The sequence below is a fragment of the Anolis carolinensis genome, unplaced genomic scaffold (assembly GCF_035594765.1).
Source record: "Anolis carolinensis isolate JA03-04 unplaced genomic scaffold, rAnoCar3.1.pri scaffold_8, whole genome shotgun sequence".
NCBI classification, from domain to species: domain Eukaryota; kingdom Metazoa; phylum Chordata; class Lepidosauria; order Squamata; family Dactyloidae; genus Anolis; species Anolis carolinensis.
In genome coordinates this window covers 12,657,090-12,729,178 of record NW_026943819.1, presented here as the reverse complement: position 1 = coordinate 12,729,178, position 72,089 = coordinate 12,657,090, and the positions used below count along the sequence as shown (strand labels likewise).

Here is a 72,089-nt window from a genome sequence, read left to right as displayed (position 1 = left end):
AACAGGATTAGGATCAATTATTCTAGTCCTGTATCTGCCAACATTTCACAGATGAACATTGGGCACATGCAGCCAAGGAATGTCAGAGCACGGTTGAGATGACAAAAAGATGAGGATGTGCACGCAAGTTAGGAGATGCTGCAGTAGTTTGCTTTTACCTAAGTCTATTGGAAAGGGAGATGTCAGAACTCAACATGGAGCCTTTGGCATGGAAAACACACACTCTCTTGCTTAACCATGGTTTCTCCTCTGCCTGACATGATTGTCTAAGACTCTAAGCCATTGAGGATTATTTATTTTATTTATTTACTACATTTATATCCCGCCCTTCTCACCCCGAAGGGGACTCAGAGCAGCTTACAAATCAAATGTACATACAATATTTTATTAGCATAGCACAATATAAGCATTAATTACTATATTGTACTATATCATTATAGGAGCCCCGGTGGTGAAGTGCATTAAAGCACTGAGTTGGAGACCGAAAGGTCCCAGATTCAAACCCCGGGAGCGGTGTGAGTGGCTGCTGTTAGCTCCAGCTCCTGCCAACCTAGCAGTTCGAAAACATGCCAATGTGAGTGGATCAATAAGTACCGCTCCGGCAGGAAGGTAATGGCGCTCCATGCAGTCATGCCGGCCACATGACCTTGGAGGTGTCTACGGACAATGCCGGCTCTTCGGCTTAGAAATGGAGATGAGCACCAACCCCCAGAGTTAGACATGACTGGACTTAACGTCAGGGGAAACCATTATTATATTGTATTATTATTAGTTTAATGTTGTATTACATTATAATATTATTATCAATATTATAGGCATATACAATATATTATATTTTTATGTTTTATTTATGTTGTAGAATTTGTAGCTCTTTGTCATGCCCAGAACATACATTCATCCAGTAACAGTGACACATGTATGTTCGCGTGTGTGCCCGAAACCATGTAACCATAGCCACTGAGATCTGAATGTAGGTTAACTTTGGGCAGGTCTACACTGACTTGGTTATCTGGGGCTGAAAATAGAAGGAGGGTAAATGCAACCCTCAAAACCACACTTTTCCTATAGTTGCCCTAGATCCTCATAAATACATTTTATAAAGAGGGATTCTAAAATTCGTGCTTGATAATCTGTGGAAGCAAGATCAGCAAACAGTTGCATTGGACCCTCATTCCCAGGATGTTCCCAGGGTGTCTCCGGATGATTAATTGCATTTGGAAGTGAAATCTGGGAATTCTTGGAGAGCTCCCCAAAGGACATTGAGTCACAGCAATAGGGAAGCTTGCCATGGGTTTCAAGCTGACGCCACATGACTGTTTTGGACCTGCAAAATAGCACATAAAAGAGATTGATGTGAGCCAACTCATTTGTCTAAATCAGACATAATCTGGAAGAGCTGCTCTTCGAAGCAATCCTTGCGTTTGCCTCCCTTGTTCTTTCATCCTTCCTTGTTGTCACCAATGTTCGGAAGTTGCAGATAGCCTATCCTATTACCAAGTTGGTTGAGTAGTAAAAGAAACAATGGGTAATGACTGGGAGGCACATCCGCTTTGCGATTTCAAAGGAAAAGTGTGGGGGAAAACAGATCTTCTGGCATTAGGCCTTTTCCCCTACACACACCCCTCCTCAATTGGCTTCAAAGTATAAGAAAAGTAACTTGAGCTCTTAGGGAGAAGTGACAGGAAGTGTAAAGCTTTCAGCAGGGGAACCAACCCTTTTTCTTTTAAAAATTGCACTGTAAAAGTTCAGACTCTTGTTTGTTTTTTTGCTATTTACCCTAAAGAAAGTGTCAGCCACGATTGCCTTATAAAACTGCCTAAATTAGGGTAACATTGTTTTCAATTTTCGACCAGGTTTTCCAAATATGCCCTTTTGTCAAAGCCGCAGCAGTTTCTCATTCTCCCCTTTTATTTGTCTCACTGCTATGGCAGTGAAAATGTATTGGCTTTCCAGTTAGCGATTACACATCATCACATACCTAATTTATAACACCATACCCAAAAGAACAGATGTAATAAAGTGAGGCCAGGAAACCAGGGCTGTTATAAAACAGAGCCGTCAGCTCAAAGGGCTCCGCATGTATTGCAAGGAAGGAGCCCTTGGGCACCCAGGCCTGGGGGCTTGGCACTCATATAACCAAGCTTGTAAACTCCTGCCTCTGCGCATGTGGGTGGAGATGGCAATGCAGAGATCGATCGGAGGGTGCATGAATGCAGGTCGACACCACTATGGCTGGATCTACACAGCCATATAAAATCCAGATTATCTGCTCTGAATTGTACTTTACAGTGGCCCCTTCTACACCGTCCTGTATCCCAGGATCAGATGTAAGGTTATTTGCTTTGAACTGGATTATATGAGTCTCCATTGCCAGATAATTTGGGATAAGTAGATAATCTGGGATCAGATTCTGGAATATGAAGCCAGTGTAGAAGTGGCCGCTACGTAGACTCATATAATCCAGTTCAAAGCAGATAATGTGGATTATCTGCTTTTATAATCTGGACTATATGGCAGCATAGATCCAGCTTGTAACTACCATGGTTCAGTGCTATGGAATCATGGGAGCTGTAGTTTTGTATGATTTTATCCTTCTCTGCCAAAGAGTGTTGTTACCTCACCAAATTACAACTCACATGATTCCACAGCATTGAGCCACAATAGTTAAAGTGCTGTTAAACTGCAGTAATTCTACAGTGTAGGTGCAACTTGAGTTCCAATCCCATCAACATGACAAAGATTAATCTACTCCATAGGGTTATTTATTATAAGTATAAAACTGATGAGAACCCTCCACCCCTGCCAAGTTTCCTTAAGGTAGGTGGAGATAATAATAATAATGCAGACAGACTATGAGCAGAAGCATAATACTGTTGCTCAGATGAACTCAGAAAGAACTCGGAAGTGCTTGCATTTTTTGTTGATACATCACATGGTCCTAGACACTTGGGAAATGTCCGATGTGTGATCCAATACAAAAGCCAGCATTGTGATCTTGTTTGCTGTGTACTAATTCTTTGTGTATACAATAATAATAATAATAATAATAATAATAATAATAATAATAATAATAATAATCCCCCCCCCCGGAGGTGCCACCTTGATGTGTTGGGGGACTTAACCATTCCGAGGACTCTGAGGGCTGTGCTGGCGGTAGTGTAACTACCGGCAGGTCCAACCAAGCCAGAGAGGCCTCAGCTGAGGAATGGAACCAAGTGCACCTAACCCATTAGCATTATGGAGAATCAAACCAAAACGAAGTCTATACTGGCTCGGTCGTTGCCCAGGATAAAAAGGACGGCGGTGAATGCTGCTGATTCTGGACATCCATCAACAAGTGGGCTACGGAATCATCAAAACCCAAATGAACAGTCACAGAAGTGGCAAAAATATACAATGCCAGAAAACCGCACAGTTATGAAATGCTATTACAACTCTGAACCTGAAAAGCGCGGCTACCAAAAAAGGATGCATCAGCTATGGAAACAAGAGTACCCTGACTCACAAATAACAGAACCTCGACTGGCTGACCAACAAAGATTCATAATCAGAAACAATGTGTTCAGTGAAGTTGAACTCGAAGAAATCCAAAAAACCTGCAAAGCAAATTACCACCAGACCACAGCACAGACAGCAGCAGAGACTCCAGCAACACTTGGAATGGTGGAACAGATTGAACCAGAAGAAAGTGTGGAGCTTTTGCAAGAATTTGATGATCCAGCACTTGAAACACCTGCTGAACCACCAGGAACCTTGACAGCAAGACAACAAGAGCTCAAGAATAAGATCATGGCTCATGCTGCAGCAAATGCAATAAGAAAGCGGCTCCCAACTCTAAAAACGGTGCCCAAGAAACACCTGGCACCTCTCATGAAAGATGTGAATGCAATACTCTCCACTGTCCAGATAACATCAATTGAACAAACAAACCAGTATGCCTACAGTGCAGCAGTGATAGTATCAGAAGAGCTTGGGCTCCTACAACCAAGGCAGCCCCAAAGAAAATCGACTGGAAAACCAAAGTGGAAGGTCAGGCTAGAGTTGAAAATCAAGAAACTCAGATCAGATACAAGTAACCTGAAAAATATGAAAGAGAGGAAACTGAAGAATGACAAAATCAAGCAATACCTGATCCGAAAGTACTGGTTGAACACCAGAAAAATTGAAGAAGCTTTGGAAATTGCGAAAGAACAAATTACAGCAACAGCCAGAAAAATTGAAAGATATGAAGCCAGAATCATCCAGTACAGACAAAACCAACTGTTTCAATCAGACCAAAGACGGTTCTACCAGAGTCTGAACCAAACAACAGACACAGTAACCATAAAGCCAGAGAAAACTGCAACAACGAAGTTCTGGAAAGAGCTTTGGGAAAATAATAAGAACTACAACAAAAATGCTGGGTGGATAAAAGAGTTTGAAGGAAAATTCTCACAGAACAAAATGGAACAGATGGAAATAACAATTGTTCCGCGTCCTAGTCTGCAGGGCAGCAAAAAACAAGCTTGTTCCCTCATCCCTGTGACTTCCCCTCACATATTTGTACATGGCTATCATGTCTCCTCTTAGCCTTTTCTTCTGCAGGCTAAACATGCCCAGTTCTTTAAGTCGCTCCTCATAGGGCTTGTTCTCCAGACCCTTGATCATTTTAGTTGCCCTCCTCTGGATGCTTTCTAGCTTGTCAACATCTCCCTTCAATTGCGGTGCCCAGAATTGGACACAGTATTCTAGGTGTGGTCTGACCAAGGCAGAATAGAGGGGTAGCAGGACTTCCCTGGATCTAGATGCTATACCCCTATTTATGCAGGCCAGAATCCCTTTGGCTTTTTTAACAGCTGCATCACATTGTTGGTTCATGTTTAACTTGTTGTCCACAAGGATTCCAAGATCTTTTTCACACGTACTGCTGTCAAGCCAGGCGTCCCCCATTCTGTATCTTTGATTTCCATTTTTTCTGCCGAAGTGAAGTATCTTGCATTTGACCCTGTTGAACTTCATTTTGTTAGTTTCAGCCCATCTCTCTAGTCTGTTAAGATCGTTTTGAATTCTGCTCCTATCCCTTCCAGTTTGGTGTCATCTGCAAACTTGATAATCGTGCTTTCCAACCCTTCATCTAAGTCGTTAATAAAGATGTTTCATCCTTTGTGGTGTCCCTGTAGAAAGGCCTGGAAATATTGCACTCAAATATATTTGGTGCTGGATAATAGTATTAAGAGAAGGGTTTTTTTTTAATTTTTTAGTTGTAGTTCAGTTATTTTGGATAGTATGTTATTATGTAGTTTGAGTAGCTGTGTACATATCAGCTGCTTGTTTGTATATCTTATTTTGTCTCTTTCTTGAAACTATTACAAAATCAACGGAATATACAATTTTCAATATCACTGATGCTAACAAGGATACAAAGAACTGCTTTTGTAAAGAGCATTTCCAAAAATTCCTTGCTTTCTCAGGCTCCTTCTCACAAAATCCCTTCCCAACTGCAGTTCAGCTGAGAATTATCTTTGATGAGGAACTACCTGAAGCGGTAATTTATCTTCTAGCGTTTTTCTTCCATGGAGACACAAACTCTTCTAACTGGATTGTAGAATAATCATCCAAGATAGACAGAATACCCCTGGCTCTGATAACCCATATGGAGACAAAAGTTTAAGAAAGAATACACCACATATTCACAGATAAAAAGCCAACTTAGCATACAACTTGCCTCCGTTATGATGACTCTTGAGTTTTTAAATGGAATGTGAAATCCTGAATGTTTCTTTATCAATACTTTTTTATTGTTGTTTAATAATCCTGGGTAATTGAATAAAGAGACCCACTCTCAAGGGCTCAGCTTAGATAAAGGAATAAGGATGGCTGATTAAACGCTCTGCATTTAGGTACCACAAAGAACTTCTGCGTTCCTATTGTTCATTGTATCCGCAAGAGGGATTACATCTATCTTCTGCTTTTCTGCTTCTGTCCTTCCTTGTCTTTCTTCCCCTATTAGGAGATTTCTGCAAAAAATACAGGGTCAAACTACACTGACCTTAAGGAATCAAGAGGCTGTAAAGGGAGACTACACCTCTCCAGCTATGATCCCAGAGACCATTCCACAAAACAGCTTTATTACACAAAGCTGCTAAAGTGCAATCGCAGCAGAATCAAAGCACCTTTTGGTGGGGCTAACCACACCACAGGGGCCACAGTGGCACAATTAGTTAAACTGCTAAGCAGCAGAACTTGCTGACTGGAAGGTTAGCAGTTCAAATCTGCAGGAGAGGGTGAGCTCCTGTTGCTAGCTCCAGCTTCTTCTAACCTAGCAGTTCGAAAACATGCAAATGTGAGTAGATTGATAGGTACAGTAGGGTCTCAGTTAACCAAGACCCAGTTAACCGAGTGGCCGTATCATCTGAGGCGCCGCCAGGGCCCCCTCCCTCTCCTTCTCTCATGAGAAGGGAGCACGAGAGAAGGAGAGGAAGAGGAAGGAGGAAGCATGTGGAAGTGCCCCACGATCGTAGGGACGTCTCCCCGGATCTCCCTCGGCCAGGCCCTTGCTGGAGAAAAAAGTTTCCTTCAGTAAGGGCCTGGCCAAGGGAGATCTAGGGAGACATCCCTCGGTGAGCCCTTGCCTCTTGGGAAGTGCCCGTGAGCATTGCTAGGCAGCAGCGCTCACTGGCACTTCCCTGGGCTGAGTGCTCGTCGTAGGGATGGAGTCCTGTCCCTCGGCAACCACTCACCTCTTAGAAAGCGCCCATGAGTGTTGCTAGGCAGCAGCACTCACAAGCGCTTCCCTGGGCCAAGTGCTCATCATAGGAACTGAGCTCCGTCCCTTGGCAACCATTCACCTCTTGGGAAGCGCCCGTGAGTTCCACTGCCTAGCAATACACATGGGCACTTCCCGGGGCCGAGTGCTCATCGTAGAGACGGAGCCCTGTCCCTCGGTGACCACTCGCCTCTTAGGAAGCGCCTGTGAGTGTTGCTAGGCAGCAGCACTCACGAGTGCTTCCCTAAACCGGATTGCCAGGAGGGATAATAGGGCCTCCTGGCAATCCGAGGAGTTCAGTTATCCGAGATTGGGCCCGTCCCATTATCTCGGATAACCAAGACTCTACTTTACCGCTTTGGCAGGAAAGTAACGGCACTCCGTGCAGTCATGCTGGCCACATGACCTAGGAGGCATATACGGACAATACTGGCTCTTTGGATTAGAAATGGAGATGAACACCAACCCCCAGAGTTGGACTTGACTAGACTTAATGTCAATCATTTGCACCAAATTAGGAGCACCAGGAAATTGCTGCTAGATCACATCAGAGAAGAAATGGAGAATTTATATCCTTCTGAACATTATTGAACATTATTGAGTTCCCATATCTCTCAGCCCTGGCAAAGTGAGAGAGGATGGGATGTAGTTCTTCTATATTTAGAAGAAAACAGACGTCGCTACATTCAAGGTAAGAGATGCAGCATAAGGGATGTATCTCTAGTGCAGATGCTTCCTTACGTTGAGGCTTCACTGAGTTTACTAGCCAAAACATCTTGAATAATCCTGCCATTGCTTTGTGTATACAATTTAGAAAGCAGCTCATTACAAATGAGTTGACTAAAAAACTAATTGCCTCCAAAGGTCAAAGCTTCCATTTGTAATAGGGTGGAACAAAAAGTCAATTAGAGGCCTTTTGTCTGAGTCAATGAGGATGGAGCATTCTAGGTACACTCAGGAACCACCTGCATTTCAAAGGGCTCTTGGGTTATTTTCATCAGGAGGCATTTGTGAGCAAAGCACTTTTGCCTCTCTGGGAGTGAATGGGAAGAATAATATACAAATGGCCGTGGCTTTTAAACTTGGAATAATGTATCATTAAGCCACTGAAGTATAAATTAAAACTCAGCCAAGAGAGTTCTTTATGGTGTGCTTTACCAGGTTTCTGGACAGTGTTGTGAAAGAAAAGATGTGTAGACTCATAAGGAGCAAATAAGACCTATAGCAAGCACAGGGGACAGCTTTGTCAAGGACCACCTTTTCTTAAAGATCTGTTTGCAAGATTCAGCATGGTTTAATTGTTGGGGTGCATCTACACTGCAGAATTAATGCAGTTTTGTGCCACTTTAACTACCATGGAACATTCCTTGAAATATCCTGGGTTTCCCTTAGTCCTCTTCCCATCTGTTCTTTCTCCTCCCTTTCCCACTGATCATTTCTCATATATGCGATATTGATTTTCACCAGGCTCCAATAAGCCTTGTCAGTCAGGAGTTATAGTCAAAGCTCTAAAGCACTTCAGCAATGTCTCACTATTTAAGCAGAGCGACATTTCATTTTGGAAAAAAAAACTGAATTACAATTTAGATTGAACTGGGAAGTAAGAATTAAAAGTCTTTGGTAATGCTGTAATTTCCCCAAAAATCCTTTAAATTGAAAAAAGTTGCATGGATCTCCAAAATAAAATAACTTTGCCCAGGAAGAAAACCTCCAATTTTCAGACACTTCTTTTCTCATTTAGAGAGACTCTATCATTCTTAAGCCTCAGTGACAACATTCTTTCAAATACATTTCACCAATAAAATCATGTGATGGATTGGTTTTGGGATGCCTTTACACTGTAGAATTTGAGGCCACTTTAACTACTATGCCTCAAGGCTCTGGAATCATGGGATTTGCAGTTTCACCAGGTCTCGAACCTTTAATGATGGTGCTTCACCAACTCCCAGGATTCCATATCATTTGAACATGAGAAATAAAGTGGTATCAAATTGCATTCATTCTATAGCAGTGGTTCCCTTTTTTTGACCAAGGACCACTTTGACCAGGGATCAGTCTCCAACATTAGTACCAAAAGGGTTACAAATCAATTTTTGGTCAACTTTAGATTTGGTTTGGTTATTTGGCTGATGATTCAGAAAATTGCATTGGATAGACCACATCAGCTCTAGTTTCTGAAACAGAACATATGCCATCCAGTCGTCGCCATCTGCTTGCCCACAGAAAACCATATTTAATAATCTAGAGTTGATGTGGTATATCCAATGCAATTTGCTGAATCAGTACCCCAAATAACCCCAGAACAGGCTTAAAAATTAAGACACCAAGGCGCCCCAATTTCCAGGCGCCACATGGAACAGTTCCACTCAGGGGGAGGGAGGGAGGGAGGAGGAGGAGAAGCAGCAGTCAGGAGGCTTGTTGTTGTGCCTTTTGTGGGTAGTCAGCCTCTCCCTTCCTTGTTGCCTCGGCATTTAAGAGGGTTCCACAAGGCCAGTCACTCTCATTGCAACGGTGTAGTAACAGTGAGGCCACAGACCATATTTTAGTTCTTGTGGACCACTAGTGGTCCATGGACTACAGGTTGAGAGCCACTGTTCTACAGTCTAGAAGCATCCTCGGACTTTGGAGAGCAAGGTTCAAATTCCTGATCAGCTGCAGAAATGCACTGGTTGATCTTGGACAAGTACACTCTCTCAGCCTTTAAAAAAAACAGTATAAAAAAACCTTGAACAAATCTTGCCAAGAACCCACCATAAAAATGCCCCAAAAATGGGAGAAGAAAAGGAAAAGTAAGGAGGGAATGGTGGGTTTGTGTTATCACTGCTGGGCTACTTCAGGAAACCTCTTTGACTTTATGTTCGTGGGCATCCCGGTCTTTCTGCTTAGCCCAGCTGTCCTGTAAAATTGTCCCTCCAGCTGTTATGAAGCAATGGGTTCCTGTTGCCAAGATATGGATTTGGTTTTAATAACAGTTAGTGCAAACATTGTAAATTTACTGCTGCGAGAGAGCGTTTTTGAAACCGTCCAAGGCTGGCTATAATTTTTCAACCGCACCAGCTGTTTGCGCTCTGCTCATACCTGACATGGCACTTTGAAATAGCAATCACTGTATTTATAAGAAGGGAAGGACTCATAAATATGTCAGGAACGGAATATACAATGCCATATTTCACCATTTTCTATTTTAAAATGGTGAGTTATGGCTACAGAAATGTGGGCCCATTAAAGGTGATATGATGTATTTTGTGTCTTGTTCAGGAGCCCATCCATCATGGAGACAATAAAGAAAACCGCACTTACTTTTTTCCCCTTCCCTGTCATCTGTAATTTATGATACCCCAAAAGCTGTAACCTTTTGGCAGGCTTTGCAGAAACTGCGGCACTGTTAGCAACTAAATAACCTTTTATAAGGTTTTAAATGTGTTGCTACAGTCTCAATGCACTTGCAGTATCGACCCAAAAAATCTTGTGTTGGAAGGGGAGAGGGAGGGAAGGGCGGGGGGGGGGGGGGGAGGGAGAGAACATGATCTATAGCCAGATCAATAAAGGGATATAGATTGTCGAAAGATGCTCGTAATGATTTTTGCCAGCTGTCATCTTTCAGCATGTGTCTCCCAAACCTTTAATGCTCCAGTCTCCACTTAGATTAATTAATTTTGCCAAGGCTTTCAAAACACTGTGCCAAGGAAGAAATGGTCCCTGAGACTGATCTGGTTTTCTGAAAGCCTTAACTCATTCTGGCTTCTTAAATTGCATGAATTTATAAAAGAGCATCCACACTATAGAATTATAGCAGTTCAGTACCTCATTAATTTCCATAGCTTGATCCTTAAAAAATCCTTTAAAATCCTGGTATTGCAGTTTGTTGTGGCACTAAAGCCCTCTGACTTTGTATGAAACCTAATTCTTCAGTGTGCATACATCTTAATAATCACACATTTTCCTGCTCTATAGTAGCCAAATGTATTAACAGCATATGTTGTAATCTAGATTTAGTCAAAATTAGAGCAGTACACCTAGGTGAAATCAATGGCACTTACATTTGAAATGATTGTCTTCAGTTCCATTGGTTGACTGGGCCTGCTGGATCCAGCAATTTGGGTTTTGTGGTAGTTTTAATTTATTTTGAGAGCCAGCATAGTTCAGTGGTCCGAGCATACAACTATTATTCTGAAGACTTGGGGCTATGTCCGTTCTTATTGTTATCTAAAGCTAACTATATTGTTTTATCTATTTTTGTAAACCGCTCCGAGCCAAATTGGGAGTAGCGGTATACAAGTCCAATAAATAAATAAATAAATAAATAAATAAGACAAGGATTTGAATCCCATGCTCAGCCATGGAGACTCTTTGGGTGACCTTAGACAAGTCACGTTCTCTCAGCTTCAGAGGATAGCAAATGCTTTGAACAAATCCTGCAAAGAAAACCCTGTGTTAGACTTGCCTTAGAGTTGCTATAACTCAGAAATTACTTTAAAGCACTCAACATAATTTATTTTGGCATGACTGCTAAAAGACAATATTGGAAAGGTAACATTTCCTTACTTGTAATGCAATGGATTGAAGACTTAACAATGTTTGTAACATTTAACTGAATGATATATTGACCCAGTCTTCAAATCAACTTATATTTAGATATTTGGATGGCTTTTATTGACAGTCAAGTGCAATGATTTTTCTTTTCTTGAAATCCCTTTGTTCCTTAGTACTATAATGCAGGATTATCACAATATGTAACTGAGATCCATGTAGAATATTTACACTGCATAAAATATTTTGACAATGCAGTTTTGTGCATTACCCCTGATGAAGAAAAGAGGATGTGATGGGCTAGTTCTGATGAAGTAGGTCTAAGGCAGGCATGGGCAAACTTCAGTCCTCCAGGTTTTGGACTTCAACTCCCACCATTCATATATCCAAATGGAAATGTTGAGACCTTATCCTATCAACCCAATAAAATGACATTGGCATAGACAATTGAGCCTAGAGTTGAAAGATGCTACAAGGGCCATCCAGTACAACCCGCTCCCATTTGAAAATACACAGTTTCAGCAGATGGACATCCAGAGAAGGACATCAGAGAAGGAGATTCCACTACATCATGGTGACCGCATGGAAGAATGCTCTCACTTAGTTGTGCTTGTTCCTTCCTCTGAAATTCATTGGTCGTCTCTCATCCAAGTATAATGGATCCCAATGGTAACCATCGTAATTCAGCTCAACAATGACCAGAGAATGAGTTGTGTTGCTTATGTCCAATTTGTGTCATCATATTTCACCAATAAATGCCTGCCTATATTTTGGTTGCCCACTCCTTTGTTGCAAAATGTTCAATCAAACCCCAAAATGTCACTGTTATGACCAATGCTCATAACAGATTTCCCCGATGCTCAATATGGATATTTCATTTATGTCTATGGTATGGTTAGTTCCTGCTGGATAGCTGCACATTTAATTGGAAACTATCTCTAATATGAATTTTCTTGGACTGGAACAGGCAAAAGAAGTTGGGACAGTGTTTAATGCTCTGTGCTCGAAAGGAATGAGGGTGGAATTGCAACTTGTTTTGAATTAATATTATGCATTTCACTGCTGTTATTGCTGCTTTAGATAGTTTAAACTTAATTGTAATTTATGTCTTGTCTAGTTTGTGTGTTAATATTTGATGATCTTAGTGATACTTTGTTATTCATTTAAAATGCTTACAGATTGCTGAATTGTGGGTATCCTGTCTGTTAAGTGAATTGCTGTTGGTAATTGAATTATCGTTCCCGTTATTTCCCATGTTCAGATTGTGAGTCCCATGGCCGATATATAGCATGACCTTCAAAAAAGAGATCAGTTGGCGGATGTGTAGAACATGGGCTTTTTCTAATGCATGGAAATACTTGGAAGGTAGGCGCAAGGTCAGTGACCATAGAATAGTGGCTTCCCATGGGGAATGGGGAAAAATGGTCACTGGAAAGAATGGGTTAACTGGAACCCTACTTCCACTCTTTGACATTTTGCTGCAGATCCCTCTTGTTGACATCATCATTATCATCATCATTATTATTATGATTATGACTACTGTTTGTAGCCTGCTTTTCTCTCGGGAACTGAGACCCAAACACAGGAGCTGTAGCTTATTGCTGAATGGAATAGAGCAGGATTCGAATGGCATCTTGTGGCAACTGCAAACATACAGTTGTGTCTACACAGGCCAAAGAAAACAGATTCAACTTGCAATTGCAGTGGGGGGAGTCCACATGGTTGATTTCTCACCAGAAGTGCTGCTGTTAATCCAGCACAAGGGGAACCGGAACATGCTCCAGAGCAGAATATACTCCAAAGTGGAAGTGAGGATTCATCATAATTCAGTTCCTTAGAATCATGTTTCACTGCATTAACCAGACAGAACTAACTCTACAACATACTGTATATACTCGAGTATAAGCCTAGTTTTTAAGCCCTTTTTTTAAGACTAAAAAAGCCCCCCCTCGGCTTATACTCGGGTGAGGGTCCTGGTTGACTTATATTTGGGTCAGCTAATACGCGAGAATATATGGTACATTTATTATTTTTCTTTATTATTATTGGTATTATTACATTTATTATTTTTCTCTATTATTGTTGCTACTATTACATTTATTTTACTCTATTCTTTATTATTAATACATTTATTATTTCACTCTGATCTTATTATTCTTATTACATTTATTATTTTACTCTATTTGTTGTTACATGTATTATTTTCCTGTATTTATTATTATTATTACATGTATTATTTTACTCTATTATTATTAAAAGGATACATAAGGGCATTTACATGGAAGAATATGAGAATAATGATTTAATCAGAGTTGGACAGTCTTATCTTAAATTTGAGCTTGATGTAAATATTCAAAAACATTTAACCTACTGATGCCTCAGTTAATGTAATTTTATTGGTATCAATTTTTATTTCTGAAATTTATCACTCTCGGCTTATACTGGAGTCAATGTTTTCCCAGTTTTTTGTGGTAAAATTAGGTGCCTCGGCTTATATTCGGGTCGGCTTATACTCGAGTATAAACGGTAAGTATCCTGCAACATTGTCATCCAGTGATTCCAAAGTTCCAAATATCTTTTGTAGATATAGATATTTTGTGTTGCATGGTTTTACAAATAAATGAATACTTGAAACAAAATTGTTTGCAACTAATCTATTGGTTTTCGCATTGATTACATTCTTACCACAATGGATATCAAGATTTTAAAGAATATCATACACCGTTTCTTATCAATCAATCCTACAAAGTGGAGCTGATGTACAATATGACTCTTGTATGCTCAGGAGATACATTGCAAGGCATGCACACACACGCACACATAAATAACTGAAACCATGGATAATAGTGAACCCTATATTTTGACTTGAGACATAAACAATCCACAGGATTGCACTGGAGGACCTAGAGAGGCCCACAAACATTCCTGGGGGAAAATTCATGGATATAAGAGTTGTACTATGCTACTCGCACCATGCGATAAAGTCCAACTGCAATGCCTGTTTGCCTGCCTTGAGTGATCAAGTCCACAGAATCTTATTTCAGCCATTCTGTTGCTTGTACTGGAGACAACATTTTTCTTTCTGGACAGTATCAAACTATTACCCTCTTGGTTTTGGACTACAACTCCCATCAGGCTGACCCACTATAGCCAATGATCAGAAGGACATGAGAAAGACGCTCAATTGGGAAGGTCTGGTTCAAAAGACTTATGAGCGTCACCTTGCTTTTCTTTCCATGTCAGAAGTGACTTGAGAAACTACAAGTCACTTCTGGTGTGAGAGAATTGTCCATCTGCAAGGATGTTGCCCAGGGGATGCTCAGATGTTCTACCATCCTGTGGGAGGCTTCTCTCGTGTCCCTGCATGGGAAGCTGGAGCTGACAGATGGGAGCTCACCCTGCTCCCCAGATTCGAATCTGCCCTGGTTTAACCCACTGTGCCAGCGGGGGCTCCTGCCCCATCTTGTTGACTTATGTATGTCAAGTATGTCTTGCCTTTTAAAAAATCCCTCTTTCCCCTTTCTTAGGAGACAAATGGCCAAAAAACCAGAGGGGATTTTCAGCCTAAGCATTATCTTATTAGCATTATAAATAAAATGAAAGAGCATGTTAGTAAATGTAAAATATGCCCATTTCTCCCACGACTTGCAGAGTAGTTCATAAATATGATGGCTTAATTTTATCTGTAATTCAAATGGCTGATGAAGCATTACACAGCTCTGTTAATTGAAGTTGTTAACAAAGCTGGGGGGAGGGAGATGGATTATTATGTGTAGGTTTTTATTCTTCAGGGGTATCATCATAACTGATCATAAATAGAAACAGATTTGTCACCTCCACATGCCACCGCCATCTCCCCAAATGCAGCTGAAGCTGAGCTAGACAGACAGTTAATCCCTATGGGATGGAGGAATGAAAAGATGACTGAGTAATACACATATGCTGGGGCTTTTTCACACAGGGGGTAATTAATTTATGGAATTTGTGGCAGAAATTGCAGTGGGGGAGAACGAGCTCAAATGGCTTTGAAGAGAGTGAAGATCAATCTAAAGAAGATGTATTAACCCCAGAAGAATCCCCTCCTAGTGTGTTGTACTGCAATTCCCACTAAACATACCCATTATAACAGAGTAGTGGGGATGATGGGAATCACTGGCCACAATATATAGGAATGGATGGTGTTATGAAGTCACTCCAGATAGTTCTTAATGTAGACATTAAGCATATGCGATCGATTAAAAAAAAGTTTCAAAAGTCATGACAAAATTAGGGGTGCTGGCATTTCATTTCTAAAATATTATTAGTCAAAATGCGTTACTATAACGAGAGGAATGAAATTTTGTTTCTTTTTCATTACAGTAATTGCGCAAATGGAGAAACTTCAGAGGGTCCTTTCTCCCTCATTTTTACAGCTATTGGGGTGAAGCTTGCTACAATAGTAGAACACATTTACCACTGTTAGCCCATCACATTTCAGAATGTTTCACTTACCCACAGGCTTTTGTTTTCATAAACAACATTTTTAAATTGCTATCTTCTTGAATTTTCTATACAAGATAACAGGGGATCGCTTCCCCCAACTTTCAGAAATGTTCATACATCTACTAATTTTAGGAATTTTTAAAAGTTTGGACAAAAACGGTTTTAAAAAAAGCCACAACAGTTATCTCATTGAATGTCTCTCATATTAACCAATAGAACTTCCATTTAGGGATTTTTATCTCAGACCAGCACAAAGATTTACTTACTAGAAGTATCAGTCAGTCCTCTTCTTTGCAGATTCAATGATCTTTTGGGCTGCTGCTGTGGAGGAAAACATCTCTCTCCTGTCCTGACTGGGACTTTCTGAAGTTGAGCAGAATTCTGGGAAATGTAGTTTAGGGCAGGGCCTTTTGAATTCTCTAGCATAGGGCTCCTCACCTTCTTAAATTACATTTCCCAGAATGCTGTGCTTTCTCAGACTCTTTCTTAGTGAACTCTGCTTTTCCCCTGCTGCTTCCCTCTCCTAATGGCAAAAGGCCACTAATTTTAAGAGGAAAGTTAGCCTTTTGGGCTTTGCTTTGCTTCCTTACGCTGAAAATAAAACTGACTTAAGCATTGGGTAAGTTTTGATTCTTAAGTTTTTGGTGCAGGCCATGCCCACGTGTCAGATATTGCATCATAAGAATGAATTTAATGAATTTTATATGACTTACAACAACTAGCGAAAAAATTGCAAACTCCTAATAGACAGATAATGAGACATACATGTATGTAATCTGTGGTTCCTGACCTCAAATTAACTGTGACATATCAAATATTTTTCAGAAATGTTTCTTATAACCAACACTGAGTAGTTATTGTCCAAATTATGAGTAAATGACAGTCAGTCTTTAAATGAGTACCAACTACCTAAAAAACTTTCAGACAGACGCCATTTGTGACCTGACGTCAAAAGCAATGCTTTATATTGAAAAAGGTGATGGGGAATTGGAAACAGTAGTCGATGCAGACTTGGGTGCATGTAGATAATTATGAAAGTAATTGGAAGGCAACTTGCCCCGAACTGGAACCTTTATTACCCTCCACCTCAGCCTGCAAGGCAGATTTTACTATATTCTGTTATGCATACAAGACAGCTGCATATTGATCAGAGTCATAAACAAAGAGTCATTATTTCACCGCCTTAAGTATCTATATTTTGAGCAAGCTGTTTAAAGTAATAATTATTTGACTTCTCCAATAACTGCTTGTTAGCAATGGGCTATTTGTTTTATAGAGAAAGGGCTGCCTACTGTGAGTGGGTATTAAATGTTTTATTGATGCAACGATACCAGGAGATTTCGGATGTGAGCTCTTTAAACATTGGGTCCTATAAGGAAGACTCCAACAGAAACTGCATACTGGCATTACATGAATTAATTCAAATCCTATTAAAGGACGTTGTGCATCTACAGAAGAACAAAGTAGCAAAAAGACAAAGATGTTCATAAAGTGTTGATGTATATGCATTATAGATGAGTGATGCTGAAGGATAATTCTACAGATACCATGGGCTGCTAAAAAGATGTACAAGGGAATCAAATCAGTCAAGGAATCTGTAGCCCTGAGTTTGCTAAACCTGACAAAAGGAGGTGATGATTAGAATTCTTGGAATTTGCTTTAAGTGGAAGTCAGCTTGGTAGCGCTCAAGACTTGGCTGTTTGGTTGTGCATTTAAGTAAATCAGATCTAATTTGCCAAATAGTCACTGTTGAATGTTTTTAGGTTGAATGTTTTTATGTTGAATGTTTTTATGATGAATGTTTTTTATATTGTGGAATGATATTTTAAATTGTAAGTCGCTCGGAGCACTCTGGTGGAAAGCGACTAATTAAGAAATAAAGTGAAGTGAAGTGAAGTGAAGTAGCAAATAATAACAGATATGGAAACATATACAGTATATACTCAAGTATAAGCCTAGTTTTTCAGCCCTTTTTTAGGACTGAAAAAGCCCCCCTCGGCTTTTACTCAGGTGAGGGTCCTGGTTGGCTTATATTCAGGTCAGCTTATCCTTGAGTATATATTATTATTATTTATATCTATTATTATTGGTATTATTATATTTATTATTTTATTCTATTTATTATTAATAATACCTTTATTATTTCACTCTGATATTATTATTACATGTATTGTTTTACGCTAATTATTATTACATTTATTATTTTACTCTATTATTATTAAAAGGATACATATGCATATTTACATTGAAGAAGATTGGAGTAATGATTAAATCAGAATTGGGCAGTCTTATCTTAAATTAGTTATGTGTAAATATTCAAAAACATTTAACCTACCGATGCCTCAGTTAATGTAATTCTATTGGTATCTATTTTTATTTCTGAAATTTACCCCTTGGCTTATACTTGAGTCAATGTTTTCCCAGGTTTTTTGTTTGTTTGTTTGTTTGTTTGTTTTGTGGTGAAATTAGGTGCCTCGGCTTATATTCGGGTCGGCTTCTACTCGAGTATATACGGTACATCTTATTTGATAACAAGGTCTTCCTGAACTCTTATGTGTTCCCCCCATTCTCTGCGGATTCTTGCTTGCTCCTTAATTCTGACTCTTGCTCTGTCCTTCAATATTAACTTTTAACTTGCCCCATGTTTGCTGATTCACCTCAGACTTCCTTACCATAAAGATACCACCCCCACCCCCACCCCCAATTCCTCAATGCAACCGACCAAGTTATGGGGATGACCATCAAATCATTTCATTGAACTAGTCATGGTGATTGAATTCTGAACATGTGATGAGCCGGCCGTGTGACAAGGTCCTTTATCACATTGAGAAATTTCCCAGTCGTAGGACACTTCAGCTTCTTTTCAAGCATGGAGAGGCACTGACTCATCACATGGGTTAAATGACTTCTGGCTGTCATCCATAGGTCTCCATGGTTGAAAAGAGGCTGAAGTGTGTTGAAAGGAAGGAACACTGACAATCAACCTCATCCCATTGAGAAATTTCACCCTGGTAGGACACTTCAGCCTCTTTTCTAGCATGGAGAAGCACTGAACTCATCATATGGGTTAAATGACTTCTGGCTATCATCCATAGGTCTCCATGATTGAAAAGAGGCTGAAGTGTGTTGAAAGGAAGGAACACTGACAATCAACCTCATCCCATTGAGAAATTTCACCCTGGTAGGACACTTCAGCCTCTTTTCTAGCATGGAGAAGCACTGAACTCATCATATGGGTTAAATGACTTCTGGCTATCATCCATAGGTCTCCATGATTGAAAAGAGGCTGAAGTGTGTTGAAAGGAAGGAACACTGACAATCAACCTCATCCCATTGAGAAATTTCACCCTGGTAGGACACTTCAGCCTCTTTTCTAGCATGGAGAAGCACTGAACTCATCATATGGGTTAAATGACTTCTGGCTATCATCCATAGGTCTCCATGATTGAAAAGAGGCTGAAGTGTGTTGAAAGGAAGGAACACTGACAATCAACCTCATCCCATTGAGAAATGTCACCCTGGTAGGACACTTCAGCCTCTTTTCTAGCATGGAGAAGCACTGAACTCATCACATATTCCAGGGTTGAAAAGAGGCAGAAATGTCCTGAAAGGAGGGAATTCTGAACACAGGCGGGAATTGTGTTCAGAGCTTCTCCCTGTTATCACACTTTACTCCCATCTTTACAATTGGAAAACAGGTGGGATGGAAACTATTGTGATGTGGTGGTTAGGGCCCTTCGAGACAGGCCCTATATCCCAAGATCTGACCCCAGGTTTCTGTTTATCCCAGATTATCTGGCAGTGCGGACTCATATAATCCAGTTTAAAAGAGAAAACCCTAGATCCTGAGATATAGGGCCTGTTTGGAAGGGCCCTTAGAGGGCATTTTGTTCAACCATCCTCAGGTTGTGGGATGACCCCCGGAAGATATTATTGTTGTTGTTATTGTTATTAATATTATTTTGAAACAGACCTGGGTAGAATTGTATGACTAAATAGATGTTTATGGGGCCCCTGGTGGCACAGTGTGTTAAAGCGCTGACCTACTGAACTTGTGGACCAAAAGGTCCCAGGTTCAAATCCCGGGAGCGGAGTGAGCACCCACTGTTAGCCCTAGCTCCTGCCAACCTAGCAGTTCGAAAACATGCAAATGTGAGTAGATCAATAGGTACCGCTCCAGGGGGAAGGTAACGGCACTCCATGCAGTCATGCCAGCCACATGACCTGGAGATGTCTCTTTGGCTTAGAAATGGAAATGAGCACCAACCCCCAGAGTCGGTCACAGGGAAACTTTCCCCGGTCAGGGGAAACCTTTACCTTACTAAATAGATTTTTAAAGTATACAGTTATATATGTACGTGTGTGTGTGTGTGTGTGTGTGTGTGTGTGTGTGAGAGAGAGAGAGAGAGAGAGAGAGAGAGAGAGAGAGAGAGAGAGAGAGAGAGAATACACACACACAAACACACACACACACACATACAGCTCCTGGATCTGGATACATATACTTCTCTTTCCTGGATCCTTCCTCTGTGTTTTCCCTCCTTCCCATCCAGGAATTTTGGAAATATATTCTTTCAAGAGCAAGTGGTGAAGATCTGGAATGTGTTTTGTGAAATATTGTGAATGCAAATGCATGCTGGTCTTCATTTTTTGCTGCAATAAGAATAATAAAAGGGAACACTGACATCAGCCTGAATGTCAAATTAACTTTTGCATAATGTGGTGTGAGAACAAGGTGTTGAAACCTGTGCGTGAGACTTTCCAAGTTGCAGTGGAGAACCGTTCTGGCAGCCCATCAGAAACCGTAGACACTTTCCAGAAGTCTGGATGAAGAGATGTACTTTTGGGTCAATGTTAACAGCTCTTGGGTTGCTCCTGCTCAGTTTCTCAAAGCCAGCCATCTTGTCATATTTGTTCAATTGGTTTATTTCAAGCTCGCGAGTTCTGAAGAGCAAGAATTACTGCCTTGTGGGCTCCCTTAGAAAGAGCTGCTCTGGTTCCAGAAACATTGGCGGCCTGTTCTAATTCAACTTACAAGGTTGCTTTTAGAATAACCACAGGAATGCTTTGAGCCGGGTTAGGGATGGCCGGAAAGGCGCAGTTTCATGTTTCTCCGAGTGATGCCTAGCAGAGTTCCTCCATCCAAAAGTTTGCAATTTTGAAAACATGAATTCCTGGTTCCACAAAGGAAAGAATCATGCTGTTACGTAGGCTCGAGCATTTCATAGATGAAATAAGTGCACATTAGTGACACTTCTATTCTCACCCCAAAGATTGACCTCACATCCACCCCAAGTTAGGCATTGCAGAAGTGATGTTTATTTTATTTATTTATTTATTTTTCAAACTTATATACCGCCACTCCCCTAGGGCTTGGGGCGGCTTACAACTTACAATGCTGTGATTCATGAAGCTCTCCAGACTGTGGAATACCATTTTGCTCAGTCTCATTTATTCTATAGAATTATAGCACTCATTTAGGTCTTTTCCACACTACCCTTATATCCAAGGATCTGATCCCAGATTATCTTCTTATCCCAAATAATCTAGGATCAGATCCTGAGATATAGGACAGTGTAGAGGGGGCTTAAACTACCATGGTTCCATCCTACAGAATTTGAGTTCTATATTTTGGTGAGTCACTGGAGTGATCTGGCTGATGATACTAAATGCCCCTACCTAAACTGCAAATCCCATAAAATGGAACCATTAGAGTTAAAGTGGTATTATAGTGCTTCAATGCTATAGAATGAAAGGGATCCATATTGCAACCCAGTGAGGACCACTTTATATCTCTCCCAATGTAGGAGAATCCAATACCTAGACCCAAATTCAGAGCCTGGGACAACAACAACAACAACAACAACAACAACATACTTTATTTATATTCCACTCTATCTCCCCGAGGGAACTCAGGGTGGATTACAGAACACACATATGGCAAGCATTCAATACCGTTATATAATTAACAAGGACAGACAGAACACAAACAGAGGTAAAGGCATTTCCCATTTTATTTCCAGCATCTTGGAGGCTGTGCTCGACTCCAACCATGGGGGTGTGCTGTCGCTCCATCATCTATGCCAAGGAGCTTTATCATGCTTAGACATCCTCTCGATCAATAATAATAATAATAATAATAATAATAATAATAATAATAATAATAATAATAATAATAAGTTTATTTGTATCCCACCATCATCTCCCCTCGGGACGGCTCACAGAAATATCAAATACAAAACAATAACAATATACAATACATCAATAAACAATAACATACACCAATTGTAATATTTGCACATTAACCAAAAAGAATAAAAACACACTTATTAAAAACATAGAATTTAAAAACAGTAAGGTTGTAATAGTAGATTAGCAAAGCATTATAGGTTGTAAACTCAAAATATAGATAAAGTGCTACAGATTCGTTTGAGGTCAATTTGGGATGAGAGGAGCCCTGAGCTAATGTCAAGTAACCAGGAGAAGTGTGACCAATGCAGGAAAGGTCGAGGGATATAGTTATGATTATGATGGGGATGGGCGATCTTAACCAAAGGCCTGGGTGAAAAGCCAGGTTTTCAGGCTCTTCCAAAACGCCATCAGAGTAGGGGCTTGCCTGATCTCCCTAGGGAGCGAGTTCCAGAGCTGGGGGGGGGGGCACTACAGAGAAGGCCCTCTCTCTCGTCCCCACCAACCGCGCTTGTGACGGAGGTGGGAGCGAGAGGAGGGCTTCCCCCGACAAACGAAGAGACCGTGCAGGTTCATAGGGGGAGGAACGATCACAAAGGTAGGTGGGTCCCAAACCGTTCAGGGCTTTGTAGGTAATCACCTGCACTTTGAATTGGGTCCAGAAAATGAACGGCAGCCAGTGGAACTCAGGAACTCAGGAAAACAGGAAGGTTGACCGCTCCCTATATTGGGCTCTGGTTAGAAACAAGGCTGCCGAACGTTTGACTAATTGAAGTTTCCAGGCCGTCTTCAAAGGCAGCCCCACGTAGAGCGCATTGCAATAGTCCAATCTAGAGGTAACTAAGGTGTGGACCACCGTGGCCAAGTCAGACTTCACAAGGTACGGTTGCAGCTGGCGCACAGGTTTTAATTGTGCAAAGGCCCTCCCAGCCACCGCTGACACCTGAGCATCAAGCGTCAGCGCTGAGTCCAAGAGGACCCCCAAACTGCGAACCTGCGCCTTCAGGGGAAGTGCGACCCCGTCAAGCACTGGTTGCCACCCAATACCCCGATCGGACATACGAGTGACCTGGAGGACCTCTGTCTTGTCAGGATTAAGTTTCAGCTTATTCACCCTCATCCATCAATGTCCTTAATGGCGCCTTTTATTAATTCCCTGCTAAAAGCAATACCTATTACTCGCATTTCTACTTTCAATCTGCTAGGTGGGTAGGGAGCTGGGGCTGATGGTGGGAGCTCACCCCAACCCAGGCTCAAATTGATGACCTTTTGATCGACAGAATTTTCTGAAGCACGGTGGTTTAGCCCGCTGGGCTAAGCTCACCTCCTTGTATTCCACTACAACAGAAAACACTCCAAAGTATATATCATTCCATAGGTGGTGGGTTCATGGGTGTGGGGAAGGAGGGAAAAGGTTTGTTAGGATTTTTAATGTGTCTGTTTTGTTAGTTATTGTAGTATCTGTATTTGTTTATCTCTTGTAGACAACAAAGAATAATAAACAAAATAACAAAGTATATCATCCCTTGACACACACAGCAGCTTCATTTTTTCAATGGCATGGTAATACTAGTAGCAATCTTCCTACATGTTCAACCAAATACTGTATATACTCGAGTATGGGCCTAGTTTTTCAGCCCTTTTTTTAAGACTGAAAAAGCCCCCCTCGGCTTATACTCGGGTGACAGTCCTGGTTGGCTTATATTTGGGTCAGCATATATTTGAGAATATATGGTACATTTCCCCAGCAAAGGATCGTTACCTTGACACGGTGCTGGGGCTTGAGCACCTTGATGAAGCCGTGAGCTATACCGTGCAGGGACACCCAAGATGGGAAGGTCATGGCGGAGAGGTCAGACTAAATACGATCCCTGGGGAAGGGAATGGCAACCCACCCCAGTATTCTTGCCATGAAAACTAACTGGATCAGTACAACCAGAGAAATGTTGGTATACCATCGGAAGATAGGACTCCCAGGTCGGAAGATGGTCAAAATGCTACTGGGAAGGAGCAGAGGACTAGTCCAAGTAGCCCCAGATGTGATGACGCTCAAAGCCGGAAGGAAGGCTAACGGCCGATGGTGCTGGAGATGAAGGACGAATCCGATGTTCTAGAGATCAACACACTATAGGAACCTGGAATGTAAGATCTATGAGCCAGGGCAAACGTGGTTATCGGTGAGATGTCAGGATTAAAGATAGACATTCTGGGAGTCAGTGAACTGAAATGGACTGGAATGGGCCACTTCACAAAAGATGACCACCACATCTACTACTGAGGACAAGAGGAACAGCGAAGAAATGGAGTAGCCTTTATAGTTAATAATAAAGTTGTGAAAGCAGTGATTGGATACAAGCCAAAAAATGATAGAATGATCTCAATTCGAGTTCAAGGCAAGCCGTTTAACATCACAGTGATCCAAATATACGCCCCAACCACAGCTGCTGAAGAAGCAGAATTAGAGCAGTTCTATGAGGATCTGCAGCACCTACTGGATAACACACAAAAAAGAGACATTATTCTCATTATAGGAGATTGGAATGCTAAGGTGGGCAGTCAAATGATAACCGGGATCACAGTCAAGCATGGTCTGGGACAACCAAAGGAAGCAGGACGTAGGCTGATAGAATTTTGCCAGGAAAACTCTCTGTGCATAACAAACACTCTCTTCCAACAACCTAAAAGACACATGGACTTCACCAGATGGTCAACACCGAAATCAGATTGATTACATCCTCTGCAGCCAAAGGTGGCGGACATCCATCCAGTCGGTGAAAACAAGACCTGGAGCTGACTGTAGTTCAGACCACGAACTTCTTATTGCAAAATTTAGAATCAGACTAAAGAGAATGGGGAAAATACACAGACCAATTAGATATGATCTCACAAATATTCCTAATGAATATGCAGTGGAAGTGAAGAATAGATTTCACGGACTAGATTTAATAAATAGAGTCCCAGAAGAACTATGGACAGAAGTCCACAACATTGTTCAGGAGGCAGCAACAAAGTATGTCCCAAAGAAAAAGAAAACCAAGAAGGCAAAATGGTTGTCTGCTGAGACACTGGAAGTAGCCCAAGAAAGAAGGAAGGCGAAAGGAAACAGCGATAGGGGGAGATATGCCCAACTAAATGCACAATTCCAGAGGTTAGCCATGAGAGACAAGGAACTATTTTTAAACAAGCAATGCATGGAAGTGGAAGAAGACAATAGAATAGGAAGGACAAGAGACGTCTTCCAGAAAATCAGAAACATCGGAGGCAAATTTCAGGCAAAAATGGACATGATCAAAAACAAAGATGGCAAAGACCTAACAGAAGCTGAAGAAATCAAGAAAAGGTGGCGAGAATATACAGAAGATCTGTATAGGAGGGATAATAATATAGAAGATAGCTGTGGAGAATGAACCAGACATCCTGAGGAGTGAGGTTGAATGGGCCTTAAGAAGCATTGCTAATAACAAGGCAGCAGGAGACGATGGGATCCCAGCTGAGCTGTTTAAAATCTTGAAAGATGATGCTATCAAGGTGATGCATGCCATATGCCAGCAAATATGGAAAACACAAGAATGGCCATCAGATTGGAAAAAATCAATTTACATCCCATACCAAAAAAGGGAAATGCTAAAGAATGTTCAAACTTCCGTACAGTGGCACTTATTTCCCATGCCAGTAAGGTAATGCTCAAGATCCTGCAAGGCAGACTCCAGCAATACATGGAGCGAGAGTTGCCAGATGTCCAAGCTGGGTTCAGAAAAGGCAGAGGAACGAGAGACCAAATTGCCAATATCCGCTGGATAATGGAGGAAGCCAGGGAATTTCAGAAAAACATCTACTTCTGCTTTATTGACTATTCTAAAGCCTTCGACTGCATGGATCATAATAAACTGTGGCATGTTCTTGGTGGTATGGGGATACCAAGTCACCTTGTCTGTCTCCTGAGAAATCTGTATAAAGACCAAGTAGCCACAGTAAGAACAGACCACAGAACAACAGACTGGTTCAAGATTGGGAAAGGAGTACGGCAGGGCTGTATACTATCGCTCTACCTATTCAACTTGTACACTGAACACATCATGCGACATGCGGGGCTTGAGGAATCCAAGGCTGGAGTTAAAGTTGCTGGAAGAAACATTAGGTATGCAGATGATACCACTCTGATGGCCAAAAGTGAGGAAGAGCTGAGGAGCCTTATCACCAAGGTGAAAGAGGAAAGTGCAAAAGCTGGGTTGCAGTTAAACGTCAAGAAAACCAAGATCATGGCAACCACACCTATTGATAACTGGCAAATAGAGGGAGAAAACGTGGAGGCAGTGACAGACTTTATATTTCTAGGCACGAAGATCACTGCAGATGCAGACTGCAGCCAGGAAATCAGAAGACGTTTACTTCTTGGGAGGAGAGCAATGGCCAACCTTGACAAAATAGTGAAGAGCAGAGACATCACACTGGCAATGAAGGTCCTCATAGTCAAAGGAATGGTATTCCCCATAGTATTATTACATTTATTATTTTTCTCTATTATTGTTGCTACTATTACATTTATTTTACTCTATTTTTATTATTAATAATACATTTATTATTTCATTCTGATACTATTATTATTACATTTATTATTTTACTCTATTATTAAAAGGATACATAAGCACATTTACATTGAAGAAGATGAGAATAAGGATTTAATCAGAGTTGGACAGTCTTATCTTAAATTTGAGCTTTATGTAAATATTCAAAAACATTTAACCTACTGATGCCTCAATTAATGTAATTTTATTGGTATCTATTTTTATTTCTGAACTTTAGCACCCTCGGCTTATACTTGAGTCAACGTTTTCCCAGTTTTTTTATGGTAAAATTAGGTGCCTCGGCTTATATTCGGGTCAGCTTATACTCGAGTATATATGGTAATTGAGTTAATGATGCTCAGGAGGCTACAACACAACTATGGTTGAAAAATGCTGGGACTCGGGAGGGAAGCAGAAACGTTAACCAAATGCAAAACCCAGTAGCCCCTTCTAGAATGCATTGCTTTGATCCAGAAATGGGCTGAGACGAGATAAAACATGGCTGTTGGCCAAACTTGAGTCTTTGCATGCTCTGTCTGCTTGTTCCATGTGATCTTAGAACAGTGCTTTTTTGTAATTATTGGGCCCAGTTTACATCTGAAGATAGTGTCACAAGTCGTTCTCCCCTCCAACACACACACACACTGCCTGTAGGCTGGCTTGATGTAAATGCACAAGTAATGTAAATCTTCCTTGATGATTAGAAAAATGTAGAATTAGAACTTTTTTTACTCTTACTTGAAAAAAATCAGAAAAAAACAAGGGAAAAAAACAAGTCAAGCTTGGACTGGACTGGAGGCCTGTTTTACATACCTGAAGCAATCTTAGATTGCAGCAATGACACTTTTTAACGGCAGCCAAGAGCATGTTATGAGACAAGACAAGTCCCATTCTGTTTCATATTATTTAAAAATCCTTGCATTGTAGAAGGAAGATTTCCAGGGACATAAATGATATCATTAGAGTTATAAGAATAAATATGGCATTAACTCAAATGAAAGGTGATAGCAGTAGTCCCAAGTCTTACTTATTGAGCATAGCAGCAGTGACATTATTCTGGTTTTGAGCACATGTCATGTTCCCCTTCAAAGGAAAGTACAAGTCTCAAGATCATGACAGATTATCAAAGCAAATAATTCACATTATCTGATTTGAACTGGATTATCTGAGTCTACACTGCCAGATAATCCAGTTCAAAGCAGATAATCTGGATTTTATATGGCAGTATAGAAGGGGCCATAGTCTCACCAGTTCTACCAATGAAAGATAAAGGACCATGCAGAGACAGAAAGATAGGAGATGGCTGTACAGATGGTGTTCAATAGGAGAAGTTTGGCTTCTAAGATCATCCATCACCTTCAATGAAGTATCACAGGTGACATGTAGGCTACACCTCACAAAGACCAGGAGAAAATGTCCTTGACCAAAGCATGGCAAAATTGGAGCTAAATCTTTATAGGCTGGAGATGTTACTTTAACCATTTGCCCAAAAGTAGAATATGAATTATAGAGGGGAAACCGAGGGAGTGAATGGGAGATACAGTAGAACTACCAGAAGTATAAAAGATGAGAACAAGCAATACTTTAGGTGTCTTTAGATTGATTTAAAATCCTGGAGATTTAAAATTGTATTTTTTTTTGGTGAGCCACTTTGCATCTCAATCATAGAGATTAAAGCAGGATAAAATAATAATAACAACAAAGAAGATGACCTCGAAATCTTAGTGCAGGAAGATAAATAGAATTTTATCAGTATAATTCTTGACTCCCACAATTCAAATGTAACAAAAGAGGTATATAATCTATTCTAAAGGAATTAAATGGTATGAAAGATGGGAGAGTATCATTATATATCAATGAGCAGAGGATTCAGCAGAAATGCACCCCCCCCCCCACACACACACACATTTTATAGTAGTAGTTAGTGCCTATAAGCAAGGACCTTCCAAAAACCCCAGATGTCTCTGTTGCAATTGATCCAGCTACAGGATCCACTGGTTACTGGTTCAAGTAACCCTACCAGCACTTGAGTAATGCAGCAGTTTGGATTTTGTATACTAAAACCCATCCAATGAAGACCTTTGTTTTTCCTCCTGTAAATCCTTACTGATTCCCATGCTTTCTAAAAACATATCAATGGCCATATCAGAGGGTGTACAATTTACAAAGACATGTTGTGGGGTTAGCATTGCCTAGCTATGAAGATGTTGCTACACAATGCAGTACAACTGATTTCCGGTTAACCAACACTCCGTATTAGGCTTGATCGATCCACGAAAAATTTTATTCTAAACTCGTTTCAAAACTAGAGGGGGGCAGCTTTTCGTTTCTGATGGTATTTCTGAATTTGGCCCCCCAAAAAATTCGAAATTAACGAAAATTCGTTATTTTCGAAATTAATTCGTTAATGGCGGACGCGCATGCGCAATTCCCAAAAACAGCACAGAGGGAGAGGACTTTACAGGACTCTCCCACCCTCATTTTTTGAGTGATCTTCTTCCAACTTGGTACAGTGGTAGAACACATTTAACACTGATAGCTCACCAAAATTTGGAACGTTTCCCTTATCCTCTGATTTTTGGCGAATTTTCATAGCTTTTATAATAAACCATTTTTTAATAATTGCAGAAATCTGTTCCTGGTTTGAAAGTCTTATTTCCTGTTAAATTGGGTTGTCTTTACTGTGAAAGTCATTGTTCTACTTCAGAAACTTTGTTTTTGTGGCTGAAACTTTGTTAAATTGGTGTGTGTGTGATATATACTGTGTATATATATAATATATATATAGTCCCTGCATAATGTGTGTGTGTGTGTGTGTGTGTGTGTGTGTGTGTGTGTGTGTGTGTGTATAGGTAAAGGTAAAGGTATCCCTTGACGTTAAGTTCAGTCATGTCTGACTCTGGGGGTTGGTGCTCATCTCCATTTCTAAGCCCAAGAGCCAGTGTTGTCCATAGACACCTCCAAGGTCATGTGGCCGGCATGACTACATGGAGTGCCATTACCTTCCCGCCAGAGCGGTACCTATTGATCTACTCACATTGGCATGTTTTCAAGCTGCTAGGTTGGCAGAAGCTGGAGCTAACAGCGGGCACTCACTCTGCTCCCTGGATTTGAACCTGGGACCTTTCGGTCTGCAAGTTCAGCAGCTCAGTGCTTTAACACACTTCGCCATCGGGGCTCATGTATATATAATATACATACACATACACACAATGTGGAGAATATGTGGAAAGGTAGATAGATAAGTTGGGAGCCACAGCGAAGGCACCTTCCTGGGAGCAAGGTCTAATAATAATAATAATAATAATAATAATAATAATAATAATAATAATAATAATAAATCCCTTACAATATCCAAGATGGCTCACTGCTACAGAATCTTGGGAGGTTTAGTTTGATATGGTACCATTATTGGCAGAGAAAGCTAAGCTGTAGGAGTTGAAATCCAATCATTTATCCTCCCTATAGAATCAATTTTATATGCATTTTTAGCTACAGAAAAGCTAAAATCAGGACAGTAAAAGAACAACACCCAGAAAATGGGAATTCCAGACAGGAAACAATCAGGGCCAGCTAATACCTCCCAACAAAGGATTCCCCCAGGTAGGAAGCAGCCAGGCTTTGAAGCTGCAAGGCTATTCAATGCTAATCAAGGTGACCAATTGCAACATTCACACTTGCCTCCCACAGACAAGAGTTCTTTCTCCCACCCTGGACCTTCCACAGATTATTATTATTATTGCTAATTGAGAGACCATGAAGGCCAGTCATATAGAAAAGGAGGGTGACTTTGTTTTTGCCGTCCTTTTTCCCTTGGCGCCTGGCCAATGGCCTTTTCAACCGGTACCGTGGACTTCATCTCCCAGAATCCCTGGTCTTTGAACCATCCACGAGGGTTTCTGGGAGTTGGAGTCCCGAACGCTATCTATTGGCATTGCTGGAAACCGCTTGGGTCTTCAACTCCCAGAATTCATAGCCATTGAAGAAGCTTGCAAGCGTTTCTGGGAGTTGGAGTCCAGAATGTTTTGCTGGCTGAGGTCGGAGCACAGCCACAGAGGGTGGTTTTCCTCTGTCGCCATCCTGCTGCCTTGGGCTTCCGAGCGGCTGCCCTTTGCAGGAGGGAAAGGTGGAGGAAGGGTTTGGCTGGGCCTGCTGCCTGAGAAGGGAGGCGAGGCCTAGCCAGGCGCCAAGCACTGGCCTCACATAGGACGCCGTCCCAGGAAAGAGATGCCCTCCCGGGAAGGGGCGAGGAGGTAGCGGAGGAGGGCGGGTGTACATGGATATGGAGATGTGTGTGTGTGTGTGCGTGTGTATGTATGTCGGCTGTTGGGGAAGGGCGGAAATTGAGGCCTGGATGTGCAGCGGCCGCCTGGAGCCTCCGCGGCCTTTCTGGCTGCCGGGGAAGGCGGCAAAGTGTATGGGTCCGTGGGGGGCACCTGGAGGCCCGCAGAGAGTAGCCACCTTTTGGGTGGCTTTTTTTTTTTTTTGCAAAAGCTTTTTTTTCCTAACGAAAAAAACGACGACATAACGAAAAACGGCCTCTCGCGATTCGAAACCGCGATATCCAGACGTGTGGACAACCAATGCTTCAAAATTGCTTCAAAACAAACGAAAATAACGAATTAATAACGGTTAACGGGGAAAACGAATTATTTGAGCAAGCCTACTCCGTATTATCCGATGTGCCAGGCCCCTTGGAAGGTGCCTGTGTGCGTTGCTAGGTAGATAGCAAGCTACCTAGCAATGCGCACGGGCACTTCCTGAAGCTGAGTGCTCACCGCCCCACCCCTTGCGAGGTTCCTGTCCACGTTGCTAGGTAGCTTGCTATCTACCTAGCAACGCGCACAGGCCGCTTCCTCCAACCGGCTTGCCGCATAATAGGGCCTCCCTATTATCCATCAGATTCGGTTATTCGGCATTCGGCCCGCCCGTTTATGTCGAATAACCGGAACTCTACTGTATATCCCCTGATGCAGTATCGCAACCCAAGTTTCTACACATCCCTGGGCAAAACAACTGGGATGCCATAAGCCTATATTGATGAATATTTGCCTTCAGCCTTCTGCTGACCCTTACGGCCTTAAAACCAAAATGAGAAACATCCAAAGATTTCAGTGGTTTTGTAGCAGTGCATAAGATCCAAGGCTTCTGCGACAGGGAAAATGAATCACACTGGCACCTACTGAATCAGAATTAATCAGATTTACCACCATCATGAACGCAAGTAACAATGAGTAGAGCAGTGCCCTCTCCTCTGCTTCTCCTTTCTCTTCTACCAGGGCAGCCTTTTCTTTGACTCTCCAGCTGCCTGGGAAACATGCGGCTCATTCCTTCCCTCTCCTCGGCCCCAACTGCAGCAGCGGAAAATAATTGGGTGCAGCAGGGCTGGTGGCTTTAATCCTGGTCCAGGTGGCTGGGATCCAGTGCAGGATTTACCATGCCCTGACCCTGAGCTGTCAAGACGGAGCAGTTAGATAAATGGGGTGGGCGGTTTCGTGTAATAATCGTTTGTTTGATGTGACAGGCCTGATAGGCGTTGATTTACTTACAGACTGATAGGCTTTTAATTGAGCACCACCATCCCAGTCACATCAAAGGCTAGGAGGCTGACAAGGAGGCCCTTTTACTGAAAACTCCCAATGAGTGACAGATCCTGCATGTCAGTCCTTTCTTTGCCAGAAAGGCGGGCAATGTGTTTCTCCTTGATGGGCTAGGCCCAGGTGGAATATCTTCCTTTTCCTTTTCCCTGGTGGAATAACCTCCTATTCATTTCACCAGGGAACCTGGTTGATAAAACATTCCATGTAGGAGACATTCATAGCCTGTTGCAAGCACATTTTGCATGGTGATAGTATCACATACTGGTTGTATAGTCCTTATCTCAAAGGCTTAGGAACCGGAGTCTTGCGTGTTTCAAATACACAAATTTCCATAATGAGCTGTACTGGAGATGGGACACAAGTCTAAGCACAAAATGTTTTGGATAGATATAACCTGACGGTCATTTTATACACAATATTTACAATAATTGTGTGCATGGAACAAAGCTGACCATCAGAAAACAAAGGTGTGATTATCTCAGTCACCAATACAGACAGTGTTGGACTTTGGTAGTGTTTTGGATTTTGAATAAGGGAAACTCAACCTGCTTTAATGAGATCAATATATGTGGCATAGCAATGCCTTCTAGCATCATGTCGGCAAAACAAGGCTCTTCCCAGGGGAGGCTTATGGTCTTTCAACTATAATTCCCAGAACTCTGAAAACAAGATGACTCTTTGAGGAAGAGAGCTGGTATCAACAAACGCACATGCTAAAATAGGAATCGGTTAGCCTTAAAGATGCAGCTTTTTTTTCTCTTTCAGAATGGTGAATCTTGGAAATTGCCAGTTAAATTTTCTACTTCTGGTCTAAGATGGGCAGTAAGCTAAACAAAGGTGATGTGAGGGAATGATAAGGGAGAAAACATAGGAAACTACCTTACTGATAGGACACAAACAAATCCAAAATGAACAAAACAGCAACATGTTTTGTTGAAGGCTTTCATGGCTGGGAACCACTGGGTTGCTGTGAGTTTTCCGGGCTGTATGGCCATGTTCCAGAAGCATTCACTCCTGATGTTTCACCCACATCTATGGCAGGCATCCTCAAAGGTTGTGAGGTATACTGGAAACTAAGCAAGGGAGAGCTATATATCTGTGGAAGGTCCAGGGTGGGAGTAAGAACTCTCGTCTGTTGGAGATAAGTGTGAATGTGTGAAAAACAGCAACATCTTTATTGGCCAGTGAGTGACTAAGGTTGCACCTACACTGTAGACTTAGGGCAGTTCTATACAGAGAGAACCACCCCTAATGCAGTTTGGTACCATTTAACTGCTATGGCTCAATGTTATGAAATCATGGAAGCTGTAGTTTGATGAGGCACAATATTCTTCTTTGTTAGATAAGGCTAAAGCAGTGATGACCAACCTATGACACGTGTGTCAGCACTGACACGTCTAGCCATTTTTGCTGACACGCTGCCGCATGCAGATTGATTGGATGACTAATGTCTTTTATGGCCAAATTTGGTGTGATTTGGTCCAGTGGTTTTGTTGTTTACTCCATGGGAATTATGCACATTACATTTATATATATAAAATATCATCCTATTATTATTCTATTATTATTGTAGTATATTATTATATTATTACTATTATATTATTATTATATTATTCATTATTCATAACTACATTGAAACTACAATAGAGAGAAATCAGCATGGAAACTGCAAGAGGTACCATAGATTGTTGTACATGGAAATAATGGTAGTAAATAGTTTTTGATTTATTAAATACAGATATATATTACAATTATATATTTTTGTTATTTAAACTATATATATTGAGAAATTATTGTTTTTTTTCTCAAAGTGACACACCACCCAAGTCATGCTAGGTTTTTTGGTGAATTTTGACACACCAAGTGCAAAAGGTTACCCATCATTGGGCTAAAGACTGCAAAACTACACATTTCAGGATTCTATAGCATTGAGCCATGGCAATTTAAATGGCACCATACTGCATTAACTCAACAGTGTAGAAGCACTTTTAGTCATGGGCAGAAAAATTCCCATCAGTTGCTCTTGACCCCCCCCCCCCTTTTTTTTTTTTTTTTTTTTTTTTTTTGGCCAATAAAGAGTATTTCTATAGGCAGGTCCTCTCTGCCAGCTCCTTAAGAGGAATAACAAATCTCAGTGAGAGCCAGCTTCTTGAAAGGTCTTGAAAATACCCTGTTTTGATATGTCATTAGCTGATACTTTTGCAAAAGCCTCCCTAACTCGACACACACCCCTCCTCAGCTTTTCAAATCGCTGCCAAACCATTGGCCTTTTCTGATCATGGAAAACATTTGACGCCATTCTAAGCTTCTGGCACCATCTGCACCAGGATAATAAACAAAAGATGGCTTGAAAGATGTGACATTTTTTTAAAAGGGAGGATGGGAAAAGGCTGTGTGATTGTTCAGTGGTTTTGTCACTTTCAAGACTTAGTGGATAGATTCACTTCCTTCAGGCTTAAACTGGAGGCATGTTGTCTTTCTCCACAGGTGAGGATGAGGAGAATCTGGAAACAAAGTTGTGCCTATTTAATGTTGTGGTTAGAGTAGGACTATGGAATCTCAGGCCCCAGGGTGGAAAGTGGAGTTTAATTCAACCTTCTTTTGTTCCCTGACAGCCCCACATTCCTCCTCATGTTGATATGATTTGGTGGCTTCCTAGGCTTTGGATGGGTCCTCCTCCGCCTGCCCCTTTCCTGCCACCACCGCTTACAAAATAGAAATGCCTGTTCCAAAGTTTGGTTAATGGAACCAAGCACTTGAAGCTGAAAAATGCTTGGTTCTTTTCATCTTGGTCCTCCCCAAGATCCTTTCTGAAACTGATTTGTACTCTCACATCGGGAGATGTTTTCCATCCTTTGTCTAAGGATGCATCTACCTCAGAGAATTAGCGCCTAAGATGAAAGCAAGGGCAATCCTCCTCTGAAGAAATATTCTTTTAATTTGAACCCACCGATTCATGTTCTAGTTTCTTTATAAGCAAAGATGAGCTGGCTCCACCTTCTACTGCTTTCATGCCAGTTGTCAACCATCCCATATTTGTACTGGATGTAGGACATTTGTATGTGTCCCTGCAGAAATTTGTTTCATTAGTTTTGGCCCAGTTCTCGAATCTCTCAAGCTCATTCTCCTCTGATATTCTTTTCTCCCCTACTTTGGTGTCATCTGCACATTAGAAGCAGATCTTTTAAACACTGGTCCCAGGAGAGAACCCAATGGCACCTAAGTAGATGGAGATGAGCACCAACCCCCAGAGTCGGACACGACTGGACTTAACATCAGGGGAAACCTTTACCTTTACTAACACTATTTTCACTGCCATGGCTTAATGTGATGGAATCTTAGGAGTTGTAGTTTGCCTATGGGCCAGCCTTCTTTGGCAGAGAAGGCTAAACACCTTCTGTAATTCCATAGCCCTGAGCCATGGCAGCTAAAGTGGTGTGAAACTGCATTAATCCTAAAGTGTAGATGTGCCCTTAGTGAACAGAAATAGCTGGCCAAAAACATGCAAGGCTAAGGACAGCTCCATCACTGGCAAGCATGATGCCCACACACCCCAAGGAGGGTGAGATGCAAGGCTTTGTTATTCCTCATGGAACAGGTGGAGCTCCTTGTTCTTTCTGACTGCAATTATTATTCTTGATCATAAATATATTGGGCAAGGCTGATGAGAACCCAACAGCATCTACAGTGGTTCCCAACCTTTGGCCCTCCAGATGCTTTGGACTTCAGCTCCCATAGTTCCTAACAGCTGGTAATCTGGCTGGGATTTCTGGGAGTTGGAGTCCAAAACACCTGGAGGCCCAAAGGTTGGGAACCACTGATCGATAGACTACAGTAGGTTGTCCATCCCTGCCTTGTGGATTGTAATAGTAAGCCAGACCCCCTAATGTTAAGTATTTAGCAGTTTAAAACTGGATCACCCACCGACTGTTTTAAAATCTCACATGTTTTCCATGATTTCAAATATAAATTATTTTGACTGTCTCCATGATTAAATATTTTCTTTGAAATTAGGTGGTCCCAAAAAATGTTTCTGGAAATGAAAAGAGGGGAGGAAATAACAAGACAAATCCATTTTTTTTCTTTTTTGTCATTTGCAACCCATAAAAATGCCTATTGTTATGAAGGGCTCATAAATAATCTGATTTTGGCATGCTTTCATATGAAACAGAAAATGAATAAATTAAACCTGATTTACAGCCTTTTTCTCTTTCGTCGTCTTCCTCTCCTCCCTTTTTCTTTAATGAGAGCCATTCCAAACATTTTAAGTAACGTGCGTGCCAGAGAATGGGTGCCAAATGGTTTAAGGCTTCAGTATTGATATTATATAAATTAAGATGTTTTAATTTGCATAGTTTAATTAACTAATACTGCCAAGGAGAAAAGAAAAACAGAGGTAGGAGATGAACGACTGCCGTTATCAAATAAAGGGCCTTCTTGAAAATGATTCTTCACATCCTATCTTTGCACAAGAATTTGGCTACACTTGCCATTAAGACGCCTGCTGCTGATTTTCATGCCTGAGCTGCCAGCTTTGCTTTTTCAGTTTCATTTGTAATCTGGTAGCTCTTGGTGGTTTTTCTTCCAAACCTTTGAACTTAAAATGATGGTCACATCTCAGCTTTGTCGGTTGTGAGGTTGTGGTGGAGCAATGGATTAAACCCTTGTGCCAGCTGAACTGCTGACCTGAAGGCTGGCAGTTCGAATCTGCGAGATGGGGTGAGCTCCCATCTGTCAGCCCTAGCTTCCCATGAGGGGACATAAGAGAAACCTCCCATCAGGATTGTTAACACATCTGGGCGTCCCCTGGGCAGCGTCTCTGTAGACGGCCGATTCTCTCACACCAGAAGCGACTTGCAGTATGTTCTCAATTCAATTCTGACACGATAAAAAAAAAGGTTTGTGATAATTTCCAAAACTCACAATATTGGAAAGGGCTGAAAAGTCAGTGAGCAACAGGTCCAACAATATCTGTGCACTAGTTAATTCATAATATCAAACCATCATTAAAAAGTTAAAAATGTAAAAAGCTGACTTGTGCTTGCATTTTCTTGTTCTCTATTCCTTTCCCAATTCCCATTTCTTTTGGGGTTAAACTGAATGGCTCTTGTAGGATCTTGCACTTCCCAGTTGACTCAGGCAAAAGCAAACTGCCACAGCTTCTCCTCACTTGTCCATTCTTCCTCATTAAATTTTTTTTACCTTTTTAACCACACTGTGATGTTGGTTGGACACGTTTCCTGGATTTCATTGGCAAACTGTTGGAGGGCATGACACATACTGTAGTAAATCAATGCCCTGCTCCTATAGCATCGTATGCAAGTAATCATGAAAATTGCATTTTCTACAAATAAGATAATTTTTCCACAAAAGATCTCTCACTATTTTTTAAAAAATAAGCAGAAACATGTAACTGTAATAATTCATGTTACACTGACCTGATGTCAGGAGCTATATGTGTGCTTGGATCTGCTGCTTGTCCCAGCAGGATAGAAAAGTATTTTTCTCTTCTTTTCTTCTCTCCCCCTGAAAGCCCTTTGATAAGTGTGTTGAAGTTTCCCTCCCTTTGTGCTATCCATCCTGTAGCATTTCACACCAGGAAGTCTCTCCATTACATCAACAACAGGAAGATCCCACTGGCTTGCCACAAAGAAAAACAGCTGTTAGTCACACATCAAGGGAATGAAAGATTGAAGGGGGGGGGGGGGAGAAAAAATAAATCACATACACACACCCCATGTTTACACGGTTATTTAATGTTAATCAGTGGGCTGAAAAAAGGACAACCAAGGAGGGTGGAGCTGTTCAAACTTGTGATTTGGGGTGTATCATTCAATATTAGAGATGGATGTCTTTGACAAGGTCCCCGTGACCTTCTTGCAAACAAACTAGTCAAATGTGGACTCGGCAATGCTACTATTAGGTGGATCTGTAATCAGTTAAGCAACCAAACCCAAAGGATTCGTCTTCATCCTGGAAAGAAGTGACTAGAGGAGTGCCATAAAGAGGTCCTGGGTCCAGTACTGTTCAATATCTTTATTAATGACTTGGATGAAGGTTTAGAAGGCATGCATATCAAGTCTGCAAATTGGGAGGTAGAGCAAATACTCCAGAGGACAGGATCAGAATTCAAAATGACCTTAACAGATTAGAGAGCTTGGCGAAAATTAACAAAAAGAATTTTGACAGGGACAAATGTAAGATACTACATTTAGGCAGCAAAAGTGAAATGCAAAGATTCAGACAAGTTGTGGACAACAAGTTGAACCTGAGCCAAGAGAGTGATGCAGCAGCTACAAAAGCCAATGGAATTCTGGGCTGCATCAAAAGGGGTATAGTGTCTAAATTGAGGGACGTCATGGTGCCTTTGTATTCTGCTCTGGTTAGATGTCACCTGGAATACTGTGTCCAGTTCTGGGTACCACAGTTCAAAACAGATATTTACAAGCTGGAAGGTGTCCAGAGAAGGGTGACTAAAAAGATCAAAAGTCTGGAAAACATGAATCTCTATGAGGTTTCTTAAAGAACTGGGTATATTTAGCCTGCAGAAGAAAAGGCTGAGAGGAGACATAATAAGGTAAAGGTAAAGGTTTCCCCTGATGTTAAGTCAAGTCATGTCTGACTCTGGGGGTTGGTGCTCATCTCCACTTCTAAGCTGAAGAGCCAGCGTTGTCTGTAGACACCTCCAAGGTCATGTGGCTGGCATGACTGCATGGAGAGCCCTTACCTTCCTGGCGGAGCGGTACCTATTGATCTACTCACATTGGCATGTTTTCGAACTGCTAGGTTGGCAAGAGCTGGAGCTAACAGTGGCCACTCACGCCACTCCCAAGGTTTGAACCTGGGACCTTTTGGTTTGCAAGTTCAGCAGCTCAGTGTTTTAACACACTTCGCCACCGGTGCTCCTTTGGAGACATAATAGACATGTATAAATATGTGAAAGGGTGTCATAAGGAATGGGGAGCAGATTTGTTTTCTGCTGCCCTGGAACTAGGACTAGAAGCAATGGGTTCAAATTACAGGAAAGGAGATTCCACCTGAACATTAGGAAGAACTTTGTAACTGTAAGAACTGTTCAGCAGTGGAACTCTATGCCTTAGAGTCTGGTAGAAGCTCCTTCCTTGGAAGCTTTTAAACAGAGGCTGGATGGACATCTGTTGGGGGTACTTTTTCTGCATGGCAGAAGTTTGGACTAGATGATCCAGGTGGTCTCTTACAACTCTATTATTCTTTGATACCCCATCTCACACAGTCTGCCAAAACAATGGGAAACATCTCAAGTCCTTCCAGAGTGAATCACAATCTAGGTCTCACATTGGCCCCAAACCATCTTCCTCGCTAGATACAAGCCAGCTTCCCTGCCTAATACCCTCTTCTCCCTTGCCCTGAAATTGCATTTACTGCAGCAGGAACCAAAAAGGAAGAAAAAGAACCTCCTTCATCCACCCCATCCTTCTAGAGTTGACGTTTGGACATACACATCCCTAACAACCTTGGAGAAACCATGCTTCCCAAGGTTCAGAGCCTATCTACAATACTGGGAACCAGTAGATGGGTAAATTAAGGATGTCTATGTCAGTAACTGCCTGATACTGACACGATAAAAAAAATCCCACTATGTTAACAGTGATCATGCCAATATGCTTTGCTACCAGATGCCTACCCAATCTCCATTCCATGTTCAAAGGTAAAGGGGACTGATTCTTGATAGTCCGGCACAGGAGACAGGAACATGTTCTCCATAGTCTACTGATAGTTTAGGTCAGTGGCTCCCAACCTTTGGACCTCCAGGTGTTTTGAACTTCAACTCCAAGAAATCCCAGCCAATTTGCCAGCTGTTAAGAACTGTGGGAGCTGAAGTCCAAAACACCTGGAGGCCTAAAGGTTGGGAACCACTCATTTAGGCTATGAGGGACATGTAGTCAAATGTGTATGGAGGTCGGCCAACAAGAAGGGAAAGGTTCATGGTGAGAAAGAGCATGTCAACTACAGGGTGTCCCAAAAGTTGCCATATATAGGGGAAAATGGGAAATTGTAGCTGAGTTTGTTACTTTTCCCTTCATGTAGGAAAACACTGGGGATACTCTGTACTATTCTAAACAGAGAAACCCCAGAACTGTACTAAGAAAGACAAGACTCTGACTGTCCTCTTTCTCCTGCACAGTTGAGCACCAATTGCTTCTGCGCTCTGAATTCACTTTACAGAAACTGAAGTAAGACAATGACAGGAGAAAGGAGGAGATAAGAGAAACTGGGATGGTGACATCATGGAATGGGAGAAGATGAAATGCTACAAGATTAATAAAGATGGCAAAAGATATTAATAAGAATACAGAAGCTAAGAGGGAGTACGAAAGATTGTTTTTGCCTGACACTTCTGGGAAGGGTACTGATGTCAAACTATTCTGACCCTTCCTCTCCTCAATGGAGTAGAGTAAACACTACAATTGCACTTTGAACTTTGCTTGAAGCATTTGAAGTAAGCTGAAAGGGGAAGGTGGAAGGTGGAGAAAGAAACCAGGACTCCTTAAAATACATTTAAAAAGTGGGATGGTAGAGGATGCACCTGCCCCTAACAAATTAGAAAATTTGAAGGTTATGGCAATCAAAAATCTAGAAAAAAATATATGCCAACCTCTCTTTGCCTTATAGAAAGGCTGCTCTAATGTAGATTAAAGTGAAAGTGGGGGTCAGCTGTTGCCTCTAATTTTAAGATGAGTCAGAGAAGGATTTGGGAGCTCAAAATGCTTGCCTCTTCCTTAAGATGAATAATGGAAGCCCTTTTTCCCAGGCTTGCATTCGGTGAGTTGTGTTGGCATCTTTACTTCAATATCCAGTTGCTTGAGAGGGGGGAGCTATGAAGGCAGAGGAAGACTAGTAATTACAACTTTAAAATAAAGACTCTATTTTTACTCATGCCAAAAATCTATGCAGCTTGGGTTTTGTTTTTTGTTTTCTTGAAAGGAGGGGGAAAATCCCTTCTTTTGCTTGTCATTTTACATCTTGCAATTTTGTCAGTTGTTTTAAAACATGTCTCCTGCAATAAATAAGATCATCTTTCTGCACTTGTTCGACAGGAAGAAACAAGGCCCTTCCCAGCGCAAGGTGGGACTTGCAGGAAGCGTTGGAGGGAGAGAGGGAACTGCTGACACACATTTTCTTCCACCGACTCAGCTGAAAGGACTGTTATGATTTGAGTAGACTCCCATCCTCTTTTTTCGAAGAAGGCTAATAGATGATGATGTACCCATAAAATAAAAAGGCGTGCAGCAAACATCCAAGAGCAAATGAAACCACTCCTTCTAAAAAGCCTTTGAGTCATCTTCATTCCATTAGGGAAAGGAGCTGATATATGATATGTTCTCGCCTGGGGTCCAGCAGGCCAAGATAAGTGGAAGATGGCCCTGACTCAGGACTTAATTCCAGCTGCCTTGGCCAGCATTACCATGAATCAATGTGAAGCTACTGCATCAGACAACAGATTCCAAAGTGGCACATTTTCCTGCACCCCCTCCCAACCCCCCACCTCTCTCTCTCACACACACACACACACACAAATCTATATCAGGGTGGGAATCATGCAGCCTTGTAAACATTGTTGGATTCTAATTGCCAGCATCCCTGGCCAACACAACCAATGGTGAGGGATAGTGGTGCTGGCAGTCCAATCAAATCTACTGTATATACTCGAGTATAAGCCTAGTTTTTCAGCCCTTTTTTAGGACTAAAAAAGTCCTCCTCGGCTTATATTCAGGTGAGGATCCTGGTTGGCTTATATTAGGGTCTGCTTATACTCGAGAATATATGGTACATTTATTCTTTTTCTCTATTATTATTAGTATTATTACATTTTTTATTTTACTCTATTATTATTACATTTATTATTGTAATCTATTATTGTTGCTACTATTACATTTATTTTACTCTATTATCATTATTATTATTATTAATACATGTATTATTATTAATACATGTATTATTATTACATTTATTATTCTACTCTATTTATTATTACATGTATTATTTTCCTGTATTTATTATTATTATTACATGTATTATTTTACTGTATTATTATTAAAAGGATACATAAGCACATTTACATTGAAGAAGATGAGAATAATCATTTAATCAGGGTTAGACAGTCTTATCTTAAATTAGAGCTTGATGTAAGTATTCAAAAACTTTTAACCTACTGATGCCTCAATTAATGTAATTTTTGGTATCTATTTTTATTTCTGAAATTTCACACCCTCAGCTTATACTTGAGTCAATGATTTCCCAGGGGTTTTTTTGTTTTTGTTTTTTTGTGGTAAAATTAGAATTAGATTCAGGTCGGCTTATAGTCATGTATATACGGTAGTTTACAATGATATAAAATTGTAAGTTTATATTGAAACTATTTTTTTCATGTCAGAAGTGACTTGCAAGTTGCTTCTGGTGTGAGAGAATTGGCCATCTACAGAGACATTGCCCAGGGGATGCCCAGATGTGTTACCATCCTGCTGGGAGGCTTCTCTCGTGTCCCTGAAAGATAGAGCACAGAGAAAGGTAGAGATTGGCTGAGAAAGAAAGTGAGAAACACAGAGAGAAACCTCAATTCCCATCATGACCCAGGAAGGGAGCACACGGCTCCTTCAATGCTTGTGCCACACAAAGTGCTGCTGGGAAAGCGAGTACCTATTTGCCTCAAGTGAGTGGGAGGGGGGCTTCGGGAAGGGATGGAGGAGGCTGCTGGGGAAGAAAGCAAAGGAGGAGCCACAGCTTTCCAGATTTGCCAGGCTGCTTTGCCCACCCGATTATGCCTCTGCCTCAGATAGAGTGCCGCTCAGCCCCATTGGTCCCCATTATTATACTCCATTCGCCAAAAAGATCTGGCTGCTGCTATCTGTACTAGCTAAGGCTCGTTTTCATGGATTTGGCAACCAAATCCACCAAATCATCTGAATCCGGTACACAAAAATGAAATCGTGCATACTCCTACTAGGAATTTAAAATCTGATCATCACCGCTTTTCTGATTCACATTTGTTTGGTTCTTAGTTGCCTTTTCCTTCAGATATTTTGAACAAGGAGAAATATTGGATCTAAAGTGGGCACAGGACCCCTCTCAAAAGTGGACAAACTAGTATTTTAAAAATACTATTGTTTTTGGGCTGCTGTGAGTTTTCCGAGCTGTGTGGCCATGTTCCAGAAGCATTCTTTCCTGACGTTTCACCTTTCCTGACGTTTCATTGCATTACCTCTGAGGATGCCTGCCATAGATGCAGGTGAAACGTCAGGAAAGAATGCTCCTGGAACATGGCCATACAGTCCAGAAAACGCACAGTAACCCAGTGATTCCGTCCATGAAAGCCTTTGACAACACTATTGTTTTTACCTGCGAGAACAATATTTTTTATCTCCTTCACTGAGAATAGGATATTCTCCTCTTTCGAAAGCAGCAGGCTAGCTTTAATATTAAGAGTTCAGCTGCCTGGAAGACAGCTCTGTTCTTCCACACTTTTCTGTCACTTCACACTATTTGCAGTATAAGGAAACTGATTCCTTCTGCCTCTTCATAAGGCTGGCCCTCATCTCTTTTGCACCAGGCAAAGCTCAGAGCTCAAGTTAAACAGCAAGAGGAAAATAAAGCATACCCCATAAGCCTGTCCTTCCCTGAATGAAGTGAAACTGTTGAGGAGTACTTGGAATTGGCAAAAGTCACCAGGAGAAGGTTGTGTTTTTTCCTAATATAATCCTAACATAGAATACAGCTGTGTTTGGGCAGTTTTTCTTTCTCTTTTCAAGAGCATAGGCAAAGGCAATGAGATTTCATTGTGAAGGAGAAACAATAGGACAAAAGAGAAAGATCAGGCTCCAAAAGTTATGGGAGGAACAAACCAAGGCTGTCTCTTGCAGAATGCCTTCAAGTATAGTCCTTCCACTTCCCACAATGTGTGCGGTGAGAGGAAGGGGGAGCATTACTGCAGACATCCCAAAACATGTGGAAAATAATGAAAGAACCAAGTTATATCAGGAATATCAAGACTGAAAGTTGATCAAAGGACCGGGAAGTCTCTTGCAGGAAGTCTGCAAACAGCCGTTCCTTCCTTCCTCGGTACATTGCAATCAGACTTGTAAGAGAAAGGATTTGATCTGACAAAGTAATGTATCTTTCTTAACAGAGTGTTGTTTTAAAAGCACAGGTGTGACCTTAACAACAGGATACTGAAATACACGCAAATCACTACCCACCAGCTTATGTTTCATAGGCACAGAATTTGGCTCAAGAACCATACTTCTCGAAGAAGATAACTGGCTAGTCGAGCAAACAGCGATAGTGACCCTCACTACATTATGGTGCTTGCCAGGATGGTTCCCACTGTTTGGCAAAGTGAAGCATCTGCTTGTTGCACCCCAGGCCTGGAAGCCCCTATGACCACAGCATCACACAAGAGTCCAGAGTATAAGCAAAGAATTTATTCTAGAAACACATAAAATATATGAAAAATCAGGAATGATTAAAGAAGATGTATAATTCCAAGAAAGAGTTAGCAATAGGTGAAAACCAGACAGTAATCCAAATGTCTCATACAAATCCCAATGTAATGTAGTCCAGGAATAGCCAGAAAGCAACAAGTACAGCATAAATTCACAAGCAAGGATATACTTAGTAAAACTTGAGCAAGAATACAAAAACAATCAAGGATACTTATCAAGGATACTTAAACTCAAAACCAAGGTTTGATTTGAAACAAGAACCAGAGAACTCAGGCCTAGGTTCTCCCTTGAATGCTACGTTGCCTGAACTAAATCTTAGGTAAACAATTTGCTAATTAATAGACAGCCATGAAGTCATTTCTTTTCCCCAAAATTCCCTCCTTGACTTTCTCATGGAGATGCTCTGGCCGGAGTGGCCTATTTTCTGCTCAAATCTGTAAACGAAGGCTTTTGTTGACCTCCATAGCTCCAGGCGTTCTTCCTTGGGAGCCTTCCATATCACTTAGTTCTTTGCCTGACTCCTTATCTAATAGTGCAGTTTCTGGCTCCTCTGCCTGACCTTGGAGCTTTGTATTTTCTGAGCCAGGTTTTCCCCAGAGAGAACCATAATTTCTCTGACTTGATTTTTCATCACTTTGTGCCCCAGGAAATCTCACAGGAAATCCAACAATTCTCTCTCAACCATCAGCTTCAGGTGGGGGATACTGGGATTAGCAGCTCCCCAGCTATTGGTCTGCTGCAGGACAAAGTTCCCTATGCCACCCAGTCCGCTTTGAGCTTCTATATCCCAGTCTCTACATCTCCTCCAATATTTAGCAGATAAAAACAAGACATGTATAGTTAGGTCATATTAAGTGTGGGCAAGATAGCAAAAAGTTATTAATGAGGAAGAACATACAAGAATTATTGAGCTAGAATCTGATTCCAGTGAGGTGTTTGCCTCAGGCAGAGAGCTATCTTTTCACTGGTGTCAGTCATTTTGTACAATATCTCTGGCCTTGTTCTTTCATTCTAGAAGCATTCCACACACACAAAAGACGTTTCCAAGAGCTAAAATGTTCTGAAAACCACTGTTTTAGGATATGTGTAATGAGAAAGCGTGGGTTTGCCACAGCTGATGATAGCTTCCTTCAAAAGCTAGGGCAACAGCCACCACAGAAATCACTTTGGGAAGCTAGTATTACTCCTTTATCCATCATTACTGACATGTTTCCTGTGTCGGTGACTTTGCAGACAGGTCTGTTATTGATGGACCTTTTCCAGTGGTCTCTTGCCATCACTTAAAACATGTTTTTTTCCTTTTCTTTCCCTCTTTTTTTTAAAAAAAAAACAAACAAACAAGGCAAACACAGGCTATCATTGAGGGTTGTCATCAAGCAGGAAGAAAAAAAGTTTACCTTTTCCTTTTTTTTTTTTTTTAGCTGAATGTTACTAAATTGCTGGAATCAGCCTAGAAATATGTACAAGCTTTGATGGACACCCTAATCTGTGTGTTCTGCATAGCAATCCCTTCCAACATCTAATTGCAACTTGCTGAAAGATCTTAAAATACAGGAGGAAAAACAAAGGTCTTCATTGGATGGGTTTCAGCATATGAAATCCAAACTGCTGCACTATGCAAGTACCGGTGGAGTTCCTTGAACCAGTAAGCAGTGGAAAAGAGGTCCTTACCACATCTAGGTTTCTCTACCACAGTATCAGAGTAATGGGAGAAATTGTACCAGTTGGAATTTTCCCTTCTACACTATGCTGTACAGGATGCCGCACATGGTCTAGACTGAAAGCTCTTCTTAGAAAGGAAATATAACACAGTCCAACAAAAAAAATGTAGTGTCTTGTTTTTAGGTTGTTCCTGGGGTTATTTGGAGCTCTGATTCAGACAACTGCATTGGAAAGACCACATCAGTTTTCGTTTCTTGGATTTTCCATGGGCAAGCAGATGAAGACTGATTATGTGTATCTCAAAAACTAGAGCTGATAGGGGAAAACTGATGTCATTTTTGGAATCAGCAAATCAAATATACCCAGAAACAAGTTTAACCTTTGAAACATCAAATGTATATTGGCTAGTGTAATGTATAGGAGCTACAGTGGCGCAATAGGTTAAACCCTTGTGCTGGCTGAACTGCTGACCTGAAGGTTGGGTTGCTGACCTGAAGGTTGGCAGCTCGAATCTGGGTAACGAGGTGAGCTCCCGTCTGTCAGCTCTAGCTTGTGGGTGCATGAGAGAAACCTCCCTCTAGGATGGTAACACATTCAGGCATCCCCTGGGCAACGTCTCCGTAGATGGCCCATTATCTCACACCATAAGTGACTTGCAGCATGTTCTCAAGTCGCTTCTGACATGATAAAAAGTTTAATGTATCAGAAAGAATTGCTTCTCGTTGCCCATTGCTGCTGCTAGGAAAGAATGCTGTCCCGATTGGGCAGGGTCCGACCCAATTTACCTTCTCTTGTCCCACTTTTTCAGCTGCAGTCTTATTTTAGTTGCCTGTTTGTGACATGTTTATATCATGAAAGCAAACTGATGTTCACTGAAGAAGTCAATAGAATCCAATAAGAGGGTAAAAGTTTGACTATGGGGATACATGACTTGATTACATGCTGTTTGGACTACTCTGTAACGTGTGTGAAGGAGTATGCTACATTTTAAACTTTTAACTGGAAATGGCTACAATATTTAATTGCAACAGTTGAAAAGAAAGAAATGTTAATGTTATAGTCAATCACCTTGAGTTCCATCTCAAGAGAAAGTCAAGATCAACATTCAATAACGAAACAAAATAATATATCATAGCTTTGGATGCAGGGTTTCAGCGACTATTTTCAAATCTGAGCAGGGATTAATCTCTTCGGCAGTGAAAAGTGAGGCTACATGAAAGCATGTTGTATTCAAGTCTGAACCCATTCCAGTGTGTTCCAGTTCTAGGAAGACATCACATTAAACAAATCACTGCCTCTCCTTTTATGTGCTTTCATTTGTCTCTTTGGTTTTGGAAAAAAAGAAGTTTTGCAAGAATGTCCATCAGAGGCAAAGCCTACCCCATGTTTGGTGTGTGCCTATTTGTTTGCAGTTGCCTGCCAGCTTGAATTTCTCTTAAGCAATGGTTTTGTTCCACTTTGCTGGTCCTATGGCCCTGCATGTCTTTTCCTTGGTTCTGCTCCCTTTTCAAAACCTGGAGAGAGAAAAATACTTTGCCGAACTACAGCTTTGAGAATAGCTGCTGGAGAGCCGTAGCCTCCCTCCAAAGTAAGGTTGGCAAGCTTTCTTGCCTTGTGCACTTGAACACCTTCTTCTCAGTAAGAAAGGAGAGAGAGAAAAGTGAGTCAGGAATGCAATCGCCTCTCTTTTCCGCCTTTGCTCTTCGGTTCCAATCCAGCTTGCGGTCATTTTTGGAGTCAGGTCTCCCAATGAGGGAGAACTGACAGATGTGACAAACAGCGTGATTGATTGCGGTTGGGAAAGTAGTCCTTGAAGCATGCCATGTGACAGTCCTTTCTCCGCTTGGGGGGAAAGGCTGCCAAATCCTTCTTCCCAGAATTTCAGAGCACATAGACCCTGGCTGTAATGGGTGGCCGCATACACTTAATAATAGCAACATTGTTGCAAACCAAAGCATCTGCCAGGATCTAATATGATTAATTATACAGCTCACTTGCTCTCCCTTTTCTTTTTTTTCCTTCTCGAGGTAGCTATGTAACCTAAAACCTGCCTTCTGCAATGCAACAGAGGGAGAGAGAAGAGGACTCAAGTTCCCCAGGAATGGAAGCTTTGGAGGCCTGCGAAGCATCTATTCACAGTTAGGAAAACTCTGCCGGAAGCCAGTTCCTCCCCAGGCTGCCCAGTCCTGCCGCCAACAATTGCCGTGTGGTGTTCCATTGGCAAATTCTATTCCGTCACTCAGACATGCCGGAAAGGAAATGGGAAACTGTCAAACAATCTGAGTTATAAATCTGTTAGCGGTATGCCATGCCAATCAGAGAGACAGGTTGACTGGGCTTTGGATGGGTAATTTGTTCCAGATAAGCCTTGATCTTTATTTTATTGAGTTTTTCCAAAAAGGATCGCAGCAATGACATCACCCGGAATGTACTGTATATTTGCCCTTTCACTTTTCTTCGTCTATACGGGCAGACAGATTGGTTCAGTCTGTGCTGACGGTGATAATGCTCCTTTCATAAGGAGGAATCTATGTGATTGAGGCCATGGGGGCCGTCAAAGCTAAGGCTAGGAAGTTACTAGTAATAAAGGTTTAAAAGGCTGGTTTTAATTCATTTAATTTTCCACTTTACTTACTTAGGCGATCCCTCATTGTCTATGATGACCCTCCAAGTGTAGTGTCTTGGTGGTGGATACATAGATGGCTGTAGAGACCTAATTTTGACCTGCACATTCTTCCACAGTGACAGCATCACTTTCCAGGTCAGGGTTGCTTGACATGTCTTCCTCTTGGCACATTTCTCACTTTCGCCCTCCATTCGTGCCTCTTCTAATACTGCAGCACTGTTGGTCACAGCTGACCTCTAGTTAGAGCGCTTCAGGGTCAGGGCTTCCCAGTTCTCTGTATCTATGCCACAGTTTTTAAGGTTGGCTTTAAGCCCATCTTCAAATCTCTTTTCTTGACCACCAACATTACATTTTCCATTCTTGAGTTGGGAGTTGATGGTGATCAGGCATTTGAACAACATGACCAGTCCAGCAGAATTGATGGTGTAGGAGCATTGCTTCAATGCTGGTGGTCTTTGCTTCTTCCAACACACTGACATTTGTCTGCCTGTCTTCCCAAGATATTTGCAGAATTTTTCAGAGGCTCCACTGATGGAATTATTCAAAGCGTTGAGTGTGACATCTGTAGACAGTCCATGTTTCGCAGGCGTATAGCAGGGTTGGGAAGACAATAGCTTTATAAACAAGCACCTTGGTATCTCTATGTACCGATCCTCAAACACTCTCTGCTTCATTTGGAAAAATGCTGCACTCGCAGAGCTCAGGCGGTATTGTGAGTCAGTGTCAATGTTGGAGAGGTGGCTGCCAAGGTATTGGAAATAGTCAACATTTTCTAACATTACACCGTTAAGCTGCATTTCTGGCATTGCAGAGGGATTTGCTGGTGACTGCTGGAAGAGCACTTTGGTTTTCTCAATGTTCAATGAGAGGCCAAGCTTCTCATATGCTACTGCAAAGGTGTTTAGAGTGACTTGTAGGTCCACTAATATTATGAGATTCTTGCAAATTAGACCTTCACTCCTTTAGCAGCATACTTGCAATATTTCAAAAGTACTTTAAATAGTTTTCAGGACTTTATCACATGTTGTTTAAGCAAACAGAGGCATACCATTATTGGAATGATCTCTTCTTTCACACCTCAGTGCAATTGCACAATTTTGCCCCTTTGTTGTTGAGAATACCCAAGATTAGTCTTCCACACAGTCTCACTTCCTCCCTGTGTCACCTCACCCAACATATATACGCTGTGTTTGTCCTTTTCCTTTCAATATTGACAAAATTACACAATCACACAGTTTTGGTGTTCTTGTGAGACCTTCCTCTGCTTTGCAATTCCAGGATTGCAGAAGAAGGAAATTATTGCACAAGAACAATTGCAAAAAAAAAAAAACCAAAAAAAACCAGCAGTATTGGATGCATTGGAAAAAAGACAGTTCTATCATGATTCAAGCACAATGCAACCATGAGACAGGAACAACATCATGTGGTGATCCCCATCAACAGGCACATTTATCTTGCCGTAGTTGTGCTTTAGCAGCCTCAGGTGATAACGTTCTAATGGTGAACCATCTCCAATGGTTCAAATGCTGGTTTCTCATGGGGGTCACTTTTTTTAGATTTCTTGATGTATTTCATGCATGTTGAGGTTGACATGATAGTGTTTTGCATCATAGGAGCCATCCATTTGTAGTATATATGCACTTTTCAATAATTAAAAAGTAACTACACAATTACTCTTGAAGGAAAGGAAAGCATTAATTTTTGTTGAATAATAATAATGTAATTATAAAGATCACCAATGTAATAATAATGATCATGAAGTACTTGGGGGGTGGGGTTATATATTCCTATAAAGACCTATTTGCTAGAAACTGTCATTCTTCTGCTGGAAGAAAAAGCCATAATTGTTGCCAATTGAATGTTGTACTAATCCAATCACAGTAAATAATCACTTTGCATGGTAATGTTTCAAGTTCATTTCAACAACATTGGACTTCAATCTACTTACTCTCAAGCTTATTCTAAGCAAGAACAGCTTACAAACAAAAAAGGGAGCTAAATGGCGTTGGACCAATCTCCTCCCAGTATGACTAGAACAAACAACCTCCACCTGCAGAAATATAACATCCAAGCCTTCCCATAGAAACACTGAAACTATACTGCTTTGTATTCAGACATGAATACAATCTATTTGGGATGGGTTTGCCAAACTATTTTAAAATGATAGTAACGGCACCAGAGTCACCTCCTGCTGATTTCCTTTAACAAAGTCTGGCTCTGTAAATGCTCTGACTCAATTTCATTCTGTCACCTTCTCGCTCATCACAGATTTTGAGTTCTCGAAGGAGCTGTCAGTCAACTTTGCATGTTCATGCACACCTGTCTGCGTGTCTTTAAAAAAAAAAAGCATAAAATTCACACAGTTGCCAGCAGCTTCATAGTATCCACCATCACTTCAAAATAATTCCGGATGAATCCATTCTAGGAAAAGTCCTAACAGGAAAGATTTATGGCAGTATTCTCTGCTGCTCCGGTAGCGATTGTTTGCCATGCCAGTCATGCCCGCTTTCCACTTGTCTGCGATTCTCATCAATCTACCTGACCATTGCTAGATTCTATCTCTGCACTAAATTATTCTTTGGCAACCCATGATTACTTTTTTCCCCCACAGCCCTAAAGAATCTCATTCTAGCCTACAAGAACTTCGCAATATTTAGGGCTGGATGACAAGCATTTTCATTTCCTTAGTACTCAAGAATCCTATGGGCCCATTAGCTTTCCAAACCTCCATTCCATGGGTGCTGCTGATACATTAAAAGGTAATCCCTGTACACTTTTAGAGTCTTGAGCAGGTTGAATTACTCTTGTAGACCTACTTCAGTCTAACTGCAAAAGGGATCAGTTCTAACGGTACTGTTCCATTATCCAGGCGGAGGACACTAGGGGGTGCTAGAGAGAGAAGGATAGTCCATTTTACGGGGGCGGAGGGTGGGTTGAAGGAGGAAAACCATTTCCCCCTAATTTCCTGTTATTCCCCCCACCCATGTCTCCATCATGGGAAATGGAGAGGCAGCACAACCAGCAAAAATGGGGGAAATGATTTTCCTCCTTCAACTCCCCCTTCCCATAAAATGAACTATCCTTCTCTCCCTATCACCCCCTACTGGCCTCCACCTGGACAATGGAACACTACCATTCTAAGTTCTGACAAGAAGGATCTTTCTTGTCCCTAGCAGCCCATTGAAAGGGGGAGAAAAGTAAGAAGAAGGTAAGTGAAGAGAAAGGCCGAGCTAAGCTATAGTCCGCACAGCATCTATGACAATACAGTGGGCCTTCCGTATTCATTGGGGTTTGGGTACCAAAATCCATGGCTGCTCAAGTTCTATTATACACAATAGTGTGGTGCAATGGTGGCCCTTCTGTACAATGACAATGCTTTGGGGATTTTTAAAGAATATTTTCAAGCCCTGCTTGGCTGAATCCATGGAAACAGAGCCCAAGGATACAGGCTGTTGTTGTTGTTGTTGTTGTTATTTTATTATGACCAAGATAGATATGCTGGATTTTGTATCACAAAATCACAAGTCGAACACTTCCCAAGTGTCTAGGACTGTGTGATGTATTTTCGGATCATGCGTGCAGATGCGTGTAGGGTAGCCTTTTGCAGTTGGCAGATCGTGATTTTGTCAATGTCTATTGTTTCCAAATGCTGGCTGAGATCTTTTGGCACAGCACCCAATGTGCCGATCACCACCGGGACCACCTGTACTGGTTTCTGCCAGAGTCTTTGAAGTTCAATCTTGAGGTCCTGATAGCGGCTGAGTTTTTCCTGTTGTTTTTCGTCAATGCGACTGTCACCTGGGATGGCAACATCAATGATCCAAACCTTTTTCCTTTCCACAACAGTGATGTCTGGTGTGTTGTGTTCCAGAACTTTGTCAGTCTGGATTTGGAAGTCCCACAGTATCTTTGCATGCTCATTTTCCAATACTTTTGCAGGTTTGTGATCCCACCAGTTCTTTACTGCTGGAAGGTGGTACTTGAGGCATAAGTTCCAATGAATCATTTGGGCCACATAGTTGTGTCTCTGTTTGTAGTCTGTCTGTGCGATTTTCTTACAGCAACTGAGGATATGATCAATGGTTTCATCACTTCCTTGACCAGTCTGCATTTTGGGTCATCAGCTGATTTTTCGAACTTGGCCTGAATTGCCTTTGTCCTGATGGTTTGCTCCTGGGTTGCAAGGATCAGGCCTTCTGTCTCCTTCTTCAGGGTCCCATTCGTGAGCCAGAGCCAGGTCTTCTCCTTATCAGCTTTTCCTTCAATTTTGTCAAGGAACTTTCCATGCAATGTTTTGTTGTGCCAGCTGTCAGCTCTAGTTTGTAGATGATGATGATAATAATAATAATTATTATTATTATTATCTGCATTTCTATACCGCTTTTCTCACCCCTGGGAGGACACAACATAATCAATGGCAAAATTCAGTGCCTTACATATATATAAAAATATATCAAAAATCTAAATAAAAACATATAACTATAGATTAAAACCATTAAAACTATAAAACATCAAACATAGACATATGCATGAAACGTGTTATTACAGCAATTAACATAGATCCCTTCTCTACCCCCACCACCATCTCCCTCTCCATAGACTTTCAACCTTTCTTTATATACCCTCCCTGCTCCCCCAGGGAGCAAGATGGTGGAGGCCCTCGATGGCTGAGACCCCCACAGTCATGGTCCTCTTATGCCACAGCCTCTGGAGACAGGCAGGTGTTCTTGCTGGGCCTGGCTTCGGAGAGCCACAGGGCCAGAGCCTCAGTTCTGGGAGGAGTGAGTTCCAGGAGCTGAGCCAGAGGCAACAAAGAAAACAAAGGCTGCCTCTTGCCTCAAAGCCCCTGGTGATGGTACTCCCTTGATGGTCCTGTTATGAGCTGTCCCTCTGTAGTCAAACTGTTGTGTTGTCGAAGGCTTTCATGGCCGGGATCACAGGGTTGTTGTATGTTTACCAGGCTGTATGGCCATGTTCCAGAAGTATTCTCTCCTGATGTTTCGCCCACATCTATGGCAGGCATCCTCAAAGGTTGTGAGATATGGAGAAAACTAAGCAAAGAGGTTAATATATATCTGTGGAAAGTCCAGGGTGAGAGAGGTCAGTGTGAATGTTGTAGTTAATCACCTTAATTAGCATTGAAAAGCTTATCTGCTGTCTTCTTCCTGCTTCTGGGGCATCCTTTGTTTAGAGTCATTAACTGCCCTTGGTTGATTCATGTCTGGAAATCCTCTGTTTTTAGAGTGATGCTCTTTATTTACTGTTCTGATTTTTGAGTTTTTGAGCCAGATTTTGTTCATTTTCATGGTTTCCTCCTTTCTGTTGAAGTTGTCCACATGCTTGTGAATTTCAATGGCCTCTCTGTGTAGTCTGACATGATAGCTGTTGGAGTGGTCAAGCATTTCTGTGTTCTCAAATAAATATGCTGTGTCCAGGTTGGTTCATCAAGTGCTCTGCTATGGCGGACTTCTCTAGTTGGATTAGTCTGCAGTGCTTTTTGTGTTCCTCGATTCCTGTTGGGGATGAAAGCAGCCAGGACTGGTTTGCTGGGTTGATCTTTTTAACACTCCTCCATAGAACAAGGCTGTACAAACTGCTGCATGGAGCACCTGCCCTTCCTCTGGACGACCGATATTTTAGGAAGAGCAAAGAAGCAAGGAAATTATTATCCCACAGATATATAAACCTGACTTGCCTAACTTTCCAACAGACTTCACAACCTTTGAGGAGGCCTGCCATAGATGTGGGTGAAACGTCAGGAGAGAATGCTTCTGGAACATGGCCATACAGTCTGGAAAACTCACAGCAACCCACAAATAGCATTTGCTTGGCTTGGAAACCCACTGGTAGGCCACTCTCTCTCATACACAGAGGGAAGCGACAAATTCTCCCTGGGAGAGAAAGAATCAAAAGACAATCCTGCAATAATTAATTTATTTATTTATTTAATACATTTATATCCTACCCTTCTCACCCCGAAGGGTACGCAGAGCGGCTTACAAATTAAATTTACATACAATATTATATTATTAGCATAGCACAATACTGGCAATAAATTACTATATTGTACTATATCAATATATTATAATATTATTATTAATATTACATGCAATATATAGTATATAATTAACATTATTATATTGTATTATTAGTATTATGTTGTATTACAAAATAATAATAATAATAATAATAATAATAATAATAATAATAATATTGTAATATAAAATAATAAGGTCTCCAGAACCAGGCACAGAAGCAAAATGTTTGGACAAAGAATGGGCTTTTCATAGAATCATAGAATAGTAGAGTTGGAAGAGACCCCATGGGCCATCCAGTCCAACCCCCTGCAAGGAGCAGGAAAATCTCATTCAACGTACCCCCGACAGATGACCATTCAGCCTCTGCTTAAAAGCCTCCAAAGAAGGAGCCTCCACCACAGTCCGGGGCAGAGAGTTCCACTGCCGAACAGCTCTCAAAATCAGGAAGTTTTCTCTCACCTTTGAGTCCTGTGTCGACTTATATCAAACCCATGAATTTTGCAGAGTTTCTTTCCTGCAAGCTTAGAAGTGATGTGTGGCCAGCTCCTTCCTCTGAAGCGTGGCCTCTTGAGTATAATTGCCTCCCATGCAATTGCAACCCAAGGGCTGGCCCTGCTTAGCTCACAAGATAAGCTTTCTTGCGTCTTCTGAGGCTGCCTGGTTGTAGACCACGCCTGGGAAAACTTGGGCCCTCCAGGTGTTTCGGACTACAACTCCCATAATTCCTAACAGCCTAAATTGTGGAAGTTATAGTCCAAAACCCCTGGAGAGCCCAAGTTTGCCCAGGCCTGTTGGAGGGGAGAGAGGCAGAGAGTGGCAGAGAAAGTGCAGCCCACCACTCCAACAACTATCATGTCAGACTACACAGAGAAGCCATTGAAATTCACAAGCATGTGGACAACTTCAACAGAAAGGAGGAAACCATGAAAATGAACAAAATCTGGCTCCCAGTATTAAAAAACTCAAAAATCAGAACAGTAAGTGGGGGGCAACACCCTGAAAAACAGAAGGGTTCCAGGGGCATCTGATGACTCTGATCAGAGGATGCCCCCAGGCAAAAAAGACAGGAAGATGAAGCTTTTTGGGTGCTAATTAGGGTGATTAACTGCAACATTAACACTGGCCTACAACTGAGCCCTGGTGGCTCAACATAGTTCCCATCTCTCATAAGAAGCAACACTCTGAGACATGGGAACTAGGGGCAGTTAACAAAGGATGGCCCCAGGCAGAAAGTAGCCAATAGATGTAGCCATTCAATGCAAATTAGGGTGATTAACTGGAACATTTACGCTGGCCTCCAACTGACAAGAGTTCTTCCCTCACCCTGGACTTCCCACAGATATATATAAACAGTCCGTGCTTAGTTTTTCCATACCTCACAGCCTCTGAGGATGCCTGCCCTAGATGTGGGCGAAACGTCAGGAGAGAATACTTCTGGAACACGGCCACACAGCCCGAAAGACATACAACAACCCTGTGATCCTGGCCATGAAAGCCTTCGACAACACAAAGTGCGGCCTCCCACCCTCCTTAAAGCCCCGCCCCCCTTTGCCTCTGGCCCCGCCCCGAGCTCCCTGTCGCGTCCCTGATTGGCGGGCCGGGCCGGTGCCTTTGAAGTGTGCTGCGGCGCGCCAGCTATTTGACGCGAGGCTGCGGGCGCGAGCGGAGGGACGGACGGACGGGCGGCTCTGGCTGGCGGCGTGGAGGCGCCTCGCCCGCGGATCCTGGCCTCCCCTCGCCCTCCTCCTCTTTCTCCTCCTCCCAAATGAGCGGCGCCTCGCCCGCTGGACCCCACGCACGGACCTCGCCCGACAGCGGTCACAGCAGCAGCAGCAGCCCCGTCTCCGCCGCCGCCGCCGCCCTTTCGCCGGCGCTCCTCCTGCTCCTTCCCCCCGGAGACCCCTTCCGCCAGGCCAAGCGGCTGCCCATCCGGGTGCTGAAGATGCTGAGCGCCCACGGAGGACACCTCCTGCACCCGGAGTATTTGCAGCCCCTCTCCTCCGCCCCGGTCAGCCCCATCGAGGTAAGCCCGGACGGACTCGCCTTCGTGCCTCGCGAGTGCCTACACAGTAGAGTTAGCGCGGTTCGGGATGGCCTTGTTCCACTGCTAGGAAGCAAAGCATATCCTCCCCCCCCCCCCACCCGACTTGAGAAACTGCTTCTGGTATGAGAGAATTGGCCGTCTACAAGGACGTTACCCGGGTGCTTTGATGTTTTTTACCATCCTTGCGCGAGGGTGCCTCTCGGGTGCCTACACTGTACAGTAGAATTAACGCGGTTCGGAACGGCTTTGTTCCTCTGCTTGAGAGGCAAAGCATATCCCCCCCCCCCCACCCGACTTGAGGAACTGCTTCTGGTGTGAGAGAACTGGCCGTCTGCAAGGACGTTGCCCGGGTGTTTTGATGTTTTTACTATCCTTGCGGGAGGCTGGAGCTGACAGAGGGAACTCACCCGCGCTCTGCCCGGATCCGAACCCCCTGGGCTTAACCCAGGCATGGGCAAACTTGGGCCCTCCGGGTGTAGGGTGTTAGGAAGGCCGGTAGGCTGTTAGGAATTGTGGGAGTTGAAGTCCAAAACACCCGGAGGGCCCAAGTTTGCCCATGCCTGTTATAACCGAGGACACCACAGCACAAAAGCGGGGCCAAACCGCGTTCCTTCTCCAGTGTAGACGAGCCCAGTAAGCAGGGAGAGAAGGAGCTCTGGTTGAAGAGGAGGAAAGCCGCTTTCTGCCTTTGGTGGGGCTGGGAAGAAGCTTTCTGCCTTCTTCCTCCGAGAAAGGGAAAAGGGGGCTGAAGAGCTTGGTGGAGGCTGGAGAAGGAGGAAACGAAGTCCCATTTGTATTTATTCGAGATGCACTGGTATCAGTGTTTCAACTAGTATACAGCTTGGTTGCTAGAGTTCTGGCTCATTTGTAATGATAGAATCATATTCAAGCAGTTTGAAAGGAACTGAAACTTGGCTGCCTGCAGACCAATTCAATATACGGAAACTATGCTTCAGAAACCCAATGTGAGTCCCACATATTAAACACTTTCCCCATGGAGTCTCCGGTGGTGCAATGGTTTAAACCTTTGTGCCGGCAGGACTGCTGACTGAAAGGCCAGGAAGCGGGGTGAGCTCCCGTCTGTTTGCTCCAGCTTCCCTTGCAGGGATATGAGAGAAGTCTCCCACAGGATGTTAAAACATCTGGTTGTCCCCCGGGCAGATGGCCAATTCTCTCACACCAGAAGTGACTTGCAGTTTCTCAAGTCGCTCCTGACACGAAAAAAACCCTTCCCTGTTGCAACTTGTCCAACCATTAAGAAGTGAACCTTCTCTATCTTCCCACAATTGAGGAATATTTTAATCTATACATAAGTAATTGAAGTCTATCTGGTACTGTTTTTTTCCCAGTTTTGTTGTATTATTCCTTAGGTGTAAGTCCAGCTATGCTCCCAAAATTATTATTTTTTGGTTTCCCCATCTACTAAGTATTACTGACTAAGGGAAGCTCCGTCATGGGATGGGTTGTTGTGTCCTGGCCTGGCCTGACCCTTCTTCTTTCTCTCCTCTCTGCAGCTGGACGCCAAGAAGAGCCCCCTGGCGCTGCTGGCACAGACCTGCTCGCAGATCGGCAAGCCGGATCCTCCGCCCCCGAAGGCTTCTTCCTCGGTGCCGGACAAGGAGCCCTGTGGACGCTCCTCTGGGGCCAAGCCCGTGCCCGATCCGCCTGTCGAGGATAAGTCCAGCTTCAAACCTTACGCCAAAGGAAGCGGTGGAGGAGGCGGTGGCGGAGGAGGCAAGGAGGTCTCCGTGGGTCCTGAGAAGAGCGGCTTCCGCCTGCCCACCGGTGCCGCCTGCCCGCCTTTCCCTTCACCCCAAGGCTCTGCCGCCTCCCCGGGAGGCTCCCGAGGCAGCTCACCACAACAACAGCAGCAGCAGCCGACAGAAAACAAAGCCCCCGAAGAGAGGAAAGAGCCCGAAGCTGCAGCAAAAGCCAGCCTCGATGGTGGGCAGGGCACTGAGGGCAACGACAACATCTCTGGGCGCAAGTCAGAGCCCCCTGCGCCCCCCTCGCTGGGAGGAGGAGGCGCAGGAGGGGGAGCAGGGCATGTGGCCCCGGTCTCCCCCTACAAGGCGGGCCACTCGGTCTTCCCGCTGCCCCCCTCTGGCCTGGGATACCACGGCTCTGTAGTAGGGGCCTACGCGGGATACCCTTCTCAGTTCGTGCCCGCCTTGGACCCTTCCAAGGTGAGCGGGCAACTGCCAGGAGCACTGGGCCTGCCAGGGAAGCCGCCCAGCTCCAGCCCCTTGACAGGAGCCTCACCGCCCTCCTTCCTGCAGGGCCTGTGCCGGGACCCCTACTGCCTGGGCTACCACAGCGCCTCCCCGCTGGGCGCCAACTGCTCCAGCTGCCTGCATGACCCTTCGGGCCCCCTCAAGAGCAGCTACCCTCTGGTCTACCCCGGGCACCCTCTCCATGGGGCCCTCTCTTCCAGCGCAAGCCCCAGCTTACCAGGCCACCCGCTCTACACTTATGGCTTCATGATCCAGAATGAAGCCCTCAGCCACATATGCAACTGGGTATCGGCCAGCGGGCCTTGCGACAAGCGCTTCGCCTCCTCTGAGGAACTCCTGGCCCACCTACGGACCCACACGGCTCTGCCTGGGGCAGAAAAACTCTTAGCGGGCTACTCTACCTCTGCCTTGGGCTCCTCGTGCCACCTGCACCTGCCGCCCACCGCCCCTGGCAGCCCCAGCTCTTTGCCTGGCTCCCTATCTTTGAGGAGCCCACACACCTTGGGACTCAGCCGGTATCATCCCTATGGCAAGAGCCATTTGCCCCCCTCTGGGGCACTGCCGGTGTCCTCTTTGCCCGCTGCCGCCGGACCCTACTACTCTCCGTACGCCCTTTATGGCCAAAGACTCACCTCAGCCTCTGCACTTGGATACCAGTAACTCCAACCCTGCTCCTCCCCATCCATCGCCTCTCCCTTAGTTCGGTCCTGTCTCCAGACTTTGTATTTATTGACTGTATGTTTTAGCTTCAAAAAAAGCTGGGAATATAAGTGCATTAATACACCAATGCAGGGCCATAGCCTGGAAGGGGGGGGGGGTTAAGGGTTCAATCCCCCCCTTCCCAAAATATGACAGGTTAAAAAAAACCTGGTTTACTCATGAATTTAAACCGGTTAACCAATTTAAGAGTAAACAATTTTTTTAACCTGACAAATTTGGGGGGGGGGGGGGTTTGAACTTTTAAACCCTGACCTCTGGTTACGGCCCTGTAACTATGGGTCAATAGTATGCAAAAAAGAAACAAAAACAAATGAACAAAATACCTGACCGGTTTTTTCATTTTCCAGGTGTGGGGGCTCTTATAATGGTGTTTTCTTTTCTTTTTTAAATTTCCCCATTCATGTTTTGTTTTTAAAAAAAATCCCTCTCAATGCCCATTTAAATGCAAATGTGAGTAGATTAATAGGGACCGCTCCGGCAGGAAGGTAACGGCGCTTCATGCCGGCCACATGACCTAGGAGGTGTCTACGGACAACGCCGGCTCTTCAGCTTGAAAACGGAGATGAGCACCATCCCCCAGAGTCAGACATGGCTAGACTTAATGTCAGGGGAAAACCTTTACCTTTACCTAATGCCCATGAACTGTTTTTTGCATGAGTGGCAACAAAAGGCATTTCTTCCTCTCCTTTTTTTTCAACCAAAAAAATCAATTTCTCTTCCTTTTGTACAGTTACCAGAAATGTAATTTCTCTTCTTCCTTTCTTTCTTTTTTCCTCCCCTTTTGGTGTATTATGTTTTAAGGAAAGGGTGGTGGGGGGTCGTGTCAAACGGGATATGCCCTCAGCTTTGTTCTAACTGCAAGACCTGAAGGGCACACATGTGCCGGCATTGCATGCAGTGAGACGCACACAGGGCTTTGATGCTGGGGTGCGAGCCTGGATCACTTGGACTCCCTAAAATGCCATGTCTTTTCTCTTCCACAACGTCAAAGATGCGCTAGAAAGAGAAAGCAAGCTGATATACTCATCCTGGTTACCTGGATCTTGCTGATGACAACTTATACCATTTTTTTATTTTTTTCCCCCCTGGATTTTTAATTTTAAGGAATTGGCAAACATTCTCATCGGACTGCAACAGAAGTACTTTCTCTCATGCACCAAAAGAATACCTGGGGAAGAACCTTTGCTTAGCTTAGCTCCATCTCGGGATTCTTTGAAACGAGTCTAGCTCGCCTGTGGGGGGCAAATGTCCCTCGACTGTAGGCTCAAATCTAAATACCAAAAAAAAACAAACCTAAACAAAGCAACCCTCCCCATCGCCCTGCCCTCCCAATGGCCTCCATCGCCCAATTTCTGTGTTAGGGTTTGGAGCCCCATCTCCCCCAGTCCCCAGTCCTCAGTGTATCGCAGAATGGAAGGCTGCGGACTATTTGGGGTGGATGAGCTCCATTCTGGTAAGTCTTATTTTGTTAATAAATGAATACTTGGCTATATCTACTCTGTAGTGTGTGCTGTCTTGCGTTCGCCAGCTGGCTGCCTTTGTTGTACACAATATGCAGACGGGGGCACATACCCAAAGGGCAGCATGACCAAGGCTTGTGACACAATCAATGCATGCGGAAATTAGTCCTTGGATCTGGAGTTGGGGAAGGAGTGTGCTTTTAGGTCTGGTCTGGATGTTCTGCAGAACAAGAGGGCACAGCTTTGCATAATGGACTTTGGGTGGACTTGACATGCTTTTTTAAAGTGAAAAAATGATGCCAAGTGCTACAGGGGAATGGGACAACTAGTACCGAATTCCCTGATGTGCCAGCTTTGTGAAGCGGACCTTTCACAATCCTGTTTGGTTACTCTACCTTCTGCTGCTATGTTCTGCTCCACCTCGAGGCTTTCTTTCTCCAAAGCCTTTCTCTTGGGTTGACTCAATTCAGTAGCGTGGAGAAATATAGAAAAACTGTAGGGCAGTTTTTTCACTTAAGAAAAGTGTGTTTGGGTTGACTGGGACCAGGAAAAAACAGCATGGTTCCGTAGCCTTCCCCAAAAGGAAATATAGAAAGGCTTAGAGCACCATCTAGTGACCAAGAAAAGCTGGAGAGAGCAAGAAAGCGTGTGCATGGATACATCCAGACCCTCTTGCCCTGACAATGACATTCTTCGTTCAAGCTATTGTACACCTTCTGAGATGCAAAACGTACAAACTGGATAAATGTACGAAGCCAACTTCTTTTTGGGGCTTATTCCTTGGTCATGTTGCCACAATGTACCGAGTATTTCTCCCAATAGTTGATGCCCCAAGGAAGTCTGGTTGTGTTTTGCTATTTGCATGTGCTATTTCAGGTATATCTTGGTGTGTTTTATGTGTCATTCCATTCTGGAGTCTACAACAGAGCAGAGAAACCTATGGCTTAGCAACTGTTCCTATCATCCTCAATCACTCAACATGCTAGCTGTTCCTAGTGAGAATTGTAGACCAGCAACACCTAATACTTGGTATATCTCAAGTTCATCATGAATATCTGTTGTATATGGAGCGATTCCGAAGAAGGCATTTTTCCTTGCAGTGGAAAGGTGCTATACTAGCTGTCATAGCAGCATAGGAGACCTTTCTTTGTGTGCTGTCCTATCATCCAACTTCATTCTCACATTTATTGGCCAAATATAGGAGAATCCATGTCTTTCTCGTGTTCTGCTGAACTTTGTTAGCTTTCTTCTGTGCGTATGTCAGTAAAAGTGGGGGTATAGTGCAAGCAAATTGGACTGGATTGGAGTTGTTGGTATTACTACGACTGAGCGTAAAATAGGTTGGCTTTTCCCAGTTGCAGCTGGTTAGCAAACAGGAATAAGACGGCAGTAGGAAAACTATTTTCTTAGTCTGGTATCACATCTCTTCGCTGGGATAGAGTCTGTCATCAGGTTCGAGGTTATGGAACTGGAGGCTTCAGCTCAGGCAATGTTTAACATGTTAACATTTAACCCTGGCATCTTGTCAGCCTGCCTCTCTCCAACGTTTTAAGCTGATTGGCATGTCAGAAATTCAAACTGGCTTCGGTCTATTTTGGGAGGAAGCACTGATAGATGGATGGATATCAACCCATTGGGTCTTTGCTATATCCAGTCAGGCAATTGGTCTATTTACTGAAATATTATCTTGTCTTATATTGTCCAGGGTTTCTAATGATGGTTTAGCATATCTAGAAACGCCACCAATCAGTGGTGGGATTTTCCACAAACAAAGCATCTATTTCTGAAGTACAATTCTTTCTTGCCATTGCATTTTAAAGATATCACAGTAGATTTCCTGCATGCTACAAACTGCATTGAAGGAAATAACCTTGTTTAATAGAAGAAAAATCATAATATTGAAGGCAGATGTGATGCTCTTTTTTCGGTGGGCAAGTATTTTTTAAGTGCCAACCTATGCTTATATAGATACTACATTAGTTGTAGGCCTTCATTTTAGCTTGTGGCTATTTAGAACTTAGGGACCACTTTGTCTAGATTTTTTAATTTGTAGAATTGATTTACAATAATGCTGTGAGTATGGCCATATTTGCAGCTTAGGCCCATCCACACTATACAGTTTTATAGTGCTATTATTCCACTGTAATACCTGTGGAATCCTGCAGCTGTAAATTGATGAGACCCTGGAGTAATCTGATGGAGGCTTGTAAGCAGCCCTCCCTATATGGGATGTCCCCATGGCAGTTAGATTGGAATAATCTCACTTATTATAATTGCATAGTGTGGCTGGGTCTTGTGTCTCGTTACAGTGGTGGCATCTTTGCCAATAAGACGGAAAGCTTGCTGCATTCATCCGCATAGGAGGCCATTTGTGTAACAGGGTTGCGATTCCAGATGTGTATGTGAGATTTCTCTTCGGTTCAAACCACATGCAACCAGGTATCCCTTGTCATAGAGAATGGCAACAATGGCATACATCTTTGCTCCTGTGTTGGCCGTAACATTAAAAAAGCAAATTGGTTAAGGATAAAAGGATCCAACATTCTCTGTTTTACAAGAGCCAACCAAAAACCAGGAAGCATGAAAGTGGATAGAGAGGTAAAATTGCTCTCAAATTTAAAGCCATTCATAGGGGCAAGTAATTTCTCGTTTTGTACAAGGGGGAAAGTAAACTTTTGGGGAACAATTTACAGATATGCTCTGTTTATTTTTCGTATGAAACCCAGACTTATTGGACTGCTTCCACAATAGAAAGAAATACCTCATTTGTAATTTAGTTTACTTATATATACACACTATTTGGTATGTTTATGAATTTTAAAAATATAAAATATTGTAAAAACCAAATTGGGATTATACTTTGTGCCAAACCCTGTGCTACTAAAGTATACATAGATGGCCCACCATATCCACAGGTTCTCCATCCATGGACTCAACCATTATTCCAAGGCAAACCTTGATTTTTGTCATTTTATATAAGGGCCATTTTACTATACCATTGAACATAAAAAGACCTGAGCATCTATGAAATTTGGCATCGGAGGACCAAATTTGCTTGAACCAAACCCCAGCAGATATCAAGGGCCCACTATACATTTTCCTACTTGCTACTCAAGCAGCAAAAAGTATGAAAATAAACCACACTATTCTGTTTTTTAATAATGTAAAATAAAGTGCAATATATCTATGTTGTAAAGGCACTAAATATTTACCTATGTAAATGCTGTAATCCGCTCTGAGTCCCCTGGGGAAGAAAAGCGGAATATAAATTATTATTAGTAGTAGTAGTAGTAGTAGTAGTAGTAGTATTTATACAGAAAAGGCCACAGTCTTGAGGATTAGCTCAACAGGAAATGTGGATGTAAACTTCAATTCAGTGAAGAAAATATTGATGCAGTAGACAATCCCACATGGATCTTTTCATGCTACGTAGTTCAAACCATGTAGCTAATAGCATAGATAGAAAGAAAGGGAGGGAGGTTTTCCAATGTTTCCAATTTTCCCATTAGGAAAACCTAAAAATATATCCTGGGAGGCAGGAAAAAGGAGGATTTTCTATTTTTTTATCAGCCTTTCTATATCCATAAGCAGGACTTCAGTTTAGTATCAGCCTTCTGTTTATGTCCTGGAGCAAACTGGTATTCTAAAGCATGATTCTTCTGTTCCTAGATGTAATATGCTGTTTTGGTCCTTCAAGTTGTTTCTGAAAATTGGCAACCCCAAGGCGAAGCTATCACAGGATTTTTTTGGCAGAATGTGTTCAGAGGGGGGTTGCTCTTGTTTTCCTCTTTAGGTGGAAAGATCAGATTTGCCCAAAGTTACCCAATGGGTTTGAATGTCCAGGGATTTGAACCCTGGTCTCCTGAATGCTCAAACCAGTTGACCACATTGACAAGTAGACTTTGATGTGGCGCTAGTTGGAGAACGGCTGAACTTTTTAGGACTCAATTCCTTTGACGTAAAGCCTGGATTTAAACTGAAGTCAAGTATTCTTTCGCTTCCTCCAAGAGGGTCATGTGGTAATTTCTAGTATAATAGTGTCTTTGAATGGCAGTGCAAATGGGAATCGACTTGGAATCTCATTTTTACTTCTGTGTTAAGATCAATTTTTTTTTATTCATGCCGAAAACATTAGAACGCCTTTTAGCGGTTTCACTTTTCATCGTCCATTTAGGGTTTCAAAGCAAAGGAAATTGAAAGGGACAAGGCAGCGGCAGAAGAAGAGCCAGCTTTCCTATCCCTGCATGACTTCTGGATGATATAGAAAGAGCTGCCCAAATGTGTGTGTGCGTTTGTGTGTATGAAGTTAAACTGAATAGCCTTCCTGGGATGTGTGTGCTTGAACCTTTCACTGTGTGGTCATTGTTCAGACAACCTTCAAACAGGCAGAACTAAAGAAAAAAAGACAGTTAGCAAACAAGAGTGTCTTTCGCCATCTTTCACCTTATCTTAAAATTCTCTGCAAAGAAAAATATATATTTTTCTACTTTTCTGGCATGGCAATGGAGGTAGAATGTCGGCTCCATTCAGAAATGCAGGTCATGGGGAAAAGATTATTGGACTTGTGTACAGAAACATTTTCTTTCTAGACTGTCTTTCAGATTGGATTTATTTTCCTTCTTTCTGGATACTTGGATTTTGACTACTATAAGTGACCTTTGCAATTGTACTATTTTGGCCCTTGCTTTGTCATTGCCGTCATCGTCGTTGTCTAACACATTATGAGGCCTGGAAAATAAGAAATGTACAGATGACAAAATGAAAATAATACCTTTAATGCACTTCCTTCAAAGAAAAGCTTTTCTTGTCCATAGTGTTAACACTGGAGTGGCTTTGATGAGCTGTACCTGAATCTGATGCTCAAACAAGAATGCCAGGATCCCTTCCTTAGTTCTGATTCTAGAAGGGACAAATGGTGGAATCTTTGATCTGATGCTGTTACTTTTTTCTGAATCAAAAGGCAAATCTAGCTGTGTCCTTCCATGCCTGTAGTTGCTATCTCTGTGGGGATATAAGCACATGTTTTATTAAAAACATGGGAGTTTTGGCCTTCCTTACATTTCAGATTATGATGATGTGTTGTCGAAAGCTTTCATGGCCAGAATCACTGGGTTGCTGTGAGTTTTCCAGGCTGTACGTCCACGTTCCAGAAGCATTCTCTCCTGACGTTTCACCCACATCTATGGCAGGCATCCTCAGAGGGTGTAAGGTCTGTTGGAAACTAGGCAAGTGGGGTTTATATATCTGTGGAATGTCCAAGGTGGAAAAAAGAACTCTTGTCTGTTTGAGGCAAGTGTGAATGTTGCAATTGGCAATCTTGATTAGTATTGAATGGCCTTGCAGCTTCAAAGCCTGGCTGCTTCCTGAAACCTTGACCAGGACTGCCTTCCACCTGGAAACAGATGCCCTCACTGTAGAAGAACATGCGGACCAAGAATAGGACTCTACCATCACCTACGTACCCACTGCCAAGACACCACACTTGGAGGGCCATCATACTCGGACAACGGGGGATCGCCTAAGTGCCAAGTGCTTTCTGAAACATGAAAGGAACATGAAAGGCACTGCAGACTAATTCAACCAGCGAAGTCAGCCAGAGCAGAGTACTTGATGAACCAACCTGAACAAAGCATATTATTGGAGAACACAAATGCTGAACCACTCGAACAACCAGGGAAGCCACTGAAATCCACAAAAATATGGACAATTTCAACAGAAAGGAGGAAACCATGAAAATGAACACAATCTGGCTACCGGTATTTAAAAAAACTCTAAAATCAGGACTGTAAATAAAGACCGACACTCAAAAAACGGTAATTCCAGACAGGACCATCTAACACCACCCAATAAAGAATTCCCCTAGGCAGGAAGCAACCAGGCTTTGAGGCTACAAGGCTATTCAATGCTAAGTGCAACATTCACACTTGTCTCCAGCAGATAAGAGTTCTTTCTTCCACACTGGATATTCCATAGCTATATAAACCACCCTTGCCTAGTTTCCAACAAACCTCACAACCTCTGAGGATGCCTGCCATAGATGTGGGTGAAACGTCAGGAGAGAATGCTTCTGGAACATGGCCATACATCCTGGAAAACTCACAGCAACCCAATGATGATGATGCTTGCTATACCTTCCCATTGGGAATGCTTCTGTGATTTCTGAGAAGGGAAGTTCAACACCTCTGGTCTGCCAAAGTTTCCCCATCCCAGCTATTTCATGTGCAAAACATGAGTCCCAAGGATGGAATCCTTTGGCTTTTTGTCTCTCCTCTTTGCAGTTGCTTAAAGAATATCTTTCTCTTTGGATGCCGAAACGGATCTGTCATTTCAAATTACTTCCATAGTAGCTGAATAAAGATGACAGCCTTGCTTGTCATTTTGTAATACTACTTTTCCTGAATGGAAAGACATCAGGATTTAGAAAATTACTTTATTAAAAAATAGTAATTGGCTGTGGTTATAATTCCAGGGTTTAAACAGCAGTTTTGCTTCCAACTCTTTGCTTTGATGTTTCCTGGAAATACCATTGCCTTTGAGTTATGTTTTAAAATGTTGGAAGGCTGTAGGTTGCTGGCTGTTTTATTGATGTTTTGTACAGTCAGCCCGCCACATTTGCTGGGGTCAGGGACACAGAACCCCTGGCAAAGTGAGTAAAGTGCAAAGAAAGAAAACACTGTTTTTTAAATATCTGAGAGAACAGCTCTAGAAATTCCAAGGTCTTCCAGCATGACTCTATGGTCAACTTTCTCTTAGAGACTGATCATGGAATTGCACTGAAGGACCTAAAGATTCAGAGGTCTCTTCTACACTGCCATACAGTCCAGATTATCAAATCATGTCATGTGTTGTCAAAGGCTTTCATGACTGGAATCCCTGGGTTGCTGTGCGTTTTCCGGGCTTTATGACCATGTTCCAGAAGCATTATCTCCCGACTTTTCACCCACATTTATGGCAGGCATCCTCAGAGGTTGTGAGGTCTGTTGGAAACTAGGCAAGTGGGGTTTAAATATCTGTGGAAAGTTATGCAGGGTGGGAGAAAGAACTCTTTGTCTGTTTAAGGCAAGTGTGAATGTTGCAATTGACCACCTTGATTAGCATTGAATAGCCTTACAGCATCAAAGTCTGGCTGCTTCCTGCTGGGGGGATCCTTTGTTGGGATGTGTTAGCTGGCCCTGATTGTTTCATGTCTGGAATTCCCCTATTTTCTGAGTGTTGCTCTTTATTTACTGTCCTGATTCCAGAGATGTATAAACCCCATCTACCTAGTTTCCAACAGACCTCACAACCTCTGAGGATGCCTGCCATAGAAACATCAGGAAAGAATGCTTCTGGAGCATGGCCATACAGCCCGGAAAACTCACAGCAATCCAAATCAGATAATACAAGTTATCTGTTTTTGAACTGGATTATATGAGTCCACACTGTCGTATAATCCAGTTCAAAATTGGATTTTATATGGCAGTTTAGAAGGGACCCAAGAGAAGTGTTCTCTCTAGAAATATCTAGGGCCTCTAGCACAGTGGTTCTCAACCTGTGGGTTCTCGGATGTTTTGGCCTACAACTCCCAGAAATCCCTGCCAGTTTACCATAGAGAAAATATTTTAATCAAATTGGTGAACAATCAACAGTCAAAACTGCAAATGTAGAGGAATATATGTATTACTGTAAATATGTGCAATAGTATCCTTTAAAAAAATACTTTAAAGCCGAATCTGTGGGTGCATAATCTGTGCATAATGAGTGCCGGCTATACACATTTGCAATTGAAAAGAGCAATTAATTTCACTGAGTGAATTATGTTCAACATCCAACATAATTGCATACGTGCCTATAAAACTGTTATTTTGAGGGATTTCTAAGCAAGACTCCATAGTTAAGATTTGCTGGATGCTGACCATAGAGCTATACTACAGGATGTAGAAATTGCTAGAGGAAACCTATTTATCAAATCGGCAAATGAGGCGGGCTGGCTGTGTTTCCATTTTAGTAGCGAAACTTACAGCTCTAATAAACATTCTGGATATAACAAATGAGGAGGGCTTATCAACTCTCCCCTTCACTCTCTGTAAGTGGTTCTGGGGGTGGCTATCTTTGGTGGGAGCTATCTGGGTGTAGGTGAACTACAATTCCTATCAATCCCTCCAAAAACCTCCAGTATTTTTTGTTGGTCATGGGGTTCTGTGTGCCAAGTTAGTTCCAAGTCAATCGTTGGTGGAGTTCAGAGTGCTCTTAGATTGCAGGTGAACTATACATCTCAGTGCCTACAACTCCTATAAATCATGGTGAATTCTCCCAAACCTCTCTAGTATGTTCAGTTGCTGATCAATTCTTCTGTTTGCTGTTTGCCATAGAAAAGAATAGGAAAGGTAAAGGGAGAGGCAGTGGGCGGAGTCATGCAAATTCCACACCAATTAAGAAAGTAAGAAACACGGATGTCTGTGGTGGAGGAAAAACATAAAATCTAGAATGAGATCATTCTTGCATGAAAGCCTTCACTTGGGTGGTGGGCAGTCTGGCATTTGTGGAGGACATTCAGGGATCTTGGACATATTCATGGCGCTCACTGTAACCTGCAATGTCATTGGAGGGAGGGCCATTGGTGTCTCCTGAGTAGTAGGAGCTATAGGTGTTTGTGGAAATGGGAGCTTGTCTGTGGACAAGCCACATACACACATACATATTTTCACTGTTATTATGTGTATAGATTATCTGCTGTCTATTATAACTCTCAGGCTTGGTGTGAGGATTTTTTAAAGTACATATATAACTGGATTATTGAAAAATAAACAGTGCCTGGAATTCAGCATCAATTGTTTGTGAGGCAGGTACCTAATATGTTGTCTCCAATGTAGCCCATTTAGAATATCTGTATTGTTCAAGAGTGTGCGGAATCAATGGAGAAGCATCTAGCTATTTTCATACACATTGGTGTTCTGCTACAAGGCATCCATGGAGACCTTCTGGGGTCCTCAGGAAGTCTCCATAAATGATGTCCTTGCTCTTGACACAGAATTATTGCTGTGTCAAATCTCTCATACTCTGCAATCCTCAGCCATCCTAAAGGTTAAAAGGCTATTCCTGCTCACCACATGTAAGTTTCTGTTGGTTATGGAGTTTACTTCAGGGACTCTGCTATATTTTGTTGGAATTACCCTAACTGAGGGTTATTTTTGAGCCTAACAGCTCAGATTCCCTAACAATTCTGGAAAGAGATTTTGGTCGCTGAGCAGTGAGCAAGGAATTCTGACATCCGCAACTACCAAAACTATGAGCTGAGATGGCATATGTTAGATAAACACCATTATAAATCATGAACACAGTTCTAGAGGGAGCTTTACTGTATTGTTCAAAGAAACTGCACATAGCCAATGTTTTCCAGTTATTCAAGCCCTGTATAGATTTTGATATGGCCTTGAAGATTCAAAATCATGGAGAGTAAGAGTTATAACACAATGCCACAATCCAATTATTCCACTGGTATGGCATTCGTGCTTCACACCATGACTTAGGCAATCCCTCGTTGTCCAAGAATGATGGCCTTCCAAGTGTAATATCTTGGAGCTGGATACATAGGTGACTGTGGAGCCCTATTCTTGACCCACATGTTCTTCCACAGTGATGGTATTGGTTTCCAGAGGCTTGATGCACCTCTCACCTTTATGGAGCTATTCATCTCTTCTCCATACCATTTCTCACATTCTCAACAAAATACATTTTCTCCTTCAGTCCTGTAAGACAATTTGTCCAAGTGGAAGAAGCTGACAGACCCAACTATTTTATGCAGTTACTACAGGAGAGACACTCTGTTTGGCAAGCTTTCTGTTAGGAAAATTACTATGGAAAAATATTCTCAGGTTCAGTGTTTGTGATGTTACTCTTCTTGATAGGATTTTATCTCTGGAAGCATGCAGTTGAAGCAGAATTGTCAGCATTGGTGATGAACCCTATCACATGACACTGTTTGTGATTGCTATTGGTCTGACACCTCTCCAAGATTATCCTATCCCTCACTATTGATGGAGAAAAATCATCAATAGCTCACAATCTGCAATGCTGACAACACATATCCTGGTGAGACAGGCTCCTTCTGCATCAATGTTTTTTAACCATGTCAGAAGTGACTTGAGAACATAGTGCAAGTTGCTTCTGGTGTGAGAGAATTGGCCATCTTCAAAGACATTACCCAGGGGACGTTCAGATGTGTTACCATCCTGCTGGGAGGCTTCTCTCATGTCCCTGCATAGGAAGCTAGGGCTGACAAATGGGAGCTCACTCCGTCTTGCGGATTTGAACTGCCAACCTTCAAGTCAACAGTTCAGCTGGCACAAGGGTTTAACCTATTGTGCCACCGCAGCTCCTCTGCGTCGATGGTGATATGCTTGTAGTAAAGTCCTATCAGTGGCTGGGATTATCCTCTCCTTTGCTATTCCCAAGCTGTTTGATTTCTGATTATAATTTTATATTTTATGAGCATTGCCTATTTTCCAAATTGTGAAATTGTTCTTTACAAATAATATAAATAACTTGTGGAACAGTTGAAATACAGAAATGCTTACAAAGTTATGCAGACGTTTGAATACAGGACTGTCCTGCTCACTTCAAAGGATCAGTCTGAACGCAGATCAGAGATGGCTGCTCTCAAATCCAATCTTTATTGAAGAACACATGACTTTGGAAAAGTCAGGAATGACCCAATGTTTACATACAACTATTTT

The 72,089-nt window shown here is 42.3% G+C and overlaps 1 protein-coding gene across 1 annotated transcript; it reads left to right on the top strand.

The window, feature by feature from the left end:
• The first annotated feature begins 56,554 nt into the window (after positions 1-56,554).
• znf703 (zinc finger protein 703) lies at positions 56,555-61,406 on the top strand. Its single transcript, XM_062960949.1, has 2 exons — positions 56,555-56,939; positions 58,475-61,406. The coding sequence occupies exons 1-2, from the start codon at positions 56,682-56,684 to the stop codon at positions 59,852-59,854; spliced, it is 1,638 nt and encodes a 545-aa protein (XP_062817019.1). The 5' UTR covers positions 56,555-56,681; the 3' UTR covers positions 59,855-61,406.
• The last annotated feature ends 10,683 nt before the right edge of the window (positions 61,407-72,089 follow it).

Bases quoted from the DNA above. Each gene is read 5' to 3' on its own strand.
- znf703 (XM_062960949.1), top strand. From the start codon at position 56,682: ATGAGCGGCGCCTCGCCCGCTGGACCCCACGCACGGACCTCGCCCGAC. The intron at 56,940-58,474 runs GTAAGCCCGGAC...TCCTCTCTGCAG, and splicing joins CCCCGGTCAGCCCCATCGAG to CTGGACGCCAAGAAGAGCCC.